The sequence below is a fragment of the Cajanus cajan genome, chromosome 3 (genome assembly GCF_000230855.2).
Source record: "Cajanus cajan strain Asha chromosome 3, NIPB_CcT2T_4, whole genome shotgun sequence".
Classification (NCBI taxonomy): domain Eukaryota; kingdom Viridiplantae; phylum Streptophyta; class Magnoliopsida; order Fabales; family Fabaceae; genus Cajanus; species Cajanus cajan.
Window position 1 is genome coordinate 7,263,676 of NC_138519.1, and position 72,089 is coordinate 7,335,764.

Below are 72,089 nucleotides of genomic sequence, written 5' to 3' on the forward strand. Positions count from 1 at the left end.
CCGAACCCCCATCGCTAGCCGAGGACCCTGATGACAAGGTGACACCTTCGGTGGCCATTATCACACAATAGATAAAAAACAAAAACCAACCTTTTGGGAGTATTTGGCTCAGTGAAGAAAATGTACAGAGGCCGTGTAGAGAAAGCTTGAAAAATGAAGCCCCGCTTCAACACTTTATATAGACTACTCGAGGCCACCCAAAAGGCTCACAATAAATGCCCCTGAGCGCCAAAGGACACAACCCTAGGCACGAAACCCAAAGGCGGCGGTAGCATGCAATGGTCACTATCTAGACGACACAACTCCCAAAAATGCACAACCCCCTACGTTCTAAACCCTAAATCTCCCCGAGCCTCTAAGTGTAAAACCCCTTCGTCTTTCATCCTTGGGCTTGGGGGGGGTAGTGTACTAGTAAGCACCCTTTCGGTCATGCAATAGGTCGAAAGGGGTGCCCAAACTAATGAAACGCACCAATTGGCACCCCTTCGGTCGGACAATGGGCCGAGAGGGGGCCCGAACCAAGGAACCACACCAACTGCCCCCTCAGGTCAGGAAATAGACCGAAAGGAATGCCTTAGCCGAATGAAACACAACACCCCTTCGGCCCCAAGCTTGGCCGAACACCCCTTCGGCCCCAAGCTTGGCCGAACACTCCCTCGGTCTCGTGAGTAGCCAAAAACCCAGAGAAGGGATCTGAAGCTATTCAAAACACCCCTTCGGCCCCAAGCTTTGTCGAACACCCCTTCGGCCCCAAGCTTGGCCGAACACTCCTTTGGCCCCAAGCTTGGCCGAACACCCCTTCGGCCCCAAGGTTGGCCGAGAACCTGAATAAAGAGCCTATGATAAACACGTGGCAAACCAACTGCCTACTTTGCATTAATTACCATACCAGATTAAGACAGGATTAAGGTTAAATCATGTATTACCCATTTCCCAAGGATGAAGGCCCACCAGGCCCACATATGTCACTATAAATATACAGGTGGTGTGACATAAATGAGGTACGCTACTATTCCCGCTAATGCATTTATTGCTCTAAACCGAACACTGACTTGATCGTCGGAGTGCCTGTGCAGGTACCCTCCCCCACCACGTGAAGCTAGTGTTCGGACGATACGGAAGATTCAGAAGAACTTGAAGGAAACTAGGAAGGATCAAGAAGAAGAGTGTTCTTACGTAGGAACATTAGACAATAAAGATTTTTGTGCCTCAATATGATTCTTAACGAAGTCGACAGCGGGGTGGATCAAACTCAACAAATATATTCAACTCTAGCCAAGAATAGGCTTGACTATGCACGAAGCTTAACTCCTTAATGGAACCCCTTTCTCAAATGGAGGCCCAATCATCAACTAAAAAAAACTAAGTAACTTGAATCACAACTTTCAACAACTAGTATAATTTACAACATGTATAATAGTCTCAACATAAATAACTTTTATCACAACATAAATAACTTAAACCATTAATGCGTCGTCACACATATTAATTACGGGGATCTATTACAATAGATGTGAGTCGTTTAAGTGACTAGACCTTATCGAACCACAACATTTGACCTATTGCAACTAGGTCAAGTATAGACAATATTTAGCCTTAAAGAGTGTCATGTTTACAACTTAAATTTGATTTCTCAAGTTTCGCCACTAAAATTAGGAAGTCTAGTACTCCTATCAAGGTAGAACAACTTGGGTATGGACCTACCACGATATTAGCATGCAACACTAAGCCTCCAATGGGATTAACCCACCAAATATCCTTTAAATACTACTAGGGATGACAAATATACTCGTACCCGCAGGTAATTCCCGAACTCGTCCCGACTTTGACGGGAAATACCCGATTTGACTAGGTACGGGTAAAACCTCATATATTAAATCGGGTACGGGTACGGGTACGGGTACGGGTACGGGTACGAGTATGTACTTACCCGCCCCGTACCCGTACCCGTTTCCCATTTTTAATTTAATACCCATTTTCAATTTAATTATATTAAAAAATTTTAATATTTTTTTATGTGTGATTATTTATTATAATATGAGATAGAAAAATAACCTAATTATAATTATAATATAATAAAAAAATAATTTAAAAATATCATTTTTTTTACAAAAAATAAAAAATAAAAAATTTAACGGGTACGGGTATACCCGATACCCGACGGGGACAAGAATGGGGATGAAAATCATATACCTGACGACTACGGGTACTGGGACGGGGATGGGCTTAACTCGCGGGGACGGGGACGGGTATCATGAAACTCGTACCCAACCCGCCTCGTTGCCATCCCTAAATACTACACCATTCCAATACTCAATTAGGTACTAAGTCCCTCTTGTACTTTACTCGGTTGGTTACTTTATACATGTATGCTTCAACCTTATCCACATACAGATTCCATATAAAATTTAGAGTAGACAACTTGAAACAAGTACCTATTCAGAAACCAACTTACTTACTAGATGGTTCTCAACTGGACTCTTGAAGTACCACAACTTATATCCATACAATGAGATATTTTAATTTCTGAAACATCTTTTTACTTTCTTCTAATTTTTATGTATCTTAGTAAAGATATGTATTTATACCACATGTCTAACAACTTAACAACTTATAAATCAACTTTAAACATCAAACACCTTTCAACTTACTCAACATTTAATCAATTATTAGCTTACAACTTTAACAACTTGAAACATCATCATATATCATCCTAGATCGATGAATAATGAACTATAATCATATAACATCATTTATATAAATGAATTATCATACTTCAACAATAAGCAACTATGAAACTTTAACAAATTAAGGTTATAAACAACTTTCAACTTTAACAACTTAAAATTAACATACAACTTTCAACTTAATCAACTTCCAACAATAAGCAACTTACAACTGTTAGGAAACCTAATACATCATATAGTTTTCAACTTGATCAACTCAAAAACATCATCATCTATCATCATAAATTATTGTATAATGAACTACATTCAATCTTCAACATACATAATGTAAACAATCAATTCAACAAGATAAGTTAAGAACCTTATAATTTTAAAAGGGAAATAAGCGCTTCAAGTGCACAACAACTAGCTTAGAGTAACTAGAATTCGGTCAGAGCTTCTAACAACTAGCTCGAAGCTACTGATTGCTAACTTGGAGCTATTGACAACTAGTTCGAAGCTACTGGAAACTTGCTCAATGCTAGCAATAGATAGTTCAAAGCGATCAATAACTTGCTCGGAGCAACCATAATTCATTCGAAGCGCCCAACAGCTCGCTTGGAGCAATCATAATTTGCTCAGAGCGTTTGAAATTCTCTTTAAGTGACTCAAGTCAGAGAACATCTTTGAATGTTCTCACTTACTTGCTTTGAGTGACCCCTCATGGACATTTTAAGCAAGCAAGCCTAAAAAACATGCATGAACTCAAGAACAATTCATCAACTCAAGAAAACACCCGACAATCCAAAATCCTCTCATCTAGAACTCAAATCTTGCTTGCAACTCATCATATACCATCTACTAACAACATACAACTCAAAATTTGAAGAAAAAGAGACATGCAACAACAATACACCAACCATATCATTAAGATCATTCCTTCTTCACCAAGAACAATATAATCACTTCTTGATCATCAACGCAACAACAAGTTTAATGAACTTCAAGCAATATTCAACTCAAAATCCAACAAGAATTCAGTATTAGCTTCCTTTACCTCTAGAATTGAAGAAAATAGAGAAAGAAGAAGAAAATGAGCTCCACATTTCCACTTCGTACGGAAACTCTGCACAACACTACACCCACTCTGATTCTTAACTATGCAGACTTCGAATCACCACTTCACTACTCAAGCATGAATCTCTACACCCTCGAGAATGTTAGGGAGAAGAAGTAAGAATTTTAGGATTTAGATTTCTTCTCTCTAACTTTTCTATACAATTATAGAATTATGAACTTATAAAGTTTATTCTTCAGAATCCGTTTTATATACCTTAACCTTTTTGAGACCAACTCTCACATACTTAAGTTATATCCTCTATAACTTAAATTTAAAATTATTACAATTCTAACTTCCACCCCAGCAAAATCACAATAATAAAACAACACAAAATATACCGCTTAATTACATTTATTACAATAGAGATAATTAAGACATTAAAAATAATAATTATCCCTCCTTTCTCACTTTCTTCGAAACACAACTGATAAATATACCCTTAATATCTACAAAACTAACTTTAATTAATCATTGTCAATTTAGACGAACTTTGAGTTATAGGTGTAATTAGCACAAAAGATATAGTTCTTTAATTTCAGGTACACAAGGTATAAGGCAACGAATTGATGCCTTTAATTTTTTTGGACACAATTGTATCCTATGAAGAACCACAACATTTTCCCTCCCATATTTTTTTTAACACCTCCCTAAAAAGAGTTTAACTCAGAGGATTTTTTTCTTCTTTCAATATTGTATCGGCAGTTCACTTAATAAATTTAATTAAATATTAATAATCATTATATCAAATGTAAAACCCTTTAAATAATTTAAGAATATGTTGGTATATATAATGCAATTATTATCGAATGCATAGATTAGTTAACTTAAATAGATATCTTGAATTTGTATCTTAAGTTTGCAACTACTACAAAAAAAGATAAAAAAATTATGGTGTAACTCGTTAATAAATACCGGTAAAGTTTATTAATTTATATTTATTTTAGGAAAAAATATATTAACACGTTGTAATTACATTATTTTCAAAATATATAATACAACTTACTATTTTACTTCAACTAAAATACAAGTAAATATGAGTTAAGAATTCTCTATTAATTTATATCGGATTCTAGATGTCTTTATTTATTATCTTTCCAATTCGACAAGCCTTATAACTTGAGTTTAATTAAATAATTCCTCCATAGTATGTACCTAAGTCATACCTAAAAATGTTCACGTAGGATGGTTTCATCTCGTTCAAATTGAACAAAAAGAAGTTTTGGAAAGTGTGTAGAAATTGTCCTATTCAATAGTGACAAGAGGTATATGCCACAAGCTTTTAAAAGAAAAAAAAGAGATAAGGTCACTGATATTTGATTTGTGAATGACGCGACTGAATGCTTTTAATACATACTGAAGATAAAAAAAATACTAATAAAATTTAGATGAAGACAATTTTATGAAGTTGTTTATTTCGTATTAATTAATTATATTTTTTTTTATTTTCTAGAAAAGTGCTATTATTACATTCATTATCCCATTCTTTCTAACTTACTCTAGCTTAAGATTAAAATTTAATAAAACTCTAAAATCATAAGTTCGACTCGTTAAATAAGAAATAAGACTAAAATATTTATATTTTTTAATAAATTTTAGTTAATAATAAAAAAATAAGATATATACAACAAGTCGTATTTAAGGATATTTTACGAAATATATCTATGTACCCAGAAAAACCTTGATAGTATACTACACCAAAATTAATTTTTTGTGACAATTAATTTATTATTTAGCGGCCATATAAATGATTATTATTTCTTTTACCAGTATTTAAATAAAGACTGGTGTATTCAATGTCACTAATATTATTACTAGTATTTATATAAAATGTTGGTAAAGATCTACTAAATTGTCAGAAAAACTTATTTTTTTAGTGACAATTCTAGTAGCTATTTTAAAGGCTATTAAAAGTTATTTTTTTTAATTGTCTCCTTTACTTTAAATAATTTATTCTTATAATTTCCTTTTCTTCTAAATTCATAACTTATATACTTTTTTTTTTATCTCTACTTGATGTAGGATTTGTAAGATGAGAGTTGTCTTTTATTTATAATTTTTTAATTGTCTTGTCTCTTAAGAAATATGAAATTTATAAGGTGAAAGTTGCTCTCTAATTGTTTTATAACACTATTGAATTTGGTAATAATGGATGATTTTATACCAATTTAGAATAATGAATTAGGAGTCAATCCTATAAAATAAACCTGTAAGGTGATAGTTGTTACTCACTTATATACTATTTAATTATCTTATCTCTAATCGATGTGGAACTTAAGTTTTTTCTAATAAATAATTGTCGCTAATAGTAAATTTTAGTGTAATGTAAACATATTTTTAGTGGCTATTATATATTAACTATTAATATTTTTATATATGGCGGTAATTAAATTATTATTAAATAATTGTCGTTAATAACAAATTTTGTTGTAGTTGTATAACAAAAATTAATAAAATTACCGATAAAGTCACGATGTAACACTGTTGATCTTTTAATAAATAGTTGAATAACAAACTAAAATTCAATTCTCTAATAGTGTTTGTAGAAAAGATTTCGTTAAGAAAGATAAAATTCAATTCAATAATCTTTACGTATTGAAAGGAATTAATTAATAGAATAAATGAAGAGTAAAATTTAATATATAATGATATCATTGATATGAATTATTGATTAATTTCATCATTAATTAATCTTAATTAAAAACTTAACTAATCACTTAAAATGAAAATTTTTATTTAAAATTACATTTTTCTTTTACAAAATTCAAACTCGAAATTATCCTTAACAAAACCTAAGTTTAATTTTAGTCAAAGTAACAGTTGTTAGTGACGACAGAAAGTTTTAGCATTTCTAATTACGAGTAATGGAACACTTACCACTTGAACCAATTAAACCTTTTTGGACCAGCTAAAAACCACGATGTCCGTGATCTCATGCCACATCAGCCACGTCACGTAAAAAGTTTACTACAAAGACGACATTCTTTTTTTTTTTTTTTTTTCCCTAAGGTAAGCACAAACGTTAACATCCATTGTCCTCTAACATCTCTCTATTTATATAGTCTCTTGGAAAAACGTTTGTTTCATCGTAACATTATGGATGATTCCAAGTTAGACGACAGCGAGGTGAGAGTGGATCATGTTCGTATTCCAATCCACAGGTTTAGACCCCGAAGACTTATCCTTGCACCAAGGGTTAGGTCTAAGAAAACCTCAAGGTTAGTCACACTACACTCACATACTATATAGCCATTTCTCTTTTATATTATATCTTTTGATTTTGATTTGTCCTATATCTTCATTTTATTTTAAGTGGAAATATAAAAAGTCTCACATTAGATAAAAATAAATATGTAGAGTAACATGTAAATAATAAAAATTCACAAGTCAAATACCTTAAAATTTTAAGTTAAAATCAATGTAATGTTAAGTTCATTTAAATAATTTATTTATGACTTACTAGATGAAATCTCTTTGATCTTTAATTGTTGGGGATACATGAAAATTAATAAAATATATTAAATATTGTCTTTTTTTTTTAATAACATTTTTTTAGTTAAAAAGAATGCCATTATGTGTTTGGATATGAATTCAAAAGAATTTTTGAAAGTTTTTTTTTCTTATTGATAGATTCTAAGATTTTTTTTCTTCTTTGTACTATTTTTGACTTTTTGTAGCACATCAACTACGAAGAAGGATGAAAGGCTTGTTATTGCTACATTCCCTTGTCATGAAGTGTTGATGTTTGTGAATCAACAATTCCTTGAAGCCATGCAAGTGGAGTATCAAAACAAGACCAAATCGCCCTTCGAGACACACCCAATTCACATGTGGACTTTCTTAACTTGCATATGCTTTTACAGTGTGGTTCTTGCTTTCAAAATGCACCTAAAAGATCGCAGTGGCAACTTCACTTTGATCCTCAAACACCTTCTTCTTGTCTCGGGATCACTTTCCTCAGCCTCACTCTTGTGCATCTTCCAACCGCGCCACCATTTTTGGTCTCTCTATGTCATAATAGGGATATATGTACCACTAATGCTGGCTGGTCACATGCTCAAAAATCAAGTGTTGAATGTTGTAGGAGCTACAATCACTTCAGCTTTCAAACTAAAGCAAAATCTAAAGTTGTTTTGTGGATGCTTACGGCAGTGACGCTACTCCTACGCACTCGATAATTGTTGGTGATATCACTGTCTGTTTGATGCCTATGACACATGATTTAAAAAATAGTATTAGACATTAAGAATCGGTCATAAATAAAAGTTGTTGTTAATTTGTCCTTGTTTACTGTTTCGTTCAAGTTATTCAATAATTACTGTGTTCGAGGAACTATAAAAATTTGAAATGTAAAACCCATTAAATAATTTGAGAATATATTAGTATATATAGTGCAATTATTATCGAATGCATATATAGCTTAGTTAACTTAAATAGATATCTTAAATTTGTATCTTAAGTTTGCAACTACTATATAAAAAAAATTATGGTGTAACTCGTTAATAAATACCGGTAAGTATTAACATGTTGTAATTACATTATTTTCAAAATATATAATATAACTTACTATTTTACTTCAACTAAAATACAAGTAAATATAAGTTAAGAATTCTCTTAATTTATATCATATTGTAAATGTACTTACCTCGCTGACAAACTCGGCTGATATCTTGCCGAGGTGACAGTATGTCAAATTTGACCAACGTTGTTCTATAGTTGGATCTCGAATTCAGTATGACCAATGTCAACTCATATTAAATTTACTTACTTACTAGAGAGAACGTTGAGAAGAATCTTGAACGACATAACCACAAGTAACTTGCATAGAATAACTATAGATAACGGTAAATCTCGGAGAATGGAATACGATAACGGATAAACTTTTGAACAGGTAAAATATAAATGATATTAGGAGAAAAAGATAGAATAATCTCAACTGACTTGATTGTCAGAGTCTTTTTTGCAGGTACCTCTCTCTTTGAACAACGAAGATCTAAACACCGATGACAAAGGTTAAGCATGACGAAGGACTTGATTGATCGATCTTACTCAAGTAAGAGTATTTGGCGTTAGAAGGAGGGCGACTCCCTTATGGTTTCAACATTACAACGACTATTGGAGCAAGTGGAACTTATGCAACAACAAAATGCGACAACCTTGGAGACCTTGCGAAGGTAGCATGATGCCGATCTCCAACAGTTACGTGCTGAGAATGACGCCCTTAGAGCTCAATGGCAACAGCACCAACCAGCACCTTCCATGAATCAACCACCACCTTCAACCAAGTCAGTCATGTTTATCCATTAGGAGAGCAACTACATTCCTCTTCAAACCCCACCTATCATTCTGAACACGCCATGACCCACCAATTTGAACACGTGCGTGAACGCAACCAATCTTAACTCACCTTGGACCGGAACATCGTCCGTCGACATCCCTTCGTTGATGGCATCATGGAAGTTTCCCTTCCACCAAGTTGGAAAACACAGAATATCAAAAGATATGATGGTACCTCAGACTCGGATGAACACATCGACCCATATATCACCCAAATTAATTTGTACACCAATATGATGTTATCATGTGTCAAGTTTTTCCTACCTCTTTGAAAGGACCAGCCTTGAGTTGGTATATCCAATTACCACCCAAATCAATTGACAACTTTGACACGCTGGTCCGACTTTTCTCGGTTCAATATGCTACAAGTAGGTCACACGATATAACCTCGGTAACGCTCTCTAACCTGCGACAACAGGATAATGAATCATTGTGGGATTTTATGGAGCATTTTTCCAGTGTCTCAATAAAAATTCATAACCTCAATCTTGAAGTCGCCCTCCACTCCATGCTCATGGCCTTGAAATCAGGACCTTTTGTAGATAGCCTCTACCGACGCCAACCTCTAAGCATGGATGAACTTCGAGCATGAGCAACCGAATACATTCAAATGGAAGAGCACGCCGAGTTCAGGAACGGGATAACATTCCCATTAAAGGAGAATTGGTAGGGAAAGACAAGCCCAAGGCGAACGTTGAGAAACGGTTGAAAAGACCTCGTCCAACACGAGGTCCGTAGTATGATTTTTATACTCCTTTGAATACACCTCTTGTGAATATTTTAGAAGAAGTTAACCGCACAGATCTCATATCTTTGCCCCCACCAGCACATAATCCAACCAATGCCGACAAAAGCAAGCATTGTCGCTACTACAGAAACTATGGTCATACGATAGAGAAATGCTGGACTCTCAAAGATCGAATTGAAGAGTTAATCCAAGTAGGGAAACTTGGGTAGTATGTCTAACGCAGCCAATCATATCGAGGTGGTTTTAGAGGTCGTGGCCGAGGTCGAGGGCGTCACCATGCCTATCATAACCAACCAGATCAGGGTTTCAACAACAATCAAATCGGTGTGAGGAAAGCTGACAAACCACCAACAATGCCGAACAATAACCCATAGACAAAGCTCAAGGCGAAGGTAACATCCAAGAAATTATAAACACCATCTCAGGAGGTTTCACTGGAGGAGGAAGTTCCAACTCGGCTCATAAACGATATTCACACAATATCTGCGAGATCAATAAAATCGGCAATTCAACCTTCAAGTTCGATACGCCAACTACTCCCATCACATTTATCGATGATGATTATGAAGGTATTTGTTTACATCAAGACGACCTTATTGTGATCTCGGTTGAATTGGTGAATTGGGAAGTACAAAAGACCTTGATTGACCAAGAAAGTTCGGCTGATGTCTTATATTGGCCAACCTTTTTAAAGTTGGACATTCCTCACCATATTCAAAACCCCTAGTCAGTTTTGCGGGAGAGAGAGTACACACTCATGGCTACATTGAATTATTGACCTCTTTTGGTGTAACACAAAATTTCAAGTGAATATTAGTGAAATATTTGTTGGTCGACGGTATTACTTCATACAACATCCTCATTGGACGCCCAAATCTGAACCAATTAGGAGCAATAGTATCGACACCTCATCTGACCATGAAATTTCTGGGCCCGGATGGAAATGTGATTACAATAAAAGCCAATCAGCAAATAGCACGAAAGTGCTATGTCGAGAGTCTGAAAATCAATGCCATCGAAGCTCGACACGAGACAACCTCCTCTCAGATCATGGCCCATGTTAACACAACTGACGTCTTGACAAATTTGGACCCTCGAGTTGATATGTACGACCATAGACCGAGTCCAATTAACGAGCTATTTGAATTTCAAATTGGAAAACAGCCAAACCAATGAACCAAAATCGCGAAGCATGTTGACACAAATATCCAAAGTAAGATCATGTCCATTATACTTGAAAATGCTAATCTTTTTGCTTGGTGTAGTGCAGAAATGCCGAGAATCGACCCAATTTCATTTGTCATAAGCTGGCAATCTATAAGGAAGCTAAACCCATATCTCAAAAGAGAAGTAAAATGGAAGATGAAAGAAGGAAAGTTGTGAAATCTGAAACACAAAAGCTTTTGGAGGCTAACTTTATCAGGGAAGTTAAATACACAACATGGCTGGCTAATGTGGTCATGGTCTGACAATCCAGTCGCAAATGGCGTATGTGTGTCGATTATACTGATTTGAATAAAGCTTGTCCCAAAGATGCGTTCCCTCTCCCTAGCATTGATTGATGCATATTTGGGCTATAATCAAATTATGATGTATCCCCCTAATGAAGAGCACACTACATTTATTACAGAACAAGTAAAATATTGTCATCGTGTTATGCCATTTGGACTTAAAAATGCAGGAGCTACCTACCAACGATTGATGGAAAAAGTTTTTGCCAATCAGATTGGTCAAAACCTCGAAGTTTATGTAGACGATATGGTCATCAAAACCAAGTCGGAAGAAGAGCATGTTCAAGACCTAACAGAAATCTTCAAGCAGATTTAGAAGCACAACATGAGGTTGAACCCGGAAAAATGTGTTTTCGGGGTTCAAGGTGGCAAATTTTTGGGTTTCATGATCACTTGTCAAGGAATCGAAGCAAACCCAGATAAATGTCAAGCACTTATCAACATGCGAAGTCCGTAGAATCACAAAGAGGTACAAAGGTTGGTCGGGAGACTTGCTTCTTTATCTCGATTCATTCCCAAGATGGCAGAAAAAGCCAAACCAATTTTTAATTTACTGAAAACACCAAAAGATTTTTATTGGAATGATCAATGTGAACAAGTTTTCTCTAATTTTAAAAAATTCTTATCTACCCCGTCGATCTTGTCCAAACCTCATCACCAAGCTGAATTATTAATATATTTGGCCATAGTTGATAATCTTATTAGTGCAGCATTAGTCCAAGAACAAGACAAAAAATAAATTCCCATTTATTTTATTAGCCGTGTTTTGCAGGGAGAAAAAAGTAAGTATCAAACTATTGAAAAGCTAGCATTGATTTTGGTGACTTCGGCTAGAAGGTTACGACCTTATTTTCAAAGTCACCAAATTGTGGTGAAAACTGATTACCCAATTAAGAAAATACTTCAGAAACTTGACCTTGCAGGATGAATGATAGCATGGTCAATCGAATTATCCAAATATGGCATTCGTTACGAAAGTTGAGGACCATTGAGAGCCTAATGTCTCGCGAATTTTGTGGCCAAGCTCACGTCGATTCCCGAGCTGGACAATGATTGGTGGCCATTGCATGTTGATGGGTCATCCAATGTTAAAGGTAGTGGTGTTGGAATCATACTCGAAGGGCCAAATGAGATTATGCTGGAACTCGCCATTAAATTCGATTTCAAGGCAACTAACAACCAAGCCGAGTATGTAGCATTACTAGTTGGGTGAGGTTAGCCAAGGAACTTGGGGTTACAAAACTTAGGTGGTGTAGTGATTCTAAGTTGATATCGTAACAAGTGGGTGAAAATTACCAAACTAAAGAGCCACAACTTTAAAAGTATAATCTTGGTGTCTCAGTTAATTTCCTACTTTAGCAATTTCATGATTAAACATGTCCCCAAAGAATAGAATGAGAGCTGACTTGCTATCCAAATTGGCTAGCACCCAACGTCCCGAGAAACACAAGACAATTATAAAAAAGACAATCACTGCCCCCAGTCATGATCTCACCACTACAAAAAAATCAAGTTTTAGCTACCACCAAAATCGGTCGCTATTTAGGTAAATTCAGTCGCTGTTGCATTTAGCGACCGAAATAGCGACCGAAAAAATCCGTCGCTAAAACCCTGGTCGCTATTTTAAATAGCGACCGAAATTTTTTCCGTCGCAATGTAGCGACCGAAAAATCAGTCGCTAAACATTAAAAATCCGTCGCTAATATTTTGGTCTCCTAACTTCTGGAGACCAATTTTGCGACCAAATTTTTTTGTAGCAATTTCGGTCGTTAATTTTATTTATTTATTTAATAAAAACATTTTAAAAATCAGTCTCTAAATCGGTCGCTAAAAACCTGAAATAGCTACGAATAAATTCGGTCGCTAAAAATTTGAAATAGCTACAAAATATTTTGGTCACTATTTCGGTCGCTAATAACTTGAAATAGCTACGAATTATTTCGGTCACTATTTCGGTCCTAAAAACTTGAATTAGCTACGAACGATTTTGGTCGCTATTTCGGTCGCTAAAAACTTAAATTAGCTACGAATTATTTTAATCGCTATTCCAGTTGCTAAAAACTTGAATTAGCTACAAATTCTTTTGTTCGCTATTGATGACTCACATGATTGCTAACTAAACCATGTGAGTCATAAATCCTTATTGCATTTAATCTATTATTGAATAAATAATCAATAACAAAAGCTAGTATTAAGGAAGATTAATTTATTATCATTTGAGAAATTTTTGGCTAATAGCAAGTAGATTGAAGTGGAAAAGTAGGTGGGATCAGTTAAGCATAGTCTTATGAACCAGTGAAAGTGAAAATTTCATTCAACGGTGATGATAAAAATGTCAAAAATTAACTCTAACTTTATTAACACAAGTCACTTTTGAATAACATAAATTAGTTCTTAATTATCATAGATAATGTATAAATATGGACACAAAAAAAAATATATTAAATCAGTTAAAAAGATTATAATGCCCTGTAGGGTACTTTTTCTTTTGATAACTTAAAACAGAAAACTACTTTACATTTGGGTAATTGATGCCAGGTGGTGTGAGAATCTCAGAATCAAAATACATAGGCCCTAGCTTCCTGTACAGTTCTAACGCCAATTGCCTCTAATTTATATGGTTATAATACCCTACACAATCAAATTTCAGTATCATTTTGTCACTTATGATTCCATGTACTATGAGGCTGGAGGTCTTGTGTTGGTCTTCTCAGGACCTGCAAAATGGTTTAACAAAAATACAATTTACATGCAGTTTGAGCACCAATCAATCAACATGTAGTGCTATATAAAGGCAACAGAAAATGCCATAGTAAAATTGAAATCTATAACACCAAGTTGGATCCAATTCAATGATTTTGCTGAGTAAAGGAAAGGATTTCAATGCCTTAAATGTTGAGAAATCTGAATGAAATCATACCAGTCCCACTAGCCTCACGGATCTCCACTTCTCTCCATTCTTGCACAAGGGCACAACAGCAACACATCAAATGAGAAAGAAAATCATCAACAAAGCCCCCCTGCCATAGAATGTCAATAGCTAATGAAACATAAAACATACCAGAAAATGAAAAAAACAAAAAAAAAAGTCTCCATATAACACTAAATTCCAAAGATAACTCAAACCTTAACATTTATATATTTGTAAGTCGCCTTGAAAATTGGACAATCAGGATCCATTTAAACCATATCAGAGTCGGTATAAATTTCCACAAGCCAAGAAACAACAAGTAAAAATACTGAATAGTTGAATACATGAGAGTCTAGATATATTAGCCAATAGCCCCCAGACACGTTTACTAAAATAGTGTTTTAAGTATATCCTCTGAACAATAAGAATAAACCTTTCATCATAGAATAAAAAATTATGTGAAAAGAAGGAAGCATTACCCTGATGTTGAACATCTTCCGAAGCTTCCTCCTTATGCAGCAAGTATAGCAACAGCAAGATAAATTATTGAATATGCCATCAATTCATTATATACTTCCGCAGAAGCTGAAAAACCACAAATTTGAAATTTAGCAACACGGCCTCAATATAAGAAAGTGACAAAAATCAATTAGGCCAGAGCTGTAGCTATTATGATATCTTAAGAATGGTGAGACTTCGTTACTGTTAAAATCAAAGATACATTACCCTCTTCAGTCTTAATTATATAAGAAAGTGTAGACAGGGCTTGCTTCAGTTAATTTGATGAAGTCAAGATTTTCTAAAGGTTCAGGCGAAGTCATAGCAACCAAGAAGACATTCTTCAAAAGTGAAAATTATAAACTGAATGTGCATAATGTTATGATCTTATTATCCACTTAAGTAAAATTCTAGCCTTGTTAACGACAGAGTGAAACAGAATTCAAATAGAGATTCATCACTTTGATGCTAACAACCCATTATAGCTCACTTACATATTGGCCTGTTAGTTGCAACAGTAGAAATATTTGACAGTGTCCCACAAGGATAGAAGCATGTCTTTATACCTGCAAATCAAATTGTCCACTTAAGAAGAAAAGCACAACATGATTGGAGGGCTCTGTTGAGATTCCCCTATATTTAAATTATAGATTTCATCATTAACATGAATAACTTCACACTAACAAAATCAATGGCAAAAGGTATAAATCAATAAAACTATTTTTTTCCAAATATTTCATGAGACAGTAGTAATATCTAATAAGTGACACTGTAATGTAATTTCTTAGACTGTTGGCAAGGATCTAGATTTGGTCATACAAAGACTGTAAATGCAACTCATATTTAGACAGTTCGTGTCATGACAGAAAATTTTATTATAGATCTAAACAATATTCAATGGTTGAGAAGAAATTAGTTTGTTAAATGCCAAACACGTCATACAATACTAGCTAAATGAAACAGACTTCAACAATTCATACCCTTTCTAGTTAACCTTCCAGAGACATAGAATCCCTTCTCCAACACTACAAACCACCTTAATATATGCAACACCCAAGAGCACAGTAAAGCTAACAGCTCCAAATTAAAACTTGATACAGTAAACTTATTAGCAAATTGAAATTTACGGGGATCAATTTGTATGGATGTGCACTTTCAAGGACAAAATTACATATGAAATCGCTGACAAATGCAAATATAGCAGGAAATTGCAGTCAAATGCTAACAGTAATTTAGAACCTATGAAATTGCAGACAGATGCAAATACAGCATTAAAATGCAGACAAATCCAAACAGTAATTTAAAACCAACGAAATTGCAGACAAATGCAAATAATGCAAGAAATTGAAGTCAAATACAAATATTGCAGGAAATTAATTGCAAACAAATGCAAACAACAATTCAAAACCTCGATTACAATCTCCACCAATCAATAACACAAAAAACCCTAACCTTTCTTATGCGGCACGGGCTGGATGACGGCCTCGCCCTCGTCGCCCTCCTTGACCGCGACCACCGCCTCCGCCGCGGCGGAGGCAACGTCGTCGTGATAACGCACGACGACCACGGAACAGACGCAGTGGTGAACGCAGTAACCGCTGACACTGCCGAGCCTGCCATCGCTGTCGCGTCGCACGGCGCCGAAGCCGAGGCGCTCGACCTCGAGGCAGAAAAGCATTGTATTCAAACCAAATGGTGTCAAAAGCGCGGTGCTGAAGTGAGGCTTCAAAAGCGAAATCAACAAAGGCAAGTAGCCTATCCTGGGGGCCAACAGCTGAAAGTGAAAAGAAGTGATGAGTTAAGCGAAGAAAGAGCGTGGGATTGAAGTGAGATGAAAACCCTAACTAAGAAGAATACGAGAGCAGGTGGAGGAGGAGGGAGAGCGGTGACTTCAGATTTTTCAGATCTCGGGAGGGAAACAATTGTGTTTTATTATTTATTTTCAGATTTTTCAAAAATATTTTTTAAACAAATTCTACATTAAATTATTAATTATAGTCATTTTTTAACTAAGTTATTTAATATTAGTTTTTACAATTATTTTTTTTATTTTTATGAATTAATTAAAATTTTGAAATATATTTTTTTTTAAAAATAATTTTTTAGTTGGTGACTAAAAAGTATTATAATAAATAATAAAATTAAATAAATTAAATCTTATAATAGTTATTTTTTTCAAAATACTAAATTAAATATTCTAATTAGTTTATAATAAATTAAAATAAAAATATAATAAAATATATTATTTGATATTTCAAATAAAATATATTAAAATATTATAATAAAAAAAATTTAATATTAAATCAAAAGATTATATAAATCATAACTAAAATTATAATAAATATTATGATATTAAATTTATTATATATTAAAATTAATTACATATTTGTATCAAAGAAATTGTTATAAATTTTAGATTTTTTTTATTATGTTTTATAATAAATAAAATCCAATATTAAATCAAAAGATTATAAAAAATTATAACTCAAATCCAGGTAAATATTTTGATATTAAATTTATTATATATTAAAATTAATTAAACATTTTTATCAAACAAACTCATACAAATTTTAGATTTTATTTACTATCTTTCATAATCAAAAGAAATCCAATATTAAATCAAAAGATAATAAAAATTATAACTAAAATTATAATAAATATTCTGATATTAAATATTTGTATAAAAAAATTGCTACAGATTTTAGATTTTATTTATTATATTTTATAATCAAAACATATCTAATATTAAATCAAAAGATTATAAAAATTATAATTCAAATCATAATAAATAATTTGATATTAAATTTATTATATATTAAAAGTAATTAAATATTTTTAGATTTTAGATTTTATTTACTATGTTTTATAATCAAAAGAAATCCAATATTAAATCAAAAGATAATAAAAATTATAACTAAAATCTTAATAAATTTTCTAATATTAAATTTAGTATATATTAAAATTAATTAAATATTTATATTTAAGAAATTATTACATATTTTAAATATATATTTTAAAGTTTTTATTTTATTAAATTAATTGAAAATAAATTATATTTTATCACTTTTTAATAAAGTAAGTGAATGATAATAAATTAATTAAAATTTTAAAATATATTTTAATTAAATATATTTTATATCAATACAATAACTAAAAGTGTTATAATAAATAATGAAATTAAATAAATTAAATCTTATATTGGTTATTTTTTTAATGATACTAAATTAAATATTCTAATTATTTTACAATAAATTAAAATGAAAAGATAATAAAATATTTTAATTGATATTTCAAATAAAATACATTAAAATATTATAATCAAAACAAATCCAGTATTAAATCAAAAGATTATAATTAAATATTTTTTAAAATTTAATTAAATATTTTTATCAAAGAAACTGATACAGATTTTAGATTTTATTTACTATATTTTATAATTAAAAGAAATCTAATATTAAATTATAAGATAATAAAAATTATAAGCTTCTGTATTTTATATATATATAATTACTTTCAGTATTATATCAATGAATCAAACTGGCGTAGTGGTTTCGTAGTTGGCCCATGGTTACCTACAGGACCTGGGATCGAAACCTGGCTGTGTAACTTTAATGAAATGTGTAATTTTAGTCTATTTATAAAATTTAATAAAAAAATTTAGCGACCGATTTTAATTCGGTCGCTCGGTCGCAATTTTGTTATAATTTTTTCAAAATTGGTCGCTAATTCCGTCGCTAAACAGCGACTGATCAAGTTCTGTCGCTAAATCAGTCGCTAAATTATTCGGTCGCTAATTCGGTCGCAAAATAGCGACCGATAAATTTCGGTCGCTATTTTGTATTTTTCTTGTAGTGCACACCAATCTCAACCAATGACCTCGGTAGGAAGGACTGGATGATGGACATTTGGAAGTATCTTAAAGACGGGACTCTACCTAATGACAAAGTAGAAGCTTTTAAGGTTAAGAACATGTCTTGTCATTTCATAATTGAAGCAGACGAGTTATTCAAAATAGGTCTTTCTACTCCTTTACTCAAATGCTTAAACATTGGCCAAGCCTCTTATGTGATGGACGAGATTCATCGCAACATATGTGGTGTGCATTCTGGAGCTCGGTCAATGGCTACAAGGATAATTCGAGCTGGTTATTATTGGCCAACCATGAGATTGGATTGCAAAAGGTACATACAAAAGTTTAAGCCTTGTCAAGAGTTTGGAAATCTGCACAAATTACCTCCAACAACTCTCCATTCGATGTAGTCATCTTGGCCATTTGCTTGGTGGGGAATGGACATACTAGGATCGTTCCTAATTACTAAAGTCCAACTCAAATATTTGATTGTGGGAATTGATTATTTCACTAAGTGGATTGAGGCTGAACCCCTTGCTAAAATTACAGCAGCCAATGTCCAAAAGTTCACTTGGAAGAAACTTATTTGTAGATATGGTCTACCTCATGCAATCATCACTGATAATGGGAAATAATTTGTGGATAAAAATTTTGAACATTTCCTAAGCCAATTAGGAATAATCCACAAGGTAACCTCGGTAGAATATTCCCAAACAAATGGTCAAGCTGAAGCTGCCAATAAAATTGTCCTTCGAGCTTCATTGTACACCACAAACAACAACTCAAGAGGCTCCTAATAAGTTGACTTATAGCACTGATGCCATGATTCCAGTCGAAGTTGGTGAGCCAAGTTACAGAAGATTGACTTTTCATAAAGAGCAAAATGAAGGGGAGTTAAGAAACGAGCTTGATTCTTTAGATGAAGTTCGAAATCTCGCCATGATCAAAGAAAAGGTATGTAAGCTTCACGCATCATGGAGATATAATTCCAAGATGAAGCCAAGATCTTTCCATGAGGGAGATCTAATTTGGAGAGCTACTGGAGAAGCCAAGAAGGATACATCTGCTGGAAAGTTCACAGTAAACTGGGAAGGCCCTTTCCGGGTAGTATAATGCTTACAAAATGGCGCATACAGATTAGCCGAGCTGAATAGGAAAATTCTACCTAGAACATGGAATGCCACGCATTTAAAGTTTTATTATAGCTAACTATATAAACTCGGGTAATATACTCTTTTTCCTACTTCAGTCTTTTTCCCAAAGAAAAAAAAAGGTTTTGGCTAAAGAGGTTTTAATGAGGCATACCTATTGGAGTTTAAAATAATAATAATAATAACATTTTCATTATTATCCACATATTCCCTGATCCTTCTACCATGTGTTTGGTATTTTTTTATTTCTTCTTTCAATCATTTTTTATGCAAATTGGCCAAGTATGAGTCAATTTGGTCAAATATTGATGCGAAAGGCCGAAATCAAGCTAAACTACTTTTCGACACATCAAATTGGCCAAGTGTGAGCCAACTTAGCCAATAATTGGCTTAATAGGTTGAGGCCAAGTACACTACAAGAAAATGACGATTTTGCGACGGTTATATGGCCTACATTGCGACGGTTAGAACTGCCGCAAAGACAACATTGTGACGGTTTGGGAACCGTCACAGAATTGTCCGTCACCAGGCAATTTTGCGACGGTTATCAAAATCGTTGCACAAACCGTCGCAAAATTGGAATTGCGATCCCTGAAGCACCCGACGCACTAACTGCCTCTATATTAACATTGCGACCTTTTCATCAACTGTCGCACCAAGTGCCTCTAAATTAATATTACGACCTTTTTTTTACCCGTCGGAAATGATAATTTTATTTTAATCTGATTAAATTTATTAATGTAACAATCCTCATATTTGGTCTCTCAAGGGTTCTATTTCACGATATTTCACTGTTTAGCGTGTTTTATCCTTACTTATGCAATTTCTGGGAAAATTTCCAGAAGGTCATCCATCCATGTACTACTCCAGGTCAAGCATGCTTAATTGTGAAGTTCTGATGAATAAGCTACCGAAATGTATATGTATGTTGTCAGTATAACTTGTATAAATTAATTCATTTAAGTCATCCTCAAATATACAATCTCATATTTGTACTATAATAATAATATATAATAATTTTATATTACGAATAATAATAATAATAATAATAATATATTTAGTTATTCTTTATCTATATGTACTTACTTTTATAATTAACATCTACTTATTTCTATTTAAAATTACAATTTAAATTATTTAATTTTATAATTTATAATGATAATATAATTTATAAAATTTTAAATATTTATTTTTTACATACTTATAAATTAAATTTTAATATTTTAAATAAATTATTAATTAATTTAATATATATTTACCTTAAATCAAACATATAAAATTCAAAAAAATGTATTTATCCTTGTTTTATTTTCTAATTATCAACTATTAATAAAATACTAACTTAAAATCTTATCTAATTATATATAATATTCTCATATCAAATTTAAAATTAGATATTAGTTATACAAAAATATTAAGATCATATAGTAAATTGTCAATAAGATTTTAGTTAAATAATTTAAAATAATTAATGTTTCAATTATATTGTTAATTAGCAAATAATTTATTTCAAAACTAATTAACTTTTTTATATTAATTATTAGTAAAATTTAATAACTTTTAATTAACAATTAATTAGATCGATGAAATTCAACACATACCATGAGTTATTGAGCGGAATAACTTTACCAAGAGTTATTTTGTAAGTTATCTTAAATCAAACATTAAAATTCAAAAAATGTATTTATCCTTGTTTTAGTTTTTAATTATCAACCATTAATAAAATACTAACTTAAAATCTTATCTAATTATATCATAATATTTTCATATCAAATTTAAAACCAGTTCTTACATTTTTGACAAATATAATTTTTTTTTGAAATATTCCATCAATAATAGAGTTTTTCCTACAAATAAATTTTTTGACAGATTTAATTTTTTTTTTATAAGAAATCATCTTTGATTAATATAACATTTTGTATATATGATTTAAGAGTAAAAGATTTTCAATTTAACGATTGAATTTACAAAATTCACATTTAATATAAAGTTATTAAGCGGTGTAATACTTAGTAAAAGTCACATTTAATATATATATATATATATATATATATATATATATATATATGAGGGGGTTATAATTATGTCGATGTAAATTTTACTAAGTATTACACCGCTCAATAACTTTATATTAAATGTAAATTTAGTAAATCCAACTGTTAGATTGAAAGTTCATATCTCTCATAGATTATATATACAAAACTTTATATTAATCCAAGATGATTTGATACTTCATTTTTATAAAACAAAATTGATGTAATATATTCATTTCAAAATACACTAAAATATAAACATTTTGATTACCTTCCAGTTGTTTTTCAATTTTAACAAAAATTGATATACACTTATAAAGTGATATGAACTTTCAATTTAACTGTTGAATTTACAAAATTCACATTTAATATAAAGTTATTGAGCGGCATAATACTTTGTAAAAGTTACACTGGTATAATTATAACTCCCTATATTTTATATATATATATATATATATATATATATATATATATATATATATAGGGACGGATGCACGTTTGGAATAGTGGGCCACTTGCCCCCACTACTATTTGACATATACATAATTTTTTATCTAAAAAAATAATATATTTTAAAAATAAAAATTATATTCTAATAAAATAAAAATATAGATTCAGAAAAAATGTTTATTTATTTGATATCTGTCAAATATTTGAAAGAAATTAATTCTCATGTGATAAAAAAAAAATTTAATAATGAATTAATTTTTTAAAAAAGTTTAATTATAATATATATATATATGTATATATATATATATATATATATATATCTTAATATTCACATATATAATGTAATATATTAAAATAAATAATTTTTTGATAAAATAAAATTTGTACCATGCATGTTTATCTTTTGTATTTTTTATTTATTGTATACGTTGATTGAAAAAATTAAAATAGTAAAATTGTATATATTGATTAAAAAAATCAAAATAAGAAAAATCAGAAGATTGATGTTGCATTTAGAATTGTTATTATTAGATATATTTTAAAATAAATTATCATCTAAAAATATATATTAGATATTAAAAACATATTTATATCATAAATAAATTAAAATGGATTTTTATAAAATTTAACATATTTATTTTTATATTTTTAATAGTGTTAAAAAGATAGAAATTTAAAATAAAATTTATAAAATTTAACATTGTAAATTATTCAATAATATGTGATCTGATAACTCAAAAATTAAGTTATAAAATGATAATTATATTTATTTATATACTCTAACACATCTTACATATAAGATAAATTCATAAGTTTGTTGAAAGATAAATTTATATTCTAGTCACGATTTTGAAATTATATAAAGAAAAAAAAATCGTGTACCTCATGTTAAAGGAAGTATATATAAAATTGTTAATAAAATATAAGTTCATTAAGATAATATACATAATACTTATAAAAAAAAACTTTTAAATTCTAATAAAAAAAAATTGTCTTGTAGATTGCGACGGTCTATAGTAAACCGTCGCAATGCTGAAAATTTTGCGACGGTTTATGACTAATTGTCGCAATGTTAAAAAAAATTTACGACGGTTTATGATTAACTGTCGCAATGTTAAACAAATTTTGCGACGATTTACGATAAATCGTCGCAATATTAAATAATTTTGCGACGGTTTATGATAAACCGTCGCAATGTTAAACAAATTTTGCGATAGTTTACGATAAACCGTCACAATGTTGAACAATTTTGCGATGTTTTTGAAAAACTGTCGTATGAAGGGTCGCAATATCAAAGCGACGATGATTTCTAGATAACCGTCGCAATTTGTCCGTCGCAATTTATCATTTTCCTTGTAGTGATATGAGCCAACATTATCAATCATTGATATGAAAAGTCGAGATTGAGCTAGATAAAAAATTAAAGGCCGAGATCGAGCCAGATCAAAAATTGGTTATGTAAATTAGTCTAATACAAGCCAATTTAGCCAATTATCGGCTACACAATCAACAAGAAGTTTTGCCATAATTTAACCAACTTCTAGTGTAATATGAAAATGCAAGAAGCAGCTCGATGGATTTGATTAAATTGACTAAGTTTAACTCAATCTATAGATTAGTTAAGTCTAAGTCTTTTATATTGATTAGTTAAATATGAATTTTCTTGAATTGCTCTGACAAGAATGCATAAGAAAGCAAGTAAAAATACTAGAATTTTTCAAATACTACGATATATTTATCAATCGAAAAGCAGTCTCAAAGTTGTAAGAATATAAAGTATGCATAAGAAAGCAAGTAAAAATACTAAAATTTTTCAAATACTACGATATATTTATCAATCGAAAAGCAGTCTCAAAGTTGTAAGAATATAAAGTAAATAGTTACAATTTTGCAATTCAAGGTAGGAAATTTGAAGCTAATTTTAAACATCTTCTTCTTCATTGCTGCTAATACTTTCAGAAAGATCATCTTTGTTCACTAATTTCCCTTCAAAAACGTCTTTATCAATATGAACTTCCCCAAAGTCAACTTTAGGAGCAATGATCTTGGCCTACCGAATTTCCTTAGCAAATCCTCTTTTATACTCAATAACCACTTGGAATTCAGTAGCTCCAAGTTCTTTGCTCAACTCTTGATTTTTCTTATTTAAATCCGAAATTTTCTTCATGTTGGAAAGAATAAAATCTTGAGAAGTTCTCATTTTCTCTTTCAGCTCTTCTATTTCATCTTGCAATTTGGAAGCATTTTCTTCATTGTTTTTGACCTTTTCTTCCAATTCAGCAAACATATTTTTTTGTGATTCTTTTTCATCTTCCATCTTCTTTACTTTATTTAGTAATTATTCCACCTTAGCCGAATGGGATTTGTTAGATCTCACCGATATTTTGAAATCTTTGGTAGTCTCACTCTCACCTAATTTCTTTGTCACCTCTTCCAATTCAATCTTCAAGGGAGCAATTTGAGTATTCTCCTTTTTCAACTTGTTTATCTGAACTATGTTTCTCTCCCACTTCTTCTTCTAGTGACCAACCACTAATATGGACCTTTGTAAAAATACTTGTATAGAGTCCAACCATTGCACTGGGCCCACCTTTTCAATCATTGCTTTATCAATGATATACTCGGGGTCTTCTTTGTAGAAGCTATCTGCTGTGAGCTTAGCGTTCCAAAGTGATACAACATCCGGGGATATACTTATATGATCTAGTCTCTCAAGAGGATGACTAGAGTCATACCTTTGGTGCAAGGTCTTGGGATGAACAACAGAATTAGCATGAGGTTGCCCACCAGAGGATTGAGGTGATGAGAACCCAAGTTGGGGATTTGATGCTTGCAAGTTCGAGACTTGGTCTTGAAGAACCAATAGGAATGACTGCATCTTTTGTTTTTGAACTCTACAACAAACAAAAATCAAAAGTAAGATAAAACTCTAAGTTGGGAAATTATTATTGAAATTAAATGTATCATACTTACTGATTCAATACTAGGCTCATTGGTTGACCTCTCATCAACATTTCCTTGATTAGCTTCAACGTCGATGATATTCACTCCCACCTCGCCTTTGTGAGGCTTGATTATCCACTTTTGGTTTCGAAGTCCTAGTATCCATATCTTATTTCTTAATCTCGATTTTTTGTTTTTTCCCACGATGAACGGAAACAGGATGAGCATCAGGAATCTTTATCTCTTCAATGTTGAACTTAGGCTTTAGTTCACGTCATTTACTCTTTCCCATGATTCATGCATACATTAAAAGCAATTATTGATATTGTCAATAAATTGGATACATAGTGAACAATCATAATCATCACTTACTTTCTAATAATCTCCTCGGGGGTCTTGTGACCCAGCAAGTGACAAGATGGCTTTGCTCTTTAGTGGTCGAGGTAACTCTCGCAGTTTTTCTATATCCTTCACCTCAGATTAGGTTAATTCCAAACCCTCAGCACCAGAAAATTTTAGAGGTTGGGACTACCAATAAAAGGGGAACTTTGGTTCACCCCCTATATGGAAAATTGAATCCAAGCTCGGGTCATCGTGTACAGCGCGAACCTTAAAAAACTCCTCCTTGAAATTTTTGTAAGAATGCGTGAAAATCTGAAACAGTCCCCCTTTGGAACTTCCACACAAAGACACCCAAATGAAGGGCGCTTCTCCAAGTTTAAGTTGATAGAAATACATAAATTTAGGTAGGCTTACTTCAATATCTGAAAATCAAGCATAATACTTGGAAAGCTCTTAAAAAAAACCCAACTATTTGGGTGTAATTGGCTTGGAGCCACATTAATCTTTTTTAAGAACTCGCATTCAAACGGGGTGTAAGGTATTAGTATCCCTATATCTTTAAATAGACAATTATACATATAAACACACGGGGAACGAGAAGAATGAGTAAAAAATACTCGTTCATCAGGAGAACATGGTTCGATAGTGAGTTGTTCTAGGAGAGGGGAAGGATAGAATCTTAACTTATGTTGCAATACACTCACTTCCGTCATAGATTTGAACTTGCTATCATACTTGTCGACATCCCCTCTAACCCATTCAAACCTAGGAATGAGGATTTTAGGATGTGAATTCTTTCTATTATTACCACCCCTATTGCGACCCTTCGAAATATTATCATTGTTATCAGGGATTTTACCCTTTCCCTTCTCAATCTTCTTACTTTTATCCATAAGTGCGATTTTATCTAGACCTAGAGAAGAAGAGAAAGCTTCGCCATTGCTTTTACTCCCCCAAAATTAAAATACAAAATGGTAAATACAATAGAACAAGTAATCAAGTAAGTTTAGGGAAAATACCTTAAGCAATGATAGACTGGTAAAATGTTCTCACTCTTGAAAGTAGCAAATGTGAGGATTGAGAAATCTCTACAATGGGGGATATAGAAAAGGAGAGTAAAGCTAGGGATGAGTCGAAACAATGATGATAAGTACTACTAAAACCCCACGTTTAATATAGCTATTTCGCATCCCTTCACCACCATGCGCGCCTTTTCGAGCTTCGTGCTTTTAAATAAATAATCATTATTTCCAGCCGTTTTAAAGTGAAACGACGCATCCCATCATTTATTTCAAAATTTAGTAGTTGTATTAATACAAATTAAGGAGGTGCAACGCTTCATAATTAATGAGTTAATAAATATCATGCCACAAATAGTTATAGTCATTAATATATCTAATTATATATAGATTTCTTGTTAACCTCTTTTGCATCATACATGCTTAGAGCTTGGGGGCTTATGTACTTACTTAGTTGATATCTCGCCAAGATGATAACATATCAAATTTGACCAACTCGGCCAATATCCCGCCAAGGTGACAGTATGTCAAATTTGACCAACGTTGTTTTATAGTTGGATCTCGAATTGAGTATGACCAAGGTCAACTCGTATATCATGTCCCGTGTTCTAAATTTACTTACTTACTAGAGAGTGTTGGGTACAGCTGCACCGAAAGGAAAAACTTTCGGTGGTTTTTTAATTAAAAAGCGGGTCCCACATAATAAAATAATATTAAAAGTTTAGGAGAAATTACGAAAATGCCATTGGGACTTTCCTATAAATAGGGAAGCTGAAAATCATAATTTTCATCCCAAATCTTCTTCTCTTCTCTCTTCCTCTCTTATACACCTTGAGATCTGTTCTCGGTAGTAGTAGTCTCCTAATAGAAAGGAGTAAGTTATAGAGAGAGAAGTGTTGTAATTTTCTCCCTTTCAGTAAATAATATTTTTACTGTGGTTATTTTCTCCCTTGTCTCTTTTTACTCATCTCTTGTTTTAGCTGTGAGTAACTATTAAGCCTACTCTGGACCTAACAGTGGTATCAGAGCCACTAGGTTGTTTATTATTCCGCTGTGGTGTACATTGGTATAGTATCGGAGAAAATTCTTAGTATGCTCTGTGGCTGCAGTATTGTCTGATCAGTCACATCAGAAAAGAATTATTCTTGTTACTGGATTTTATCACTGTTCCAGTAGGCGGTACTATTCTAGTGGAAGTTACTTAAGTCGGTTTAATAGAAGAAATTATGGCAGCAAAGTTTGAGATAGAGAAGTTCAACGGGAACAATTTTTCCCTGTGGAAATTGAAGATAAGAGCAATTTTGAGAAAAGACAACTGTCTTAAAGCAATTGAAGGCAGGCCATCAGATATTACTGATGAAAAGTGGAGAGAAATGGATGACAATGCTGTTGCCAATTTGCACTTAGCAATGGCTGATTCAGTTTTGTCGAGCATAGCAGAGAAGACAACTGCAAAGGAGATTTGGGACACGCTCGTAAAATTATACGAGGTCAAGTCACTTCACACCAGAATATTCTTAAAGAGGAAACTCTACACTCTTCGAATGAGTGAGTCCACAGCAGTGACGGACCACATCAACAATCTGAATACGCTATTTGCTCAGCTTTCAACAGCTGATTTCAACATAGTGGAAAATGAACGTGCGGAGCTTCTACTTCAGAGTTTACCAGATTCATATGATCAACTCATCATCAACATAACAAACAATAATGTTGTTGGTCGTCTATCCTTTGAGGATGTTGCCGGAGCTATTCTTGAAGAAGAGTCCAGGCGAAAGAATAAGGAAGACAGACTGGAAAGTTCTAAGCAAGCAGAAGCTTTGACGATGATGAGAGGAAGATCAATGGAACGTGGCTCCAGTGGGAGTCAAAATCATGGTAGATCTAAATCTCGAGGAAGGAAGAACCTCAAATGCTATAATTGTGGCATGAGAGGGCACATGAAGAAAGATTGTTGGCACAAGAAGAGTGGAGGAGGGAAGAATTCTGAAGCGTCAACCTCTCAAGGTTGTGTTGCTAGTACCCAAGAAGATGGAGAAATCTTGTACAGTGAAGCAATAAGTTCCAGAGGCGAAAAACAACTCCATGAATGTTGGATATTGGATTCAGGTGCAACCTGGCACATGACTCCAAATAGAGATTGGTTTTGCACTTATGAATCAATTTCAGGAGGATCCGTTTTTATGGGAAATGATCATGCTTTGGAAATTGCTGGAGTTGGTACTATCAAATTAAAAATGTATGATGGTACTATTCGTACAATTCAAGGGGTACGACATGTGAAGGGCTTGAAAAAGAATCTATTGTCCATTGGGCAACTAGATGATCTCAAGTGCAAGATCCACGTTGAAGGTGGAATCTTGAAGGTAGTTAAAGGCAATTTGGTGGTGATGAAAGCTGAGAAGATCACATCAAATCTATACTTGCTCTTGGGAGAAACGTTGCAAGAAGCAGATGCATCAGTTGCAGCAATAAGTCAAGAAGAGGCAACGATGATGTGGCATCGTAGACTAGGACATATGTCATAGCGAGGCCTGAAAATTCTTGCGGAACGTAATCTCTTGTCAGGGCTTAAAATGGTAACCTTACCATTTTGTGAGCACTGTGTGACAAGCAAGCAACATAGATTACAATTTGCCAAAGTAACTACAAGGAGCAAACACATACTTGACTTGATCCATTCTGATGTCTGGGAATCACCAGAAATTTCCATGGGAGGAGCAAAATATTTTGTATCATTTATTGATGATTATTCCCGGAGATTGTGGGTGTACCTAATCAAAAAGAAGTCAGATGTGTTCCCAGTATTCAAGGAATTTAAAGCACAAGTAGAACTTGATACTGGAAAAAGGATTAAGTGCTTGAGGACAGATAATGGAGGAGAATATATAGATGGTGATTTTCTGGCATTCTGCAAGCAAGAGGGTATTAAAAGGCAATTTACAGTTGCTCATACACCTCAGCAGAATGGGGTAGCAGAGCGGATGAATCGAACTCTTCTAGAAAGGACAAGAGCTATGTTGAGAACTGCAGGATTAGCCAAGTCTTTCTGGGCAGAAGCAGTCAAAACTGCTTGTTATTTGATCAATCGCTCACCATCAACAGCAATTGGTTTGAAGACACCAATGGAGATGTGGAATGGAAAACCATCAAATTATTCTTCATTACATGTGTTTGGATGTCCGGTGTACGTGATGTACAACTCCCAAGAAAGAACAAAGCTGGACCCAAAATCCAGGAAATGTATATTCTTGGGTTATGCTGACAATGTTAAGGGGTATCGCTTGTGGGATCCCACTGCCCGCAAGGTTGTTGTTAGCAAGGATGTAGTGTTTGCAGAAACTGAACTGCAAAAGGAGCAGGAAAATGACAGCACTATCAAAGACACCAGTATAGTGGAGATAGGAGGAAAATCTAAAGAAGATGACACCTCTGAAGCAGAACAAGAGCACGATGAACAAGAACCAAATGAGGACAATGATGGAGATGTTCGACGAACAACACGTCAGACGAAGAAACCATCTTGGCATTCAGACTATGTTATGGCAAGTCATGATGCGTACTGTCTCTTAACTGAAGAAGGAGAACCATCAACCTTTCAAGAGGCGTTGAGGAGTTCTGATGTTTCTCAGTGGATGGCAGCAATGCATGAAGAAATAGAGGCCTTACATAGAAATAAAACATGGGAACTTGTTGATCTTCCAAAAGGTCGAAAAGCCATTGGTTGCAAATGGGTCTATAAGATCAAACGTGATGGCAATGATCAAGTGGAGAGATATCGTGCAAGATTGGTGGTTAAGGGATATGCTCAGAAAGCGGGCATTGATTTTAACGAGATATTCTCGCCAGTTGTCCGATTAACCACAATCAGAGTTGTTCTGGCTATGTGTGCTGCATTTAATTTACATCTTGAGCAACTTGATGTAAAGACTGCTTTTCTTCATGGGGAACTCCAAGAAGAAATATATATGCTCCAACCAGAAGGCTTTAAAGAACAAGGAAAAGAAAACTTGGTTTGTAGGTTGACCAAATCTCTGTACGGTTTAAAGCAGGCGCCAAGGTGTTGGTATAAGAGATTTGATTCCTTCATTATTAGCCTTGGTTACAACAGACTGAGTTCAGACCATTGTACGTACTACAATAGGTTTGATGACAATGATTTCATCATCTTGCTGTTGTATGTGGATGACATGTTGGTGATAGGCCCCAACAAAGATCAGATCCAAGAATTAAAGGCACAATTGGCTAGGGAGTTTGATATGAAGGACTTGGGACCAGCAAACAAGATTTTAGGGATGCAAATTCACCGAGACAGAAAAAACAGGAAGATTTGGCTTTCTCAGAGAAATTATTTACTGAAGGTCTTGCGGCGCTTCAACATGCAAGACTGTAAGCCAATTACGACCCCACTTCCTGTCAATTACAAATTATCCTCAAGTATGAGTCCTAGCAACGAAGCAGAGAGGATGGAAATGTCTCGAGTGCCGTATGCATCAGCGGTGGGAAGCCTTATGTATGCCATGATTTGTACGAGACCAGACATTGCACAAGCAGTGGGAGCGGTCAGTAGGTTTATGGCAGATCCTGGTAGAGAGCATTGGAGTATTGTAAAGAGGATCCTTAGATATATCAAAGGAACCTCAGATGTTGCATTATGTTTTGAAGGATCGGAGTTTTTTGTCAAAGGCTATGTTGATTCAGATTTTGCAGGAGATCTGGATAAACGAAAATCTACTACTGGTTATGTGTTTACACTTGCTGGAGGAGCAGTGAGCTGGTTGTCTAAGTTACAGACTGTTGTAGCTCTATCTACTACAGAAGCTGAATACATGGCAGCTACGCAAGCATGCAAGGAAGCAATTTGGATTCAAAGGTTACTGGAAGAACTCGGGCACAAGCAGGAGAAAATTACTGTGTATTGTGACAGTCAGAGTGCCTTGCACATTGCAAGGAATCCAGTTTTTCATTCCAGGACAAAGCACATAGGAATTCAATATCACTTTGTTCGTGAAGTAGTAGAAGAAGGAAAAGTGGATATGCAGAAGATCCATACAAAAGACAACATAGCAGACGTAATGACAAAACCTGTCAACACTGACAAGTTTACATGGTGTCAATCCTTATTTGGCCTATTGGAAACATAAGCAACATGAAGTATCAATGGTGTGAAGATATGATTAACTTAATCATAATCTTCAAGTGGGAGAAATGTTGGGTACAGCTGCACCGAAAGGAAAAACTTTCGGTGGTTTTTTAATTAAAAAGCGGGTCCCACATAATAAAATAATATTAAAAGTTTAGGAGAAATTACGAAAATGCCATTGGGACTTTCCTATAAATAGGGAAGCTGAAAATCATAATTTTCATCCCAAATCTTCTTCTCTTCTCTCTTCCTCTCTTATACACCTTGAGATCTGTTCTCGGTAGTAGTAGTCTCCTAATAGAAAGGAGTAAGTTATAGAGAGAGAAGTGTTGTAATTTTCTCCCTTTCAGTAAATAATATTTTTACTGTGGTTATTTTCTCCCTTGTCTCTTTTTACTCATCTCTTGTTTTAGCTGTGAGTAACTATTAAGCCTACTCTGGACCTAACAGAGAGAATGTCGAGAAGAATCTTGAACGACATAACCACAAGTAACTTGCATAAAATAACCATAGATAACGATAAATCTCAGAGAATGGGACGGACGGTAACAGATAAACTTCTGAACAGGTAAAATATAAATGATATTAAGAAAAAAAAATAGAATAATCTCAATTAACTTGATTGTTAGAGTCTTTTTTATAAATACATCTCTCTTTAAACAAGGAAAATCTAAATGTCGATGACAAAGATTAAGCATGACGAACGAATTGATTGATCGATCTTACTCATGTAAGAACAATAAATATCCTTATTTATTATCTTTCTAACTCGACAAACCTTATAACTTGAGTTTAGGTTTTTTGACCAAAGTGGGGTCGTTGACCAACTTATTTACGTAAATGGGGCTCTTTTGAAAGTATTTACGCCTTTGGGGCTGTTTACAACAGTGTCGCTATGGCCCATAGCGACACTCATGCCACGTGGAATTTTTAAACTCCAGGAAAGCCATGAAAGTCATATTGATAATGTCGCTATAGCCCATAACAACACAAAACGGCTTCAATGAAGTCGTTATAGCCTACAATGCCTCATTTTTATTATTAAAAAAATATAATAAAAAATAAGTAAATAATTTTTTTAAAAAGAAATACGAATTTGTGAAAGTAGCACTATGGCCTATAACGACACTGTGCCACTTTTAATTATTTACTTAATTTATTTTTTCCACTTTTTAATTTATTTTATAAATTTTATATAAATATATATTTATATATTTATTTTTTCTATATTTTTTTATTAAATTAATATTTTAAAATATGAAAAGAAAAGAAAAGGAAAAAAAAAAAAAAAAAGTCGGCCTATAGCGAATTTTCGGCGCTACAGGCCATAGCGACTCTGACTACTGAGGGAAAATAAGAAGTGTGTAGGCGAGGCTTCACATAGGATGGATGTATTACTGTTACAGTATTTAGGCCTGGTTGGGTGATGTATGTGTACGTACGCGTGCAACCAAATCTGAATATTGAATAGGGAATTGAATTTTGATTTGAAGACTGAAAGAATGCTTTAGTTGGTGTATTCGATCTTCTTCTTAAAATATATATGGACAATTAATATAAAATAAAAAAAATTTAAAATAAAATAAGTTAATAATTTAAAAAAAATAAATAAATTAAGTGGTGTCGCTGTGGCCTATAGCGACACTGTGTCGCTATAGGCTATAGCGCCACTTTAAAAATAAATAAATGCATTATTTAATTCGTCATAAAATAATAAACGAAAAAAATATATATACACAAAATAAGAGAAAAATTAACTTTATAATTATAAATTAACATTTAACTGGTATTATAAAATAAACAAATTTTAAAATAAAATAAGTTAATAATTATAAAAAAAAAATTAGTAGTGTCGCTATAGCCTATAGCGACACAATGTCGCTATAGGCCATAACGCCACTTAAAAAATAATTATATATTTTTTATAATTACGTTTTTAAATAAATATTTTTTATTTTTATAAATATATAATAAGTAGGTTCAGTTGATTATTTTAAACTTAGATTTAAATTATTTTACTTTTTTTTGTTTTTTTTTTAAATGGTGTCGTCATGGGCTACACCATTTTTAATGGCGCACAAACTGTGTCGCCTCAGCCCATAGCGACACTGTTATGGCTCATTCGAGCCCACCCCACACCAAAAAAAAAACCCACGTAACAGTGGTGTCGCTATGACCCATAACAACACCGTTGTAAACAGCCCCAAAGGCGTAAATAATTTCTACACAGCCCCATTTACGTAATTAAGTTTCCATACAACCCTACTTTGGTCATACAGCCCTTGAGTTTAATTAAATAATTCCTCCATATTATGTACCTAAATCATACCTAAAAATGTTCACGTACGATGATTTCATCTCGTTGAAGTTGAACAAAAAGAAGTTTTGGAAAGTGTGTAGAAATTGTCCTATTTCAATAATGACGAGAGGTATGCTGCACGTTTTTAGAAAAAGAGATAACGTCACATATTTGTTTTGTGAATGACGCAACACTTAATGCTTTTAACACATATTGAAGATAAAAATAAAAATAAAAAGATACTAATAAAATTTAGATGAAAACAATTTTCTGAAGTTGTTTATTTCGCATTAATTAATTATATTATTTAATTTTTTTATTTTCAAGAAAAGTGCTATTATTACATTCATTAAGCCATTCTTCTAACTTACTCTAGCTTAAGATTAAAATTTAATAAAAACTCTAAAATCATAAGTTCAACTGGTTAAATAAGAAATAAGACTAAATATTTATAATTTTTAATAAATTTTAGTTAATAATAAAAAACATTAATAAAAAAATAAGATATATACCACAAATCCTATTTAAGGATATTTTACTAACATATCTAATATATGTAGCCAGATAAACCTTGATGATATAACAAAAATCAATAAAATTACTGATAAAGTCACATGTAACACTGTTAATCTTTTAATAGATAGTTGAATTCAATTCTCTAATAGTGTTTGTAGAAAAGATTTTGTTAAGAAAGATAAAATTCGTAATCTTTATGTCTTGAAAGGAATTAATTAATAGAATAAATCAAAAGTAAAATTATATATATATATATATATATATATATATATTTTATAATCATATCATTGATATGAATTATTGATTAATTTCATCATTAATTAATCTTCATTAAAAACTTAACCAATCACTTAATTTGAACTTTTTTATTTAAAATTACATTTTTCTTTTACAGAATTCAAACCCAAAACTATCCTTAACAAAACCTAAGTTTAATCTTAGTCAAAGTAAAACATGTTAGTGACGACAGAAAGTTTTAGCAGTTCTAACGAGTAATGGAGCACTTACCGACCGACTTGAACCAATTAAACAAACCTTTTGGACCAACGAAAAACAACACTTTCCGTGATCTCATGCCACTTCAGCCACGTCATGTAAAAGGTTTACCACAAACACGTTGGATAGAAAATTTTACATAATAGGACAATATCATATATTTATAATATTAAAAATTTTATATATAATTTTTAAAAATATAAATATATATTATAATTATTTTTTACAAGTTTTTATATTTATAATTATGATTAAAGATAAAAATAAAATGAGTCAAATTATGTTATATTATAATTTAATATATTTAAACTTAACTTTATTTAAAAATACATGTTCTAAATATAACATATTTATCTGTCATAGACATTCTTTTGAACATTTAGTTAGAACTACAATCTTAAAGACCTATTTTATAATAATTTTACACTAATAAAAATATAAAACTAAATGTGTTAAATTTTATAAAAAATCAAGTTTAATTTATTTATGATATAAACATATTTTTAATACGTGATATAAATTTTTAGATGATAATTTATTTTAAAACTTATTTTATAATAAAAATTATAAATAGAACATAAATCTTCTGATTTTTCCTCTTTTGATTTTTTTAAATCAACGTATTTAATCTTACAATTGTTACTATTTTAATTTTTTTATTAATATATACAATAAATAGAAAATACAAAAGATAAATATGTTTGCCGCAAATTTTATTTTATCAAAAATTAATATATTACATTATATATGTGAACAATAATATATATATATATATATATATATGAGAACTAATCTCATTCAAAAATTTGATAAATATCAAATAAATGAACAATTCTATCGAATTTATATTTTAAACATACGATAATTTAAATATATATATATATATACACACACTATTAAAATATAACTTTTATTTTTTAAAATATATTATTTTTTAAATAAAAAAATGTATATATGTGTAAAATGATAGTGGGGTACTTGCCCCCACTATGTTGTAAGTAAATCCTGCACGTCATTGTTTTTTGGCTAAAAACCTATTTTGGTCCCTTATAATAATTGTTTGTTTCAATTTAGCCTCACCTTTATTTTCGGTTTCAATTTGGTCCCAAACTAATTAATTGGTTTCAATTAGGTCCATAATAAATTAATTGGTTTCAATGTGGGACTTCCGTCCAAATTTCTTTAATGGTGTTAACTGTTGGCCACGTGGATGCCACATAGATGCATAGGTGGATGCCACGTGGCTGACACGTGGATGCCAATTTTTTTGAAAATACTTGGAACCAGAACGACCCGTTCTGAATCCAGAACGACCCGTTCTGAATCCAGAACGGGCCGTTCTGGATGCACTCTTGGTGTGTTAATTTTGCATCTGAAACGGGCCGTTCCAGATGCAAAATTAACACACCAAGAGTATAGTAGAACGGTTCGTTCTTAAACCAGAACGACCCGTTCTGGATTCAGAACGACCCGTTCTGGATTCAGAACGACCCGTTCTGGATTCCGAACGGGCTATTATGGATTCAGAACGGCCCGTTCCAAAACTGAGAATAAAATATTATTTATTAATTTTATTAAAAAATATAATAATTTTGAAAAATATTTTTTTATGATAAAAATTTTAAAATTACTTATTTTTATAAAATACAATTATCTTATAAATAGAGTAATAACTTTTTATTTTTCTCTTTCTATCTGAATAAATATGTAAATGTCATTTTATAATTTTTTGTAACTTATTTAAAATTAGAGGAATAAAATGATAAAAATTAATAAGATAAACATAATAAAATTATTAATTTATTTTCTTTTAGTATCCTCTAAATTTTTACATTCATTTAAAACAAAAATATTTTGTATGTTAATTTGAATTAATTTAACGAAGTATCATATGATTTTTAATTTTTTAAATTTTTTTATAAATTTGATCTATACATGAAAAACTTTTTAATTTAACAATTAAATTCTTAAAAATTTGATATAGAATATTAATTATTAAATAAAATAAATCTATCAAGACTTATTTTTGAAGTAAGTAAATTTTTTCTTCATTAAAAATGAAGATAATTTTACCACAAAATAAAAAACAATTAAACAATAAAATAAAATATAAAAAAAATATTAATATATTTATTATATTAGATATAACAACATAATTAAAATATAATTAATAATATATATTTTATAAAATTATTAATATTTTATATATAAAAAATAGAATGAAAAAAATTTTAGTGGGGGCAAGTGCCATCACTATGATTAACTTAGATCTGTACCCGCATATGGTTGTGTGGTGAAATGTTAGTCCTGTGTATCCTCTTCCTTTACTTCAGGTTCTACCTCTTCAAGAATAGGTTGTTGTTGGGGTACATCGTTAATGACTTCAAGGAAAAATACCATGTCATTTCATCCTTTACTGGTTTCAATTAGGTCCCTAATAAATTAATTGGTTTCAATGTGGGACTTCTGTCCAAATTTTTTTAACGGTGTTAACTGTTGGCCACGTGGATGCCACGTAGATGACACATGGATGTCAATTTTTTTGAAAATACCTGGAAGCAGAACGACCCGTTCTAAAACCAGAAAAGGCCGTTCTGAAACCAGAATGAGCCGTTCTGGTTGCACTTTTAGTGTGTTAATTTAACTGGAACGGACCGTTCCGGATGCAAAATTAACACATCAAAAGTTCAACCAGAACGACTCATTCTGGTTTCAGAACGGCCCGTTCTTATTCCAGGTATTTTCAAAAAAATTGGCATCCACGTGTCATCCTCGTGGCATCTACCTATGCATCTATGTGGCATCCACGTGGCGAACAGTTAACTCCGTTTAAATAATTTGGACGGAAGTCCCACATTGAAACCAATTAATTTATTAGGGACCAAATTGAAACCAATTAATTAGTTTGGGACCAAATTGAAACCAAAAATAAAAGTGAGACTAAATTGAAACAAACAATTATTATAAGGGACCAAAATAGATTTTTAGCCTTGTTTTTTCTAAGGTGGAAAGCACAAACGTTAACATACCTTGTCCTCTAGCGTCTCTCTATTTATATGGTCTCTTTTTAAAACGTTTGCTTCATCGTAACATTATGGATGGTTCCAAGTTAGACGATAGCGAGGTGGGAGTTAGAAGCGACGATAGCAACCTTCAAAGATCTTGTTCATCTATCTCTAATATATCTGTCCTTTTGTCCAAATATAAAAGTAATTTTTGTTAAAAAATTTATTTCTAGTAATTATTATGGGCTACATATATTATTTGTAGTATTTATATTAGTTATTTACATTTAGTTTAGCTCAATAAAAGTGATTTAATTTTAGTGAGCTTTTAGACCGCCAACATGAAAAACTGTTATGGACCCAAATAAGTGGAAACCAGATTTGGTTCGTTAGGAGTTAATGGGAACCTTAACAGGTTTAAAATCGTGAAGACAATCATGGTTTTCAATATGTCAAATTAGAAACACACGTCTCTCTATCTCTCCATTAAAAGAATAACATCAAGTCTCATTAAGGAATCTAGTGATTTGGCTGAGGAAGATCATTGCACCAAAAGACTATTCCACTGCAGTTTTTGATCAACGTCAATGAATACATGTATATGTTACTAACCTTAAATTTGTAATCTGAGACAACAGTGCTTAATATTGATTAATGAAAATTTTCTATTTGTCTTAATAAATTTATCCCAATAATTTTATTAATTAAGGGGTTCAAATTAAAATGAAATATATGCTTTATGAGTAGTGTTTTAAAACTCGGTTCGAACCGGCCGGTCGAACCGGTAGAATCAAAAACCGGTGGTTTGACCGAGCCGAACCAGTGATCAGACCGGATGTGCAGCTGACTCAGTGTGACCCGGTTAAAATCCCGGTTGAACCATCGACTCGCGGGTCTCATGACCCAAACCGAGTCATCACTTTTTTTGAAAAAAAAATAATTAAACGACATTGTTTTTTTAATTTAAAAAATAAAACCTTCAATTTTTAAATGCCTCTGCTCATTTGCTGCACGCTACGCTTAAGCTTCCTCTTTCAAAAACTAGGCCTGTGCAAAAATTTCCGGCCGATCCGAAACCGGCCAAACCGATGATCAGATTGGGTGAGGCGGATTGATTCTTAGGTATATCGGATTTTTTTTGAAGCAAATTTCGGGTTCAAACGGTTTTGAACGGTCGGATTCGGTGTTGGAATTTTCTCATCCGATGTACCCGAATCCGACCGTTTATCTTCTTCTTCTTCACCTTCGTCTTCACCGTTTATTTTCTCCATTTTTACTTCGTCTTCTTTCTTCTTCTTCTTCGTTCCGTCTTCTTTCTTCTTCTTTTTCACTCCATCTTCTTTCTTCTGCTTCTTTCTTCTTCTTCTTCACACTGTCTTCTTTATTCTTCTTCTTCACTTCGTCTTCTTTCTTCTGCTTCTTTCTTCTTCTTCCATGGCTACCGCTGCTGAGAAACTTCCTGTTCTGGTTGATGAAGGTGGTGATGCGGAGATCTGAAACTCCGTGATTTCCCCCAAATGAAGCAGCGACAGAGACCGGCAAAGAATGGCGACGGATGGCGACGAGGAAGCTTCTCAAACCGATAAATCCATCCGATGAACCCGTAACCCGCACGGATTGAACCCGCCAAAATCTGAGTTCTTCGTCGGTCGGAAATGGCCCCTGATTTTTCTTAATCGGTTTCGGATGATTTTAGGAATTTTGGTCCGAAACCGACCGTGGCCGACCGATGCTCAGGCCTATCAAAAACCCTAATAGTGTGTTTGGATGAGAAATTTAAATGAGGTAATTCATTTATTTGAAGAATTTCAAATTCTTTAAGGTGAAATATCTTGTTTAGATGGAGAATTTATAAGGAATTTGAAATTCAAGCATTTGTGAAATTCCTTGAAATAGTAGAATTTCAAATTCTCCCAAAAAAGTAAGAATTTGAAATTCCTCATATTTTTTTTCTTCTTATTTCACTTATATATTTTATCTTATTTCTTATCTCTTCATGTTTTGAATTATTGAATATTCAAAAATATTTTTAAAATTATTAAATATTATCTAATATTAACTTTTAAAATTATTAAATATTTAAAAATTAGCTAATATTTATTTTTATAAAATTTAATTTAAAAATTCTTAACATATAAATATATTTTTAAAATCAATTTTACTATCGTTGAATCAAATTATCATATCCAACCTAATAATTTAAAATTTGATAAATTTGAATTGACCTATCCAAACAAAATATTTTAATAATGATAGAAATTAAAATCAAAGTAATTCAAATATCAAGAATTTAAAATTCCTTGAATTTGTAAAATTCTTCATCCAAACATATCATAAGTTTTTTTTTTCAGAGTTTGATTTTAAGACACAAACCCAACCCTCCCACCATCGCTCGTCGCACCGTCGCATCACTGCACAGCTGCACTGCCGAACTGCTGCATAGCCGCACAGCTGCACAGCCGCACCCCTGCACCATCGCATAGTCAGACAACTGCACCGTCGCACTACCGCATTGCCGCATCGCTGCACCGTCGCCTCGTTGCACCACCGCGCCGTTGTTTCAAGTTATAAGGTTCATTAAATTATAAAATCACAGGAAAATGTGCCATTTTTTGATTCTTTAAGATATTGGTAGCATCTTCTAAAATATTATGATAATCTTGAACTGTTTGATATCATGAATCAAATATTATTACGGCTACTTGAACATTATTTTATTCAAACTTGGGTTTTGGATCATCTCGTTGCCAAAAATTATAGTTAAACCAACTTTATATCTCCACAACTGCTGTAATTTTTTTGGAGTTTCTTTAAAGGTATGATGTGATTTTTTTTTTAAATTTATAGGTATGAAATATGTATAATAAATATTTTTTTAATTTTTTTAATAGAAATTGGGTCATGCGGTTTAATAGATAACCCACCAGTCTAACCATTGACTCATTGACCCATTATTCTCACCGATTCAATGACCAGTCCAATTTTTAAAACACTGTTTATGAGTACTTATGTGATCATACATAAAAATAAAAATAAAAATAAAAAATAAAAAGTTGACACACATTGGTTCCACCAGTCCGTAATAACCACAACACACTATCTGTTGTCCAATAAACGTAAATGCGGGATTTTAACTAGTAATATATAGTAATAATGAAATATTCTAATGGAGTCTTTTCTTTATGAATATTGATCAGTAACTTTTTTCCTTTTGCAAGTCAAAGTTATTCTCGAGAATACAAAGCTACCCTAATCCATACATAATGAGATCATTATATAAGTTCAAATCTAATCAAGAAATCGTGCTTGTCATAATCATTAGATCATCATCAACCACTGATGCATTATTTCTGAAAAGCAACATAAGCTAGTAACTGTATAGCATCCTTAATTAATAAAGGTTTACTATCTAAGGTGGAAAGCACAAACGTTAACATGCATTGTCCCCTAACGTCTCTCTATTTATATGGTCTCTTGGTAAAACGTTTGTTTCATCGTAACATTATGGATTGTTCCAAGTTAGACGACAGCGAGGTGAGAGTGGATCATGTTCGTATTCCAATCCACAGGTTTAGACCCCGAAGACTTATCCTTGCACCAAGGGTTAGGCCCAAGAAAACCTCAAGGTTAGTCTCACTACACTCACATACTATAGCCATTTTCTCTTTTACGCTTTAGACATAGCAAAGAAAATTAACCCATCTTACTCCATATAAACTTTACTATATAATTTTTGTAGCTTTTATATTATATTTTTTAACTATGATTTGTCCTATATCTTCATCTTATTTTACTAACGTATAAGTATAAACAAAAAATCTCACATTAAATAAAGATAAATATGTTGAATAACATGTAAGTAATAAAAATTCATGAGTTAAATACCTTAAGTTTTAAGTTAAGATCAATGTAATGTTAAATTTACTTAAATAATTTGTTTATGATTTATTAGTTGAAATCTCTTTGATCTTTAATTGTTGGTGATACATGAAAATTAATAAAATATATACTAAATATCGTCGTTTTGTTAACATTTTTTAGTTAAAAAAAATGTCATTATGTGTTTGGATATGAATTCAAAAGAATTTTTGAAAGTTTTTTTTCTTATTGATAGATTCTAAGATTTTTTTCTTCTTTGTACTATTTTTGACTTTTTGTAGCACATCAACTACGAAGAAGGATGAAAGGCTTGTTATTGCTACATTCCCTTGTCATGAAGTGTTGATGTTTGTGAATCAACAACTCCTTGGAGCCATGCAAGTGGAGTATCAAAACAAGACCAAATCGCCCTTTGAGACACACCCAATTCACATGTGGACTTTCTTAACTTGCATATGCTTCTACAGTGTGGTTCTTGCTTTCAAAACACACCTAAAAGATCGCAGTGGCAACTTCACTTTGATCTTCAAACACCTTCTTCTTGTCTCGGGATCACTTTCCTCAGCCTCACTCTTGTGCATCTTCCAACCGCGCCACCAAATTTGGTTTCTCTATGTCATAATAGGGATATATGTACCACTAATGCTGGCTGGTCTCTTGCTCAAAAAACAAGTGTTGAATAATGTTGTAGGAGCTACAATCACTTCAGCTTTCAAACTTAAGCAAAAACTTAAGTTGTTTTGTGGATGCTTACGGCAGTGACGCTACTCGATAATTGTTGGTCCAAAAATGTAGGATTCATGAAATCATGTGGATAATTGTTTGATGCCTATGACACATGATTTAAAAATAGTATTATACGTTAAGAATCGGTTATAAATAAAAGTTCTCGTTAATTTGTCCTTGTTTACTGTTTCGTTCAAGTTATTCTATAATTATTGTGTTCGAGCAACTTTAAAAATTTAATGAATTTGAAATTTTTAGAATTTAAATTATTTTGATTTTAATTTTTTTTATCATCTTTTAAATTTTACATTTGTAGATTGGATAGAACAATTTTATTTTCACCATGAATAAAATAAATTTTAAAAAAACGCACATATATATATAAAGATTAAATTTTATAAAATTAAATATAAGCTAATTTTAAATATTTAATCATTAAAAAAATTATTGTTATTTTTATGTTGACTTTGAAAGAGATTTGAAATTTTCAAAATATTGAATTATTCCATTAAAATCTTCCATTCAAACATGCCCTAGTAATGGTATTTATTAAATAGACCATGTTATGAATACACTTTTTCCATGCCACAATGAGCACCGCTTTTTAATATTTGAAAAATATTTTAAAATGAATGATATTTTTATTTTTCAATGTAATATTAATTATTTTATTTTTCTAATTTATCCATTAATAAATTATTCAATTATCATAATCAAAATAATACATTTATTAAGAGGATATAATAAATTATTTTAGTAAAATTGTATAAAAAGTGATACACTTATTGTCCTTAATATTTGTGTCAAATTTTTATATTGAAATTATTAATAAGATGAAAGGGGTGGCTTTCACTTAATTTATGTATGCATGTAGCTTTCTATATATCACATCTATTCTTTATAAGCAATATACAAAACACACTTATTTTTATATTTTTAATTATAAGTAAATTTTAATAAATTATCTCTACTTTAATGCATAACCTTTTAGCTGCCTTACTCTTGATTTTTGAAATTTATAACAAGGATAACATAGAAAAAATATTATGAAATTAATAAAATTTAATGCAAACAACTAATTTCTTTAATATGTGTGGAATATATATATATATAATAGAGAACAAAGGGAATACTCTCTTTCTCTTCCATCTTGTATGATGTTTTAAAATATTATTAATGTATTCTTTAATTAATGTGTCTTTTTTTTTTTTTAATATAGTCATTTTATTAGTGAGAATTCAAAAGTTTTAAAGATATATAAAGAATGTTACACATAAAATGATTATGAAAGAAGACATGTTAATTATATTTGTTAAATTTTGTGTTAAAATCTTAAATTTTTAAATAAAATACTACGGAAGGAGAATGAAAAATAGGGTTCTATGTATGTTGTCGGTCATGAGCTTTTTGCTCCACCAGGTAAGTTAGAAGCGACGACAGCAGCCTTCAAAGATCTTGTTTGTAATATCTATCTCTAATATATCTGTCCTTTTAACCAAATATAAAAGTAATTTTATTAATTAAGGGGTTCAAATTAAAATAGAATATGCTTTATGAGTACTTATGTGATCATCAGTAAAAAAAAATAAAAGAAAAAGTTGACACATTGGTTCCACCATTCCGTAATAATAACGACAACACACTATTTGTTGTCCAATAAAAGTAAATGCGGGATTTTAACTAGTAATATATAGTAATAATGAAATATTCTAATGAAGTCTTTTCTTTATGAATATTAATTGATCAGTAACTTTTTTTTATTTTGCAAGTCAAAGTTATTCATGAGAATACAAAGCTACCCTAATTCATACATAGTAATGAGATAATTAGAAACTCTTTAAATTAATAATGTCAGGCCAGAGAAATTTATTAGTATAGAGAGTTATTAATTTATCGATAAATTAATAATTATTAATTTAAAGAGTTTTTAAGTAATTATACTGTACATACCAAATAAAAAGGCAAATTAATTTATACCTCTTAGAATTACGTTGCAGCGAATCTTGGGACTCAACGTAAATTAGTAACTTTTGAAGTACATATGCATTGAAAATCAATACGTAATGACTTTTGAAGTACATATGCATTGGAAATCAATAATGACTTTTGAAGTACAGTAAATGTAAACAAGAGGAACAAATGTGTTCAATGTATTCTTAAGCAAGTTTGGCAGCGAAGATGATACAGTGTCTTTGGAGCTTATTACGCGAAAGGAAGCACTTATGGCGTCGAACACTCTTCACAACTTTATGATACAATACAAAAATACAACACCTGAGCTATTGGATGCAATAAGAAAAGTTAGAGATGAGCTCCAAATAGACTTGAACTTTAAAGGAAAACAGACAACTATTGAATCATATTTCAATAGAGTGTAATATATTTTTTCAGTTTCTATGAATTAATAATTTATGATTTTCTTGGGACCAAAAATTATAAAAGGATCTCTCGAAAAATTATTATCTTATTATTTTATTGAGTTTTTCAATTTTTTACATTGGTTCAAGTCGGGATCAGACAAATTTATTATTTTAGAGAGTTTATTAATTTACCGAGTATTAATTTAAAGAGTTTCTACTGTAAGTTCAAATCTAAAAATAGTGATTGACATAATCTATAGATCATCATCAACTACTGATGCATTATTTCTGAAAAGCAACATTCGACTTTATTTTAATGAAAGTTGGCAACTCTATCATCACTTAATAAAAGGGATTAAAAAGTTGATGAAGGATTAAGAGTTGACAAAATTTAAAAGAGACTAAAAATGAATTCCTCAAAAATTAAGGGGTTAAAATCTTATTCAACCTATTTTTTTCTTGTATAAATCAGATAAAAAGGACCATTAATGACGAGGGTGTAGAGACTAGGTGCATGTTTGTGTTGCAGTCGAAATTGTTGTGGTTATCATTCTAATACTTTTTTTAATGCGTAAGTAAAGATTAAGATCCTTTTGTAAACATATTTTTGAGATTCTTGAACGATGATCAAAGCATTACATAACATAAAAATAATGAAAAGTAGTCATGAAATGTTGGTTCATATTTATTTATCATTATTAAGAAATCATGCATTGACTAAAATATACTACATTTTTCAATTTCTCAAATAAGGGGACGGGATTTTCAAAAGTAGAAGAAAATATGATGAATATCACTTATTAAAAGCATGTGTTTATTGTTAAATTATTCTAAGTGTTAGAATGACGTACAAAAAATGACAAAAAGTATGAGTATGCATGTAAAGATGTTTCTTAGCTATAGGTTCATAAAGAATGACAAAATTTAGAGAATATAAAATTCGTCTATACATAAATTAGAAAAACATGTTTTAGAAAATAAAATATAAAAAAAATTATAAATTAATTTATATATAATTTTTGGAGAAGATTATTTCTTTGCTTTTTTCTTTTCCTAAAAGTGCTTTACAACAAATTTATTCAATCAGACAATAAATAACCTTCATTATTATATTTTTTATTTAATAAAAAGTATAAATTATTATACCGAATTAGCTTCTATAATAATAAAATAGTACTTTTGATCATAATTTCACATCAAAAGCAGTGATCTAATTCTTTAGTCTCTCATTAAGAATAACGTTCATTATTATATAACTTTAGAAATAAATCTACTTCATGACATTATTTTAAGACTACCCTTCTAAAAAATAATTAGCTTGATTAAAACATTTGAAGAAATCTACCAGCTTCAATAAGAATATATTTCCTCTAGGAATTCCTTTTCATTCTAATATATATATCAATGCAGTAAAGTTAGGAAAAGCTGTTAACATATTTATATATGCATTCTTTTGGCATACAAAAGCTTTTGTATCATAATAAAATGAGTTGTTTTTCCCTTTTTGTTGCTCTAGCATCAGCAAAACGTTGCAACACCAAAAGATTATCTAGCCTCTGCAAGACATCCCTCATTGTTGGACGGTTTGATGGAAAAAATTCTATGCACTGCACTGCCAGAAGAGTCATCTCAACACCATCTTCTGCACAGTAACACCAATCTTTCTGCAGATTTTCGTGGACTAGAGAACAATTGGGCTTGTATTCCTTCTTGGCCCAAATGTGTAACACACTGTCCAAGTTTAAGTTTGCATGTTCTCTCTTCTCAATGAATGAAACTCTTTTGGTTACTAGTTCAAGCAAAACAATGCCAAATGAAAACACTTCACAGCTTCTATCCCATTCACCACCTGCCATTTTGTAAATACAAACTTAGGCTTCAATATGTATGCATTACAAACCGGATCAAGGGTTTTCTTCTTCCCCAAACAATTAGAATATTATACGACACATCAAAGATTTTCACATGACAGGACTAGAAATCTTGGTTTTAGCACTAATGAAACATATTCAATTCCTAAACATAGAATATGTTGCAAAAATTATGTTTTGTGAGTGTAAATTAATTTTTAATTATCAGTTTTAAAATATTATATAAATTATGTCCATAAAAAAAATCAAGACAAAACACAGTGATATATCTTTTTGTTTCTTCATATTTTGCACACGTATCGTATCTGAGTCATGATTGGACATTAAATGTGAACACTTCCTTTAGCAAATATTCAAACCTTAGTTGATTGTGTTCTGGAAAACTGGTCTCTTCCACTAATTTACACAGAGTTACTTCCATATTTTTTAATATTATTTTCCAAAATTAGAATTTCACTGCACTATTTTATACCAACCTTTATTAAAGAAAACTCTAATTTCTATTGAAGAATACTACCAAATAGACTTAAAAATATTGCACATAAATGTTTTTAATAAATTAGTAATAACTCATTTTAGAGTATTATAGCAGCATAACAAATTGAAAGGAAACATTTTTTATGCATATAAAAAAATTACCCCTTAGAGAAAAGTAAGGATCGATGTAGCCAGTTGACATTGTTAATTGTTCTTTTAGCATTTTCACTTCGCTAAACAACAGCAAATCAAATAATTTTGGCTTGTAATCCTGCACCAGAAATGAGTGTTCATGTTGAGTGCCAAAACAGAGAAAGGGCAAATGAAAAAGGAAACATGGATGTATGAAATTTTCAGAAGCTCCGAAGAAGATCATTTCCACAATAACCAATGTGCTAACCTTGTCTAGAAGTATATGAGATGCACTGAAATTCAACACCATATTTTGCTTCTCCTGGTCATGAATGAATTTCAGAAACTTTGCAAGTTCATGAATTACATTGATTCTCTGAAGCCAATTCAGCTTATCTACCTCCGAAAAAAAAAATATATCAGAACATCAAAGTAAATCAATCATTTATCTCGTTTCCTTTTACATCTCAAGAATTCAAGGACCAAAATTAATTGTTGAAATGATGACCCCACAACTTGATTGCTGATAAATTCTCATGTACTAATATAGATTAATACCTAAACATGTCATTCAATAGCATAAAAAGGCCAACAACCCATTAGTGATTGTTTCAATTTCTTCTCCAATTAAAACAAGGTTTGAAATTTTCCCTCAACCGTTGACATTAGAAGTGAATAAACATCAAATCTTGTAGTAAATCAATACCTTTCATTATCAAGTTATCCAAAGTATCAAGTGGATTGAGATCATACACAAGTCCCTTTACATCTCTCTCCAAAGTATAACCGATCAACGTCACCAAATTGGGGTAACCTTTCAATGTTGGATTTGTCCAAAATTTGACTTCCTCCTGCAAAACAGAACCATTGAACTTCCACAATCATATCGGAAACATGATAAGAAAGAAGTTTATACAAGAGTGAAAGATATAGAGAGAGAGAGAGAACTTGCTTTGAAAATCAAATACTCATCATTATATTTGGAACTTATCTGTTCCATTCTTTCACCGTCCCATATCTTCACTAATACATGTTGACCTTCAAGGTAGCCTCTAAACCATCTACCAAACTGTGTCAAGCCAATGAGATTGTTCTGACTGAAATTGTTGGTGCATGCTTCCAATTTCTTGGATGAAATCTCAAGAAGGTTTGTTGGGTACATCTTATCAAAGTCATAACAAAGTGATATATGGGACCACATTTATATCTAGGGAACTTGGTGTCACGTTGTCAATGTCAACCTTTCTGCTCTAATAAATTTCCTTCCCTTTGACTTCGTCACAAGAAAAGATATTTGAGCTTTAACTTTTGTTCCTTAAAATAGGAAATTCCCCTGTACTTTGAGTGATCCTTGCGTAAGTAAAACTCAATCCGTAAGATATAAGACAATTTTAACAAATTGGCATATAAGAAAATTAGTTAATTTAGTAAATAAGATTAAATTTGTTAATAATTTGTGTATGTCAATATTTTCTAATTTCCATGTCCCTAGTTGATAAGTATATCTTAAATACGAAATTTATAGAATTGAATATCTATAAGTAATTTGATAATAATTTGATAATTGGTGAATCATTTAGTACAATAAAAATTATTATGATAAATTCTGATATGATTTAAATTTAATTTAATATTACAAAACTGTCTTAGGAAACATCACTTCTTATTTATATGTTCTAATTTGATCACATTATTAATCTTTAACAAGAAATATCGTGGCCATAAAAATAGAAAGAGTAGTCTTACCATATCGAATAACCAAGGAAATCGTACAATAGTGGCCCTCTATCCTATCAATATCTCTTGTATTCTACTAAGATTTATAAGACTCATTCCACCATTCATCCACTTACTTTTATGATGCCACTTGAGAAAGAGATTGGTTTCAATTTCCTCTTATTCCTATTCGGAAGACGTCATAAAAAAGTTCATGAAGATAAAGGATCTATATATATATATTCTAAATTTCTAGTCAATGTTGTGGTTGGTAATTTCTGTTTTTTTTTTTAGTGCTAGATATTTCTCAAGAGTCATGGTTCAGAATCGGGGATTCATCCATCACATGTTCGTATACCATAATTGGCGACACACAATGCTTTTTGTTGTGGATGCTTACAATATTTTACGTAAGAGCACAATCCACAAAAAAGATAAAAGAGGCAAAGTTGTGGGTTTAAAGAATGTATGAGGATAAACAATATGGGTTGATGCTCTTTCTTTGTCTCAGCATAAATGCAAAGAATGCGATATAGAACCTCACAGGTGATAACTAATGTATGTTGAAGAGTACACACTACAAGTATAGTTAAGAGGACAAAACTTTCATTATGTTTTAATTTTTTATTTAGAAGACTCGGGAAGCTTAAAGAGAACTTCACGGCTTAAGAACCAGAATAAATAAAAATAAAAAAAAATTCAAAAAGAAATTAAAAAAAAACTATTTACCAAAATAAATTATTTTGGACACGTAGGAGCGAGAAAAGTGTGAAAGCGTCAAGCAATTTGACGTTTTTAGTACACTGTGCATGGGACGAAAATGTAAACACTGAAGGCGTCAGACTGGGTGACGTTTTGGTACTGTTCATATACAAAAAAACGTCAACAGTGTTGACGTTTTCTGTATAAAGTGAAAATAAAAAAATAAAATAGAAAAACTGACGGGCTAGGGCTTCGAAACACAACCAGAACGGCCCGTTCTGAAACAAGAACGAGCCGTTCCGATTCACTTTTCGTGTGTTTCATCTGGATATGGAACGGCCCGTTCCAGATGCAAATGCAACACAAAAATAGTGAATCAGAACGGCCCGTTCTGGTTTCAGAACGGGCCGTTCCAGGTTTTTCTGCATTAAAAAATTATAATTTTTTTTAACATAAATTGTGCTTTTGATTTTTTTATGATATTCAATTTATGATTTTTGTTTCTCAATTTTTAGTTATTCAATTTTAGTCTCTCAATTTCATTTTTATGAATAGGTATATTTAATGTGGCTACATACACAAGACAAGATTCGAATCCCTAACCTTGCTTAAGGTGGATCAACCCCTACCACTGAACCATACGCTTAAAGTTTAATTTTAATTTTATTAATAAATATTATCTATTAACTATTAAAATTATAACATTGATTATGAATTTATATGTTAAGTAGATGATTAGATAATTAATATTTACTTCAATTATTATATCATTTATTAGTGAGATAAAAATTGTAAAGTTTATAGAATTAGAGTAAATTTATAAAATTATAAGTCAGGGAAACAAAATCGCAGATTAAATATTATAGGGATAAAAAATAAAATTTATCATTGATTTTAATATTTAATTTAAGAAAAAAAGTTAAAAATGAAACGATAGTATAATATTTTTGATAACGTGACAATTAATGAGATGAATTTTTTTAATAACGTGGCATTTTTATGACAAAACACTAGACATGGTAATAGGCAGAACAAAGGTAAATTTTGTTTTTAGTTCTCATCTTTGTCCTCGTAAAAGGCCAGCAAGTTCTGATTTGGATAAACTCATAAGAGAATGTTAGTACTTTTTTATAATTTTAATTTAGTTTGAAAATTTTAAAAAATATATTTTAAGTTATTAATTATATATAATTCAAATAATATATAAAATTAATAAATAATGAATAAATTTAAATAAAAAATTTAAGAATTAAATTATATTGGAACGGCCCGTTCTGAAACCAGAACGGGACGTTCTGGTTTTATTTTTGTGTGTTGCATTTTCATCTAGAACGGGCCGTTCCAGATCCAGATACAACACGTGAAGAGTGAATTGGAACGGCCCGTTCTGGTTTCAGAACGGGCCGTTCTGGTTGTGTTTCGAAGCCCCAACCCGTCAGTTTTCCATTTAATTTTAATATTTTTTACTTTATACAGAAAACGTCAACACTGTTGACGTTTTTTGTATATGAACAGTACCAAAACGTCACCCAGTCTGACGCTTTCAGTGCTTACATTTTCGTCCCATGTACAGTGTACTAAAAACGTCAAAGTGCTTGACGCTTTCACATTTTTCTCGCTCCTACGTGTCCAAAATAATTTATTTTGGTAAATAGTTTTTTTATTTATTTATTTTTTAATTTTTTTTTTAATTTTTATTTATTCTGGTCAAAATGCCGAACTTCACTTTTTAATTAATACTCAAACTAACACATAAGATATATTAACTCTTACATTTTTTTAATAGATAATTCTTTGGTAATCTTTATTGTTTATACCCTTTTTTCTTTTAAATTCCTTTCCCTGTTTCAAATTATTCAAAAATGAAATTACTTTATTTTTTAAAAAAAATCAATACATATGACTCCCATCTAATTTGGATATCTACTTGTGCGCAAAGATTACAATGACATAAAAATCAATTTAATTCCTATGTAACAATTTTTTAAATAAAGATATTAAGTACTGAGACATCATTCCTTTAAGTTCAACTACATTTGAACTTTTTTAAGTATGATTTTGTGTTTGAGTAGTAATATATATATATATATATATATATATATATATATATATATATATATATATATATATATATATATATATATATATATTAATAAAGTGTCCTTCATTTGGTGGGAACATCTTCCTAGATTTTATAGTGAGACTTTTTTTTTTTGTAATTGTAATAGTTTTTTTTTGTTTTGTTTAAATTATCTTTATGAATTTTGGTCTAATCCTCCTACATTTAGTTATCTTCTCTTTTTTTTTTAATACTATTAGGTTTACGGCAGATGATTATTAAGTCTAAAAGTGCAAAAAATATTGGGATATTTAATGTCTATATAGTGATGGTTGATATTCCTATCTTTTATTTAAACAAAAACAAATAAAATAAAAAGTTTAAGTTTAATATATGTGAATTCATGATTCAATGTCATTGTGAAAAACTTTTTCAATTAAATTCTCAAATAATTTTTGTGAAATCAATTTATTTGGGTGATTTAAAAATAAAAAAGGTCTAATATGTTAATTGTATTAGCATCAGATGTAGTGATTCTTGGTATGTGAGATTAATCTTTCTGAATAAGGAGAAATCAGAGAGTGATCATGCGTCTATGTGGGTTGTGCCTCTTTGTAAAACAGGGAGAAGAAAAAAATTATGTGAAAATGAGTGGAGCAACCAATTTTGGCGAAGAAGTGTTTGGTACCAATTTTTGTGTATTTTAGTTCTCTCTATTGTTTGATTATATATTGGTGATGAGTTATTTTTATCCCTAGTGGTTCTAGGAGGACTTATGACGTATCCATTAATTATTATTAGTGAAATTTTTATTGGACTACGTCTCGTGCATATTTACCTCAATGTTTTTCCACATTAGTTAAAATTTAGTATCAGTTATTTTTATTATTATATTTTATGCATCTAGCTGAAATTATCTTGTTGCTTCCAGACTATTATTATTTATACAGAAAAAAAAAAAGGAAAATCAGTTTTATTTCTGCTTAATTGTTATTATTTATTAAATTTTCCAACTAATTTTATTTACGTAAATTTAGTTTGAGTTTAATTTTGATATACCGTGGACATAGATAAAAACGGTTAATTAATCAAGAAATTATTTTAGATATTTTTAGATATCTTTCTACAAAATTTTATAGTCTGATGTGTCTGCCAAGTGAACTGACAAGTAAAGATGCATGTTTTTATTTCTCCTGTTTATAATACAAAGAAAACCCTATATGTATAACAGTGAAAGTAAAATGCAAATACCCTATCCAATTATAATTACTAAAAAGCCTTGGAATGGATGGAGACACATTTCATGTAACTACTGTGTTACTCCATCTAAATATATTATAATTAAACATCTAGTAAATTGTATTACACAACCCATTTGTGTGAGCAAATTAAAGTGTGATAATTGTTTTTTATAAATATTCTCATGATATTAGACAATTGAAACAGCTGTATTAAGATGTATTGAGCGGATGAGATCAGAGTCAGGGAAGTTGAGGGGTGGCAGAGAGAAGGGGCTCTGTGTGGAGCTTCCTTTTCTCATCTCTTGCATTGTGAGCAAAGCTGCAACTGTGTTTCTGAATATCCCTTCTCCTGCTACTGTTATTGCTTCTTTTGCTCTCTCGGCTTCTTTCTCTGCTGGGAACACTGCATCGATTATGCTCTCACATTCCCTCACAAGCTTTGAAATTAGATCCGTTGTGAAAAAGGGCTGCTCCAACACTTTCTGAATGAATGGCAAACGCAGAAGCCTCTTTGTTCTCTTGTCGTATTTCTTCAGAATTTTAGCCAACCCTGCAACATTCAATCTTGTCATAACAAATTTTATGCACAACTCCACAGTAACGAGATATTGTCCGTTTTAGACTTAAACTTTTACGATTTTATTTTTGATCATTATCTAAAAGGCCTCTCTTATATTAGAGTATGTGTGCGCTTTATATATTATTATTTTTTCTTATTTTATTGATGTGTATTTGTTTGTATTCCAATACTATGAGTTAATCATTTATACACTGCCGGTATAAAGTTTTTTTACACTGGTAATCAATTATATCTTTTAATTATGTCATGTCACTGATACTGTATTACTAATAGTGACATGACATAATTAAAAGATATAATTGGTTGTTAGTGTAAAAAAATTTTACATCGGCAGTGTATAAGTGATTATCTATATTACTGTACATAGGAAAAACAAAAGGTACCAATGTAATTGATGTTGCTGTAGTTTACTAGGAGAACCATTTCACCATGGAAATCAACTATATCTTTTCTGATTCTTGCCATCTCCTCCCTATAATCCGCTTCTGAAGGTTGACTACCATTGGGTCCCCATAGATCAACTACTCTCTTGATTCTCTGTTGCACTTCCTGCACTAAACATCTAATTATAAAATTTCAAACTCACCATTTATTTTTCACTTTAATGTGTTACTATAAGCTTCATGCTACCATATTATCCGATAGAATCATAAAGAGATCATAAACAATAATAGCGATGCGAAACGTGTAAAAGGAAACAGAAAAATGTTGCGTATAGGTATGTGCACCTACGGCATTTTCTAATGGGCCCAAAAATAAATGCCTCTCAACTGAATTTATTGAATAATTGAAGTGCATTTACTAAAATAAAATTCCCATTTTTCAACATTGATAGGGAAGTTCGATAATTTTAAGGCTCAACCAAACACGGTTGACGCTCTCCACGCGAAACTATGATTTTATTATTTTATATAATATAATTATTAAAATTTAATATTTAGATTTATCCTTTACAAATTTAATATAGAACTTATATTAATACTTCTGTTTAAAAAGTTAAGTTATATGCTTTTTTTTATCATGAAAAATCTGAGTTTTATGTTGACTAGAGATAACTAAAATAAAGTATAAAAATAAGAAAATAATTTTCACCTTTTAAATTAATTTTGAAAGTTCAAACTCACATTTTAAAATGATATTAAATTTTATTATATATTTGTTAAAAAATTATTTATCATATTTATACTCCAAATTCAATAACAAATAAAATTAAGGGACAATTTTTATTTATAAATAAGTTTTTTATTGGTTGAATTTGACTCAAATTCACATTTTAAGATGTTTAACTAAATGTGTTCCATTAAATTTGTTTTTTCTTATTTTTGGGTCATCTTGTTTTTAATTATGACTTGCATTTCTTATGCACAATTTTCTTGGGATTAATAAATTGTTGGCTTATAAAAAAAAAACTAAATGTGTTAATTTAAAAAATTAATATATTTATAATTTAAAGAACTAAAATAAAATTTGAATATATTTTGCCCACACCCAATTTTTATTTCATAGATCAAATTCATTCTTTATACTTTTGTTCTAACTTTTTTTTACATTAGTCCCTCATGTAAAAAATAGAAAGTACCTATAAATTTTTAGGTCAACATCTGCCAATGTTATCCCACGTAAAATTCTGTTAAATAATTTTAATTTTCATTCATATAAGTTTGTCGAACTATAGATAATATATTGTTAGTTTTAATTTTCTAAACCACCAAATAAAACTTAATGTTCTTAACTAATGAAGCCTCAAGATTAACAATACAGAATTTCCAAAGCTCTCGCATATAAAACTCATTGCTTTTGATTCAAAATAACCTATTAAACATTTAAACCATTAAGTTGCTTCCTCATGTGGTGGGCCACTCACTTATTAAGCCAATAAAATGAATAATTTGTTTTGTTCTTAATAATAGTATCATGTTTTTATTTACGTTTTCGCAGCTGGCCAGCATTACCACCACTTTGGTCATAATTTCCAGTTGAGGTAATGCAAAACTTTCAATCTTTTACTCCTATTTAACCATTCAAAAGCATATTCGTAAGGAATAAACCACGTGATTATGATGAATAATGGAATGAATAATAAAGTGTGTGATTGTTTAAAATAAAGTGTTGAAAATAAGATGGAAAAGAAAAAGGGCGAATCCCAATGTATGTTTTATTTAATAAGTAATATTTAATTAAGTGCCATTCGGAGATATATATCACAAAACGTTAAAACAAGCATAGTGAGTTAGTGTTCATATATCTGACATATAACTTACACAAAACTGCAGCATTTTCCAAATAATGTTTAAATGTTACTTTCATTATATATTTTACATCTCAAGCTCTTTACAATTATAATTATAATGTTCAAATCATCTCAATATTTTTAAAATATATTAATGTTAAAAAGAAAAACTCTAAAACCTAAACCTATAGTGTGTGGACTTTCCCTACCCTACTGTTGCTTTCATAACTAAAAAATTGAGTGCAAAAGCAAAACTAAAACAAGACATGTATTAGTGGACCCTATTATCCGACAGTTTAAACTTCAAGATCTCTTACTACTCTTGTCTTACTTGCCAATCTTATAGTTCTGTTTTCCAACATAACTTTTTTTTATATTTAAAGTCACTTAAATTTAATTTCTCTAACCAACTACATCTAAATAATAATTTTACTAAAAAAAATAAAAATAAAATGATCTATATAGTTTGTAAATTGAGAGAGCATGCATATAGAAGAAATAAGAAAAATGAAATGAATGTGTGATGAGGAAGGACATTACCATATGGCGAATGATGAAGTCCTCCTCTTGCTCCATGAAGAAGGCATTGAACTTGTCAATTTCATGGTTCAACAAGTACATGAAATCAGCCTCGTTCTTGCCATATTCCAACGTTGGTGTCGCGGCGGAAATGAGTCTCACAAGCTTCTTCAACTCCTTGTAGGACAAGTACTTGTCCCTCCACTCGGGCAAAGACTCCTGAATCTGTTGCTTCAGTCTCTTCCCAAACTTCATCACCAATTGATGATTTGAAACCAAAGAGCAAAATTGTGATGATGATGATGAAGAAGGTAGGAAAAGGGGTGTTGAGAGGGGAATTTAATAGGCAAGGTTTGGTAGAATACTAGAATATTAGAAGGCATATGCTTGGCGTGATGAAGTGGCGGTTAGAAAAGGGGTCGTTGAAGGGAGCATGAGAATTCTTGGAAGCATATTCGGTTACTATATTACACTTCATGCTCCTAATTAAGACCAAGACTTTGAAAATTTTATTTCCCTCTTGCTGTCAAAATCTGGTTAAGTTTAGTAACCAGGGAACAATTGGGAGGTGGGCTTTGTCTAGTGGAAGTGGGCCCTCTCTATATAATTTTTTTTCTTTTAATTTATTTTTCATATTTCATTTCATTCATATTAATATTATTAACTAAAGGTGCATCAAAGCTTTTAATAAAAAATTTAAAATAAGAGAGTTCAATATTGATAATAATTAATGAAAAATTAAGTGGATAATTTTCAATTATATATGGAAGATTGAATGATTATATATATATATATATATATATATATAATACAATATTCACTATATATTTTTCATTAAATTCCTTTTTTTTTAGTTCTTCACAAAGGTAATTCTGTTTCAGACATAATCAAACACTAAATGAAGATATTTCTTTTAAGGAAAATTATTTAAACTTGGTTTGTTTCATTGTAATGAACTTGCCTCCTTTGCAAGACCAAATCATGTTGCCTATTTTATCAGCATTCAATTAAAAATTAAATCGATATTAAATTGTTAACTTTTTTTGGCAACTAAGAAATATAACTCTCGTTTTATCAACTTACTCATTTTAAGGATAAAGCGATAACTTTGATCTTTGGTTGTGACTCCAAGTTCAAGACAGAAATTGAACTTTGATTCTTGGATAAGAAATACAAGAATTAAATTATTTGTGCTAATAATTTTTTTAGTGAAAATTAAAATTAAAATATGTGTGATTTAATATAGAAAAAGTTATATGTTATCAATTAAAAATAAAGACTCAAGATGCACCATTGAATGTTGCGTAACTTAACATACAAATGTTAACCAAATGTGATTCACATGAAGAAAATAAAAATGATTAATTATATATAAAGAATAACAAGTAAGCACTTTAAAAGTATATATATATATATATATATATATATATATATATATATGATCTTTTATTTTATAATTTTATCAATTATATAATTATAAAAAAGTTCATATTTATGGATACAATTAATTCTTTATTTTAAGCAAATAAAAATCAAGTAATCTCTTCTAATTACACTACACATAAAAAATTAACTGATATGATAGGAAATATATATATATTTTACATATAAAAGTATCATACAAGTAAAAAGTCTAATATTTTATTTTATAAGTAAAAAATTATGAAAATACTCAGAATTGACTCAATAATAAGTGAGACTTAAAATAAATATTGAAAGATTTTTTTTAAAATAAAAAGATATATATTAAATTTGTTCATGTAATATATTATACATTTTATTAATATATGTGACCTTTTATTTTATAAAAAAAAAATATCTTTTAAGGTGAATCTAAAATTTAAACTTTACTAATCTTATTATTAAGTCCCCTTAACGATACTGGTGAAGATTAAACTTAAATAATTATGTCTATTTCAATCTCCATTACTAGAATGTCCTAGTGGTGTTTAAAAAATTCTAATAAGTTAAGAGATAGAATATTGAGGATCAAATAGAAATTTATAAAATAACTTAATTGCCGAGGGTAAAAAAAAATGTAGATCCGTGAGGGAGAAGAAAGAGATTGCCTTTCATATTTGTCAAGAATGAAAAGTTGGAAGTAGTGGAAAAAGGTGTCATGTGGGAAGTGGGGAGCATAGGATGATTCCTTGGAATCTACTAAGAATCGTCCATGGAATGAAAAAAGTGGGCATTCGTGAGTATTAATTAAAGTAGAAATATATGGGACTCTAGAAATTGTGGAAGTAACCAAATGAGGAATATCTTTGAGAAAATGCTTTATTTATACTCATCAAGAGGGCCACCACCACCCAAGTTCTTTGGGTCATCATGGTGGGTCGTTGATTTGATCAACATGAGTGGCAAAATCACCAAATCACTTGTCGTTGGTTTAAGGTTTAAGATTTGGCAGCTTTTGTCATATTGGTTTTGGTTTATGGGGCATCCTAATTTGAAAGAGTTTCTTAGTTATGCATAGGAATGGCAATGGGGTCCATGGGGCGGGTAATAGTAAACGCGTCCCTGCCCCACTGAATGAAAATTGACTCCATACCTATCCCATATTCGTGCGGGTATCCATTAAACGAATATCTATAAATTTCTTGAATACTCACGGATATCCACGGATATTCATGGATATTTATAAAAATTTTAAGAAATTAAAAAAATTATATTACAAATAATTTTAGGTTTATATTTTAATGTCATTGAAATATTAAAAATAAAATTTTAATATTAATTTTAAACTTTTATTTAACGTTAATTTTGTTGAAATAATAATAAAAATTCAAGATAATCAATAACTTAAAATACATCAACCTCACAAATAAGTTAAAGTCTCATCACAAAGCTACAATAATTCAATCTCATAATTGCAAATGAAAGTAAATAACTTAAAATACATAAATCTTATTGGTCCAATATCAAAGCTAGAAAATTAATCAAATTACATCCAACATAATTCTATAACATACTTAACACATGTCGGTAACTTCATCAACCTCACTTTTGTAAGAAAATAAGATGAGAGAGTGTAGTTTTAGGATTATATGGTACAAGGATAATTAGGATATTTAAGAAATAATATTAAACGAGTACCCGTGAGTATGGATATCATCATACCCGCCCCTGCCCCTGCCCCATTTATAAACGGGTAAAAAATTATCCGTCCCCATTATCTGCGAGTACTCAATTAGTCTATCCATTTATTATCCGTAGCGAGTTTTATCCATATATACCCGCAGGTGCAGGTATTTTTGACATCCCTAGTTATGCATTTCTGCAAGTATTTTTGACATCCCTAGTTATGCATTTCTCTACATTAGATAGGAGTGGTTAAAATAAATTGAAGGAACCAATCTTTAAAACATTATTAAATTGGAAGAGATATAGAAAAGAGAAAACGGATGGTAAGACTTTAAGAACAAGAACACAAGGGCTACTTACAAAGTTGATTAATTTCAGTGTCGCTGCTACACAACACGAGGTAGCCTATTCTATGGAATATTTGGAAGGATGTGCAAGTATATTCGTTGGAGGAAAATGATACTTGCACGACTTTGTAGAGATGATTTTAAATAAATATTTAGCCGCGTTCAAGTTCTTTATTTATTTTTATTTATTTTCAAGGAGCAAATTGTTGAGTTGACGAAGTTTTAATGATGTCGAACATATATTGTTGGCGATAAGGGGAACGTGTTTTTTCTTCTTTTTTTTTTTTTCTTTCATTTTTAAGCATCTAAAATTAGGAATAATCACGGGTAAGTCAAGATGGGTTGTAAGGAAAATAATATGCAAAACAATTTAATGTGTATGGTTGAATAAGCTCAAGCATCTATCACTACTAGAAAAGTGTCATTTTCTTGCAAACTTTTCTATAAAAAATATTCGCAAATTTTTTTTGCAAATTTTCCTGGAAAAAAAAATCGCAGAAATTTTTTGCGAATTTATTTGTAAAAAATAATTTACAGATGTTTCTTACAAATTTTGCTACAATTTTAATAATCATAGAAATTTTTTTCCATGGTAAAAATTTACAGAAAATATTGTAAGAATTTTATTTTGTTTCTTGCAGATTTTCTTGCAAAAATAAATTCGCAAGTAATGTTTACTAAATGGTAGAAAAAATTTGCAGGTAACTTTTCCTGCGAATTTTCCTGCAAATTTTAATCTGCAGGAAAAATAAAAAAAATATTTAAATTTATAAGTTTAATATTTTTAAAAAACTTCAAGTTCCACATCGATTGAAAATAAAATAATTAAAGAGTATATAAGTTAGGGCAACACTTACTTTACAAGTTGATTTGTATGGTTGAATGTTAGGATTATAATTTACAATCTTAGAATTTAAAAGATTATGTATCACATGTTGGAGGCATGGAAACAAATGCTTCGGATGAATTCATTGTGAGCATTTGAAAGTTAAAAAACTATTGATAGAATTTATAGTAATATTTTAAATTTTTTTCGTAAAAAATATTCTTGCAAAATTTCTTGCTAAAAAATTCTCAGGAAACTTTCCTACGAAAATTTTTTTGCATCCTGCGAATTTTTTTCGCAGGAAAATTTCCTGCGAATTTTAAAATTCGCAAAAATATATTATCCATGAAGGTATTACCTACAGATAAAATTTCACAAAAAAATTTGCAGGAAAAATCGCATGTAATAAAAGAAATTCTAGTAGTGCATGCACATGAATTTGATCTATAAAAAAAATAATAAAAAAATAAAAACTTAAAGTGCTAAAGCCCTCGGTCTTGGTCTCATATTTTCACAAAATTCACATTCTACGGTGAATTTACATGGCATTTAAAAATTTAAATAGAACTATCTCTAAAAAAATGTCAAGTACCAACAAAAAAACTAATTTTGGAAAAGAACAAATCATTTGTTCTATTGTTTATTTCTTCACAAATACATTAATATATACATAAATGATATCTCAAAATCTGTCATAAAAATCTCTAAGAAATCTCTAAGGATCTATCATGAAAATCTCTATGGATCTTTCTATAAATTTGTCCTAAAAATTGATCTGATACACTTATACAAATATACCAAATATCTTACAAGATATGTAAGGATATGTTAAATAATCTCATATATCTTACAAGATATGCTAGATAATCTTATTACCTCCCTCAAGTTGAACATGCAAATCGCAAATGCCTAACTTGCGTATATTAGCCAATTGCATAGTGGTAGAGACATAAGTATGTCCAATGTTTCCTTTTAGAATCTCATCTTGAACAAAATGACATTCAATTTTGATATGTTTGGTTCACTCATGGAAAAATGAATTTTTAGCAATGTGGAAAACGACTTGACTATCACAATGAACACACATAGGTTGAGAATGTGAGATACCAAGGTCAGAAAGAATTTCCTTTAACCACTTTAGCTCGCAAACAGTAGCTATCATGGAATGATATTTAGCCTCAATGGATGAGCGCGAAATTGTGGGTTGCTTCTTTGTTTTCGAAGAAATAGGAGAGTTACCCAAATGAATAAGTGATCCTGTGAGGAACTTGTGAGTAAGGGGACAACTTTCCTAATCTGAATCACACCATGCAATCAATTGCAAATCACAATTTTTACTCAAGAGCACACCTTGTCCCGAATTCCCTTTTAAGTAGCAAACTACTCACAATGCAGTTCCAATGCTCTTCTTTAGGTTGTTGTAGGAACTAAAACAATATATGGACACAATAAGACAATTATGGTCTAGTAAAACAAAGGTAAATAAGGCAAACGATGATTCTACTCCATGGGAGTACTTGCTAGTTTTGCTTCTAAGTCATGTTTCTCCAATGATATCCATCCATATGATGTAATTCCCAGTCTTTTATAGTCGTTAATGCCAACATTGTATACACAGTCACCATTTTTGACAATAGGAGCAAATGTCTCAATGTAATCAATTTCCACCTGATGATTTTGAGAATAACTAATGCATTTTAAACCTTTCTATGCTCCCATCATATTTATGCTTTATTTTGTAGACTCATTTGCAACCAAGTGCTTTCTTCCCAAGGGGTAAATGTATCGACGTCCAACTTTTATTATTTTCAAGAGCTCATATCTCATCTATCATGGCTTCCCTCCACCCACTATCCCTTGATGCTTCAGCATAAGAAAATGGTTCCATTTATTGTGAAATAGAGGCAAGAAAAAAACGACGTGCTAGAAAAAATTTGTTATAATTCACATAATGTGATATAGGATAAGGATCACCTAAGCATGTTGTTGATGAGGAAGAATCGTTGATGGCTCATTCTTCTAATAGTGTGAGTCACAAATTCTCATAGAAGAATAGATGGTTGTTTTACTGTGTCCTCTACCCAAAAGAGGTTCCTCTAGTGTCACTAATGTGTCGGGGGATGCATCTATTACATTAGAGACCATTTGTTCAGCGAGTTCATCATTTGGGGCACCCCCTATCATCTACCACAGTTACACTTTCCATAAGATCTTGTTGAGACTCATCACGGTCGTGCTCTATGAAAACCTACAAAGACAAATTTGTTTTGTATTATTCCAATCCAAATAGAATCTCATTCGGTGTTGTAAAATTAATAGTGTGAGTCACAAATTCTCGTAGAAGAATAGATGGTTGTTTTACTGTGTCCTCTACCCAAAAGAGGTTCCTCTGGTGTCACCAATGTGTCAGGGGATGCATCTATTGCATTAGAGACCATCCGTTCAACAAGTTCATCATTTGGTGCACCCCTTATTATCCACTACAGTTACACTTTCCATAAAATCTTGTTGAGGCTCCTCACGATCGTGCTCTATGAAAATCCTACAAAGACAAATTTGTTTTGTATTAATCCAATCCAAAATGAGTCCAATTCAGTGTTCTAATATTAATTTGAATTAATTATGTTCTTCAATTAATCAAAAAATGAAATCCATAATCATAAATTTAATTTGAAATTAATTGAAGAACAGAAAAGAAGAGAAGAAAGGAATTCAAATTTAAGAGGATTTTATCGCATAATTGAAATCTTGAATCGATTAAGAAAGCTTAGCCGCGCATCTCCATCATTGTCCATGCACAAATATGTTTGGAGAGAAGATGAAGAGTCTCAGCCAAAATAGAGAGGAGTTCATGAGAGAGAAAAGAAGAAAGTTGAGAGAAAATGAGAGAAGTTTCTAGAGCAAGAAATTTAAAATATAAAATTATGAGATTCCCAAAAAAATTATGAGTTCAATGTAATTACACCTACAAAGAGAAATCAAATGAGCCTAAGTTTGACTAAACAAGGCCCAATCCACTAATTAAGTCCTAATACACTAATTACACGTCATTAAGGTTTAAACTAAAAACAACAAAATAAAATTGCATTGGGACGCAACTTTGCACTTCCTTTTCAAACCTCTTCCGATCTGAATTGGCTCTGGATTTCAACAGAGAAGTTGTAACACTCTCTAAGCTTTCCAACGATACCAAGAACATCTTAATCTAATTTTGGGAGCTCTAGATATAGCTTGCACAAGATAAAGTTTTCAAGTGGTTAAAAATCCAAAAATTGAGTAAAATTGACTATAATCATCAAATAATACCAGTATCATAAATCTAATTCAAAACATGAATATAAGACACATACAAAAGTAAAAAAGGCCAAATAAATGCATACAAAGTTGCTTTCCAAAATGCACTATCAGTGAGCTCGACCCTGTTATCACTTCAAAATATCTTTACTTGTTTATGAAATTATCTAAGGTAAATTTTTTTTGAAGTGTTTGTGGCACCTCTCTTTTATAAATCAACAGAAATACCCAAATGACGCGTGAGTAATCATCAACAATTGTCAAGAATTAGAAAGCACCACATGTTGAAGGGGTCTTATATGATCCTCATAAATCACAATGGATTAATTTAAATGTGCCACTAGCTTTATGTTCACTCAATGTAAATTTCTCTTTTGCATTGTTCTAAAACAAATATCACATGCTTTATTTAATATTGTATCGTCTTTATGTCGACTAGCTCTAGGAATTAACTGTGTAATGTTCATTGAAGGGTGTCCCATCTATTTATGCCACAGATCCATCAAACTCATTCCTTTAGTCTTATAAGTCCTTGCTCTTTGGATCCCCTAAAAAAAATAGAGTCCATCCATGCGTTCACCCCACCAATCAACATTCTCGAAGTGTGATCCTTCATAAAACACAATTTATTAGTGAATTAAAAGACACAATCCAATTTGTCCATTAATTGAGGGACTGATATCAAATTACACTACAATTTAGGAACATAGAGAACGGTAGTGAGTTTCAAGCCTTCATCCAATGTAACAACTCCTTATTTTTGTTGTTGTTGTTGTGTGTTCTCCATCGTGGAGTCCTACTAGGCAACTTTGAATATTATGTAAATCATGCATAATGTCTAAGTTCACTCTATCATGTGGTTTGAAGCTCTAGTATCAATAATCCATGCAGTGATGCTGCACTCGTCTTTTATCTTCTCATTACAATTTCTTCGCTTACCTTTCAACAAATCCATCAGCATCTGCTCCATAGTCTAGCCAACCTGAAACTATCTCTTCCTAAGTAAGTCATCTCAAAGTCTACTATGTCGTTTTGAATATCCATTCTCAAAGCCTTAACCTAGCTCTGATACCACAAATACATGAATATATATACATGGATGATATCTCAAAATCTGTCATAAAAATCTCTAAGGATCTCACTAGAAATTTATCCTAAAGATTGGTTTGATACACCCATACAAATATACCAAATATCTTACAAGATATGTTAAGATATGTTAGATAATCTCATGTATCTTACAAGATATGCTAAGATATGTTGGACAATCTTATTAACTAATTACCCACTATATAAAACAAACACTTTGAATTAAATGTATTAAGGCTGAACTCAACTCAAGTGCTTGAACTAGAACCATTCAACTTCAATGTGTGACATTGGGAAGCCATTGTGTGTGAGAGAGAAAGGTAAGAAAATAATTTCAATGACCACAAATTAGGGAACACATTTGGCTATACAAGAAGTCTTGGACAAACACATCAAACTTATGAATACATTTTATTTTATTTCATTACTTACATAATCAAATAATCCTACATTAAATTCCCAATTAACTATATTAATTAGAAATTAAAGTTAGACTAATTAAAACAACCAACAAATTTTAACTCTCATTATCAACCATTACTTTTGACGATAGATATTTTGCATTAATATTATGGTAAAAAAAATCTCATTATTACTACCACTTTCTAATTTAGTTTACTTGTAATTATTTGAATTTCAATCACATTAATATCCTGACATAACAAAACAGCCAAAGATGAATAAGGAAGAACTTTATATAAATAATAAAATCTAAAAGAAAACATTAGTGGTTGTTGATTTTCATATTGAATTTACTTGTTTTCAAATAAAGTACTTCATCAACGTGTTCCAAATAAGAGGTGTAACTTTTTAATCATAAATTTGAATTTATGATCCAAACACGCACTAAGTTATCACACATCATTGGAAAGAAAGATTGTTGAAAGTGCAAGATAAGAAGAACCATCACGAGACCATGCTCTTTGAGCCAAGCGTTTAAGCTCTTTAGCCTTTGCCCTAATCACACACCCTTCTTTATCATCCATATCCATTATCTTCCTTATTACTTTTGCTAGCTCTTCCTTTCCAACCATGTTGGTAGATGGTGACACCTTCACTCGAATTGAATTGCCAACTTCTTCTGCTAGCATTGTGGCATTCATCATTTGCTCTGCATAGAGAGGCCATCCAATTATGGGAACCCCACATGAAACACTCTCTATCACTGAGTTCCATCCACAGTGAGACACAAATGCACCAATTGAGGGATGCTTCAATATATCCATTTGTGGTGCCCAATCTGTGATCACTAATCCATTGCTTTGTACGCGGTAGAACTCTTCAGGAAAAGGATTTGATGCTACGGTGGTTCCGGTTTCACTTTTCTCACCTGTTAGGGAACCATAATATATTTATTCGAATATTAAACTAGATAAAATAATAATAATAATAATATTAAAAGCTTAAGCCGTTTGGGTGATTTTTAGTTGTAGTTTTAAAATTTTCAAAAATTACAATTAGTTTTAGTTTACAAAAATTTCGTTTGAAATATAATATTGTATTAAAATTAATTTAACGTTTGTGACAATTAGTGACACGACAAAAAAAATGATAAGATGAAAATGGTGACTATAATAATAATAATAATATTAACGAATAATAATGATAATAATAATAATAGTAAAGGCATTAATGATGATGAGAATAATTATGATTAATTGTAACAATAATTTATTTAAAATTAAAATGTTCAATTTTTCAAATTTGTGAATGGACATAAAGTTATAATTTATATTATGTTTTTAGTTCTCTAAATTTGGAGTTTATATTTTTTTTATCCCCAAATTTAAAATTTGTGTCTTTAGTCTATATAATTGCAAAAAATATTACTTTAATCTCTATATTTTTTTTTATTTATCAAATTTAAAACTTATAATTTTAATTTCTAAAATATTAAAAATTTATTATTTTAGTCTCTTTTTTCAAATTTTATTAGTAAATTTATCAAATAAAATGCATATATTATTAAATTTGTCGCACAAATTCTCTTACTAGTATCTTTTTTATGAATAAAAATATCACATTAAACCAAATTATACTTTATAATATGTTTCAATTAGTTATGTTGTTAGTGATCCTAAGAGATTAAAACAATTTTTTTAAAAATTACATAGACTAAAAAGATGAATTTTAGATATAAAAAACTAAAATAATAATTTTTAATATTTTAGTGACTACAAGTATAAATTTTAAATTTAAGAGACCAAAATATATACTTCAAGAGGTTAAAATAATAATTAAGCCTAAAAATATTTTAAAATTGAATTGAAAATCACTTGAGTTTTATTTTAGTTAAACAGATTTTGTTTTGAAAATTTCATTTAAGAACTAAAAGCTCATGACAACCCCTAACATTGTTTCAATTTTTTACATTTATAATTTATAATAATTTTTAAGTGTTCAATTACATTTATTTTAATAATTATAATTTTTTCACACTTCGGAAATTTTACTTAGCTACAAGGCCATGGCCATCTCTATATTCATATATTTGTGCGCAAAATTATGGAATTGGGTGAGTCGAATATTGAGCGTGATGTTTTTCCCCTTATCTTAAAAATAAATAAAAAAGTTTAATACTTTTCATACATGGTGATGTCTATGATGGAGAAGTTGGACAAGTGGTCCATGGATGGTGCATTTAAAATCACCATAGATATAATATTAAAAACAATGAATGGTTGAGATTGTGATTTAGTGAGAAGATATATTGTACACCTTCACACACTGGATAAAATTTCTGAATATTTTACTGGATTTTTTTTTATTTTTAAAATTACCTATAAAAAAAACACGTACTACGAAGCAGCTGTCACTTTCAGAACGGGCCGTTCTGAAACCAGAACGGCCCGTTCTAGATGAAAAAATAACACAGGAATAATGCACCAGAACGGGCCGTTCTACAAGGAAAAAAAACACGTGATAAACTACACCAGAACGGGCCGTTTTGAAATCTGAACGGCCCGTTCCAGTTTTAAAAATAACATATGATTACTTAAACCAGAACGGACCGTTCTGAATTCGGAACGGCCCGTTCTGGCTACATATTTGTTTTTTTTTTTTTTCATTCTACTAAATCACATTTAAAATTTAAGTATAGTTTTTCAATTGAGCGAGATATGAAGCCCCTTCCTCAATGACATCAAACATCTTATGAATAAAAGCCAAAACTAGGCCTAATAAACTTAAAACCCAAAAAGTCTTATACTAAGGCCCATAATACAAGACCAAACAATATAAACTCCTATACTACCAAATATATGAGAAAGGTGGTCATTTATGTAAAGTCCAAGTAAAGAGAACCTTATGCCCATCAAACCCATTAGGCTCACTAAGCTCAAAAGCAATCAAAAGTCTAAAGGCCCATGAAGCCCAAAGCTAGGCCCAACAAGCTTAAAACCCAAAAAGTCTTATACTTAGGTCCATAATACAAGACCAAACAATATAAACTCCTATACTAAAGACCAAGTAAAGAGAACCTTAGGCCCACCAAACTCATTGGGCTCACTAAGCTCAGAAGCAGTCAAAAGCTCAAAGGCCCATGAAGCCCAAAACTAGGTCCAATAAGCTTAAAACCCAAAAAGTCATATACAAAGGCCCATAATACAAGACCAAACAATATAAACTCCTATACTACCAAATATATGAGAAAGGTGGTCATCTATGTAAAGCCCAAGTAAAGAGAACCTTAGGCCCATCAAACCCATTGGGCTCATTAAGCTCAAAAGCAATCAAAAGTCCAAAGGCCCATGAAGCCCAAAACTAGGCCCAATAAGCTTAAAATCCAAAAAGTCTTATACTAAGGCCCATAATACAAGACCAAACAATATAAACTCTTATACTACCAAATATATGAGAAAGGTGGTCATCTATGTAAAGTCCAAGTAAAGAGAACCTTATGCCCATCAAACCCATTAGGCTCACTAAGCTCAAAAGCAATCAAAAGTCTAAAGGCCCATGAAGCCCAAAGCTAGGCCCAACAAGCTTAAAACCCAAAAAGTCTTATACTTAGGTCCATAATACAAGACCAAACAATATAAACTCCTATACTAAAGACCAAGTAAAGAGAACCTTAGGCCCACCAAACTCATTGGGCTCACTAAGCTCATAAGCAATCAAAAGCTCAAAGGCCCATGAAGCCCAAAACTAGGTCCAATAAGCTTAAAACCCAAAAAGTCATATACTAAGGCCCATAATATAAGACCAAGCAATATAAACTCCTATACTACCAAATATATGAGAAAGGTAGTCATCTATGTAAAATCTAAGTAAAGAGAACTTTAGGCCCATCAAACCCATTGGGCTCACTAAGCTCAAAAGCAATTAAAAGTCCAAAGGCCCATGAAGCCCAAAACTAGGCCCAATAAGCTTAAAACCCAAAAAGTCTTATACTAAGGCCCATAATACAAGACCAAACAATATAAACTCCTATACTACCAAATATATGAGAAACGTGGTCATCTATGTAAATCCCAAGTAAAGAGAACCTTTGGCCCATCAAACCCATTGGGCTCATTAAGCTCAAAAGCAATCAAAAGTCCAAAGGCCCATGAAGCCCAAAACTAGGCCCAATAAGCTTAAAATCCAAAAAGTCTTATACTAAGGCCTATAATACAGGACCAAACAATATAAACTCCTATACTACCAAATATATGAGAAAGGTGGTCATCTATATAAAGCCCCAAGTAAAGAGAACCTTAGGCCCACCAAACCCATTGGGCTCACTAAGCTCAAAAGCAATCAAAAGTCCAAAGGCCCATGAAGCCCAAAACTAGGCCCAATAAGCATAAAACTCAAAAAGTCTTATACTAAGGCCCATAATACAAGACCAAACAATATAAACTCCTATACTGCCAAATATATGAGAAAGGTGGTCATCTATGTAAAGCCCAAGTAAAGATAACCTTTGGCCCACCAAACCCATTGGGCTCACTAACCTAGTTTTGTACTTCATGGACCTTTGGGCTTTTGTTTTGGTCTTGTATTATGGGCCTTAGTATAAGACTTTTTGGGTTTTAAGCTTATTGGGCCTAGTTTTGGGCTTCATGGGCCTTTGGACTTTTGATTACTTCTGAGCTCAGTGAGCCTAATGGATTTGGTGGGCCTAAGGTTCTCTTTACTTGAACTTTATATAGATGACCACCTTTCTCATATATTTGGTAGTATAGGAATTTATATTGTTTGGTCTTGTATTATGGGTCTTAGTATAAGACTTTTTGGATTTTAAGCTTATTGGGCCTAGTTTTGGGCTTTATGGGCCTTTGGGCTTTTGTTTACTTTTGAGCTTAGTGAGCCCAATGAGTTTGGTGGGCCTAAGGTTCTCTTTACTTGGGCTTTACATGGATGATCACCTTTCTCATATATTTGGTAGTATAGGAGTTTATAATGTTTGGTCTTGTATTATGGGCCTTAGTATAAGACTTTTTGGGTTTTAAGCTTATTGGGCCTAGTTTTGGGCTTTGTGGGCCTTTGGGCTTTTGTTTACTTCTGAGCTTAGTGAGCCCAATGAGTTTGGTGGGCCTAAGGTTCTCTTTACTTGGTCTTTACATGGATGACCACCTTTCTCATATATTTGGTAGTATAGGAGTTTATAATGTTTGGTCTTGTATTATGGGCCTTAGTATAAGACTTTTTGGGTTTTAAGCTTATTGGGCCTAGTTTTGGGCTTTGTGGGCCTTTGGGCTTTTGTTTACTTCTGAGCTTAGTGAGCCCAATGAGTTTGGTGGGCCTAAGGTTCTCTTTACTTGGTCTTTACATGGATGACCACCTTTCTCATATATTTGGTAGTATAGGAGTTTATAATGTTTGGTCTTGTATTATGGGCCTTAGTATAAGACTTTTTGGGTTTTAAGCTTATTGGGCCTAGTTTTGGGCTTTGTGGGCCTTTGGGCTTTTGTTTACTTCTGAGCTTAGTGAGCCCAATGAGTTTGGTGGGCCTAAGGTTCTCTTTACTTGGTCTTTACATGGATGACCACCTTTCTCATATATTTGGTAGTATAGGAGTTTATAATGTTTGGTCTTGTATTATGGGCCTTAGTATAAGACTTTTTGGGTTTTAAGCTTATTGGGCCTAGTTTTGGGCTTTGTGGGCCTTTGGGCTTTTGTTTACTTCTGAGCTTAGTGAGCCCAATGAGTTTGGTGGGCCTAAGGTTCTCTTTACTTGGTCTTTACATGGATGACCACCTTTCTCATATATTTGGTAGTATAGGAGTTTATAATGTTTGGTCTTGTATTATGGGCCTTAGTATAAGACTTTTTGGGTTTTAAGCTTATTGGGCCTAGTTTTGGGCTTTGTGGGCCTTTGGGCTTTTGTTTACTTCTGAGCTTAGTGAGCCCAATGAGTTTGGTGGGCCTAAGGTTCTCTTTACTTGGTCTTTACATGGATGACCACCTTTCTCATATATTTGGTAGTATAGGAGTTTATAATGTTTGGTCTTGTATTATGGGCCTTAGTATAAGACTTTTTGGGTTTTAAGCTTATTGGGCCTAGTTTTGGGCTTTGTGGGCCTTTGGGCTTTTGTTTACTTCTGAGCTTAGTGAGCCCAATGGGTTTGGTGGGCCTAAGGTTCTCTTTACTTGGACTTTACATGGGTGACCGCCTTTCTCATATATTTGGTAGTATAGGAGTTTATAATGTTTGGTCTTGTATTATGAGCCTTAGTGGATGACCACTTTTCTTATATATTTGGTAGTACAAGAGTTTATATTGTTTGGTCTTGTATTATGGACCTTAGTATAAGATTTTTTGGGTTTAGGGCTTAGGGTGTAGATGTAATTTAGTAGAATGGATAAAAAATATATTATTTTGCTTTAAAAAATTCGTGTGACAAATTTGTAGTTAGAACGGGCCGTTCCGTTTTCAGAACGGCCCGTTCTGATTTAATTATTGATGTGTCATTTTTGAATTCGGAACGGGCCGT

At 31.3% G+C, this 72,089-nt stretch overlaps 6 protein-coding genes and 1 long non-coding RNA gene across 9 annotated transcripts in view; 3 read left to right on the plus strand and 4 right to left on the minus strand.

Moving 5' to 3' along the window:
- The first annotated feature begins 9,364 nt into the window (after nucleotides 1-9,364).
- Nucleotides 9,365-9,712, plus strand: LOC145956001 (uncharacterized). Its single transcript, XM_083071556.1, has one exon. The coding sequence runs from the start codon at nucleotides 9,365-9,367 to the stop codon at nucleotides 9,710-9,712; it is 348 nt and encodes a 115-aa protein (XP_082927682.1).
- Nucleotides 9,713-18,685: 8,973 nt separating this feature from the next.
- Nucleotides 18,686-19,048, plus strand: LOC145956002 (uncharacterized). The gene has a single exon (XM_083071557.1). It carries the CDS (start codon nucleotides 18,686-18,688, stop codon nucleotides 19,046-19,048), a length of 363 nt encoding a protein of 120 aa, XP_082927683.1.
- A 307-nt stretch (nucleotides 19,049-19,355) lies between these two features.
- Nucleotides 19,356-19,751, plus strand: LOC145956003 (uncharacterized). The gene has a single exon (XM_083071558.1). It carries the CDS (start codon nucleotides 19,356-19,358, stop codon nucleotides 19,749-19,751), a length of 396 nt encoding a protein of 131 aa, XP_082927684.1.
- Nucleotides 19,752-24,033: 4,282 nt separating this feature from the next.
- LOC145955502 (uncharacterized) lies at nucleotides 24,034-26,788 on the minus strand. Of its 3 annotated transcripts, none has more exons than XR_014432112.1 (3): nucleotides 26,577-26,727; nucleotides 25,246-25,922; nucleotides 24,034-25,166 (listed from the first exon to the last, which is right to left on the minus strand). It is a non-coding gene; the product is annotated as an uncharacterized LOC145955502 (long non-coding RNA). The 3 variants fall into 3 exon arrangements; XR_014432111.1 differs by having other exon boundaries at nucleotides 25,246-25,498; nucleotides 25,588-26,718; XR_014432110.1 differs by having other exon boundaries at nucleotides 25,246-26,788.
- Nucleotides 26,789-46,346: 19,558 nt separating this feature from the next.
- Nucleotides 46,347-49,214, minus strand: LOC109818623 (serine/threonine-protein kinase BIK1-like). The gene is made up of 5 exons (XM_083072100.1): nucleotides 48,432-49,214; nucleotides 48,186-48,330; nucleotides 47,748-47,875; nucleotides 47,510-47,618; nucleotides 46,347-46,848 (listed from the first exon to the last, which is right to left on the minus strand). The coding sequence occupies exons 1-5, from the start codon at nucleotides 48,678-48,680 to the stop codon at nucleotides 46,475-46,477; spliced, it is 1,005 nt and encodes a 334-aa protein (XP_082928226.1). The 5' UTR covers nucleotides 48,681-49,214; the 3' UTR covers nucleotides 46,347-46,474.
- Nucleotides 49,215-53,235: 4,021 nt separating this feature from the next.
- SPX3 (SPX domain protein 3) lies at nucleotides 53,236-56,842 on the minus strand. Its single transcript, XM_020384147.3, has 3 exons — nucleotides 56,548-56,842; nucleotides 54,161-54,326; nucleotides 53,236-53,747 (listed from the first exon to the last, which is right to left on the minus strand). Exons 1-3 carry the CDS (start codon nucleotides 56,779-56,781, stop codon nucleotides 53,386-53,388), a joined length of 762 nt encoding a protein of 253 aa, XP_020239736.1. The 5' UTR covers nucleotides 56,782-56,842; the 3' UTR covers nucleotides 53,236-53,385.
- A 9,039-nt stretch (nucleotides 56,843-65,881) lies between these two features.
- LOC109818622 (UDP-glycosyltransferase 72D1) overlaps nucleotides 65,882-72,089 on the minus strand; it is an 8,376-nt gene continuing 2,168 nt past the window's right edge. Inside the window, exon 2 of the mRNA XM_020384153.3 lies at nucleotides 65,882-66,499. Coding sequence (XP_020239742.1) covers nucleotides 66,024-66,499 — 476 coding nt within the window. The 3' untranslated portion in view covers nucleotides 65,882-66,023. The remainder of the gene's footprint in view (nucleotides 66,500-72,089) is intronic.

Coding starts and splice junctions, on each gene's coding strand:
- LOC145956001 (XM_083071556.1), top strand. CDS start 9,365: ATGTGTCAAGTTTTTCCTACCTCTTTGAAAGGACCAGCCTTGAGTTGG.
- LOC145956002 (XM_083071557.1), top strand. CDS start 18,686: ATGGACATTTGGAAGTATCTTAAAGACGGGACTCTACCTAATGACAAA.
- LOC145956003 (XM_083071558.1), top strand. CDS start 19,356: ATGGTCAAGCTGAAGCTGCCAATAAAATTGTCCTTCGAGCTTCATTGT.
- LOC109818623 (XM_083072100.1), bottom strand. CDS start 48,680: ATGTGGTCCCATATATCACTTTGTTATGACTTTGATAAGATGTACCCA. Junction 48,331..48,431: donor ATGAGTATTTGATTTTCAAA/GCAAGTTCTCTC, acceptor TCTGTTTTGCAG/GAGGAAGTCAAATTTTGGAC. Junction 46,849..47,509: donor TCCTTACTTTTCTCTAAGGG/GTAATTTTTTTA, acceptor ACAAAATGGCAG/GTGGTGAATGGGATAGAAGC.
- SPX3 (XM_020384147.3), bottom strand. CDS start 56,781: ATGAAGTTTGGGAAGAGACTGAAGCAACAGATTCAGGAGTCTTTGCCC. Junction 54,327..56,547: donor ACTTCATCATTCGCCATATG/GTAATGTCCTTC, acceptor TGTTTAGTGCAG/GAAGTGCAACAGAGAATCAA. Junction 53,748..54,160: donor CAGCAACATCAATTACATTG/GTACCTTTTGTT, acceptor TGAATGTTGCAG/GGTTGGCTAAAATTCTGAAG.